The sequence below is a fragment of the Marmota monax genome, unplaced genomic scaffold (genome assembly GCF_021218885.2).
Source record: "Marmota monax isolate L192 unplaced genomic scaffold, Marmota_monax_Labrador192_F-V1.1 WCK01_AAM20220418_F8-fsc00026, whole genome shotgun sequence".
NCBI classification, from domain to species: domain Eukaryota; kingdom Metazoa; phylum Chordata; class Mammalia; order Rodentia; family Sciuridae; genus Marmota; species Marmota monax.
In genome coordinates this window covers 10,566,859-10,638,947 of record NW_026693108.1, presented here as the reverse complement: position 1 = coordinate 10,638,947, position 72,089 = coordinate 10,566,859, and the positions used below count along the sequence as shown (strand labels likewise).

The 72,089-nt window shown below is 44.2% G+C and overlaps 2 protein-coding genes across 7 annotated transcripts in view; both read right to left on the bottom strand.

Annotated features, from left to right (window-relative positions):
• The window catches only part of Ggact (gamma-glutamylamine cyclotransferase), a 39,821-nt gene extending 39,567 nt beyond the window's left edge, over positions 1–254 (bottom strand). For all 4 annotated transcript variants that reach the window (XM_058582748.1, XM_058582746.1, XM_058582749.1 and 1 more), the window contains exon 1: positions 1–254. This exon is cut by the window's left edge and continues 8 nt beyond it. The gene's annotated coding sequence lies outside the window, so the exon portion shown is untranslated.
• A 12,725-nt stretch (positions 255–12,979) lies between these two features.
• Tmtc4 (transmembrane O-mannosyltransferase targeting cadherins 4) lies at positions 12,980–69,055 on the bottom strand. 3 transcript variants are annotated; one of them, XM_046454881.2, is made up of 18 exons: positions 69,038–69,055; positions 63,434–63,649; positions 60,286–60,401; positions 58,822–59,038; positions 53,373–53,460; positions 41,494–41,594; positions 36,698–36,790; positions 36,307–36,471; positions 34,897–35,099; positions 33,465–33,636; positions 33,252–33,383; positions 26,139–26,218; positions 25,857–25,964; positions 25,617–25,758; positions 21,074–21,188; positions 19,788–19,900; positions 15,371–15,440; positions 12,980–14,205 (listed from the first exon to the last, which is right to left on the bottom strand). In XM_046454881.2, the coding sequence occupies exons 2-18, from the start codon at positions 63,593–63,595 to the stop codon at positions 14,057–14,059; spliced, it is 2,226 nt and encodes a 741-aa protein (XP_046310837.1). In that variant the 5' UTR covers positions 63,596–63,649; positions 69,038–69,055; the 3' UTR covers positions 12,980–14,056. The 3 variants fall into 3 exon arrangements, with proteins under 3 accessions (XP_046310837.1, XP_058438727.1, XP_046310836.1); XM_058582744.1 differs by having other exon boundaries at positions 33,252–33,380; XM_046454880.2 differs by lacking the exon at positions 69,038–69,055 and adding an exon at positions 68,798–68,904.
• Between the last annotated feature and the right edge of the window lie 3,034 nt (positions 69,056–72,089).

The window sequence follows — 72,089 nt, the reverse complement described above, 5'->3', positions numbered from 1 at the left end:
ACAGAGAAGCCGCAACCATGACCGCACTTGAAAGCCAGGAAGAGGATCTCTCCCAAGTCCAGATGTCCCTCGAGTGGCTCCAGGAAACCTAAGAGCGAAGCGCGCAAGGCCAGAAGTTTTTATTTTTCTTCTGTAGGCTTTGGTGTCCTTCAAAACAGCATCTCTAAAATCAAAAGCTGGATTTCTGAAATCGTCCCCGCCTCGATCCTGCCAAAGCGGCCTTGGGGGCGGGTGGCCGTTCACGGGGACGCGGCGCCCACCTGGGCCTGCGGCGGTTTCCGGCTCCTGCGCGATCCCGCGGCGGCCCTGGCCCAACGGCGCCCCGTGCCCGCGCCCGCGCCCGCGCCCGCGCCTCACCTGCGGCCCCCCGCGGCGCCCTGGGACCACGCGCCCGCCGCGGAGCGGAAATGCCCTGCTCGGGCGCCGCCCCCAAGCCGCTCCGGGCGGCGCCCCCTGCAGGCTGCACGCCGCTCCGCCCGACCCTGCGGCGCCCTGGTTCCGGCTGCGCCCTGGGCCTGACCTTGCGGGCCGCCCGCACGCCACGTCACACCTGGCCGCGCGTTGCAACCTCTCCAGGCCGCAACCCGCTCCCACACCTGGGAACGCCACCGCAGACGCAGACTCAGCCACCTCCGAGCTTATTGCTTAGGGGGCAGTGGAAAGGTGGCTTTCACCTGTCCCCTGGACCCAGGACTGAATTTGAGCCCCAGAAACTAGAGGTGCAAGAAACAAAAGCTGAGGGGGGATTTTTCTCCAGAAACGCTATATTCTGGGTTTAAGCAATGTTATTTTGGAGATCCAAGTTACAGGAATGGCATAGAAATGAAGACTACTTCTGTCCCCCTGAGAGACACAGTTAAAGAAATATTATCATTATATATATATATATTGCTAATCGCAATATCCCCCTAATCATTTCCTGCCCCTTCTACTTTTTCATCTATGTCAATTGCTCAAAATTGCTTTATAATCTGATTTTTTATTCAGACATTTCCAACAATGCTGGTGTGGTTCTATTTTGAATGGATATGCAATTCCAAAAGAAATCAAAGATCAGATGCATACAGCACTAAGTTTTATAGAGTTCTTTCTTGTCTTGGGCAACTCAATTAAATTGAGATGTATTAAAAACCTTGTCTAGCATATAGTTTTTAGCGAGTTAATATTTTAAAGAGTAGCGTAATGCTATTTTTTAGAAGGGGAGTAATGCTTCTCTCCTCCTGAGATGATCCTGTCAGCCTAGGAAAATCAGGAAGACAGGTGAATCGATAATTCCTCCAATTAAGGAAAATTAAAAATGATCAGTGATAAGTTGCATTGATTTCCAGAAAAGGCTGGGAAAGCTGGATCTAACATAGATTGAGCTCTGTGGGATGAAATCTTCATTTTAACTATCAAAATGTTTTTTTTTTTCTTTTTTTTTAATTTTTTTTTTATTGGTTGTTCAAAACATTACAAAGTTGTTCTGCTGGATCAAATCCAGGGCCTTGTGCATGGTAGGCAAGCTTTCTACCACTGAGCTACATCTCCAGTCCAATAACATGATTTTAAATAGTCATTTTGGAGTGTGCTTTCAGTCTAAGCAGCACCTGGGTCTTGAAGCATGCACTCTCAAGGCCACACACCTTTCCTACCGTGTTAGCAATTCTGGGGCTGAGGCACAGGGCAGGGCATTTTTATTGGTGATGACGACAGAGGTTCAAGCTTGAGAACCATGGTCTACTAAGGACCTACTGTGCTTCTCATACTTTAATGTGCGTGAGAAGCAACCGAGGACCTTGTTTGAACATGCAGATTCTAGCTTTGCTAGCCAAAAGTAGGATCTAAAATTGCAGATTAACAGCACTTGGTGAGGATTTACTTGTCTATGTGAGCAGTAAAGGCAAGCGTAGGGGCACTCCTCATTAAAAAAAAAAAAAAGTCAAAATTTCCCAAGGGATTGGTTTGCTGAGTGTAGGTAAGGCCTTGGCTTGTCAGTTTAGCATTGGTGGATTACTCAGGAGCTCTTGGCAAGATGACTCTGGTGGATTGTAGGACCAGTTGACTCCTCCAGTCTGTGAGGTTGTGTCTAGCAGCAAAGGTTAGCTCTCCATTGGACTGTTTTTCTGCTCATTCTGGTCCATTTGTTTTACCATTTTACCACCTCCCATGCCCTTCAACAAAGGGTCACACAACTAACAAAACTCCATGCATATGAATTGAATTAAGATGGATCCATACCTTCTGAATTAAAAAGTTTGTGGAGGGGACTTACTGTAAATGTGGCTGTTGAACGGATGACAAGATTTTAAGCTTTTACAATTAAAAATGTGTACACATTCTATGTAACATCCAATAATTAAATATTTGGCAAATGTCATTAAGCAGAATGTACAATGGTACTGGTGGTAAATATTCATGATAAAAAGAATATATGAATGTATGTATACATAATGTGTTTACTTGAACACACGCAAACAACTTAATGAAATAATCATTTTAAAAATTCTAAATTGTATGTAAGTTACCATTTGTCCTGAAATAAAGCAATGAATGTTCTGTGCTGCAAATTAGAATTAGATTATTTGGCTGACATATAAGTGTTAGTTGTAACTTTTTAAACATGTGAACCTTAGTCCATGTCACCTCTTCCAAGATCTATATTAGAACATAGTTTTCATATCCACTACTCCATTAATAGAGTGGCATATTTCTTGAACTTGGTATTGTTTAAAAATGACTTTTCTGGCTGTTTCAGGACTATTAATTTTCTCTCCCATTATCTTGCAAATTCCTCGTGTCACTGACTTCTTTTTATGACTACAGAATGTTTAATGATAGTTCTCTACACATAGCTGGTTTCCGCAAATACTCCTGGAATATCAGATTGTATTTCCGAGTTTTTAACTCATTTAATCTTTATTAGTGAGCATGGTATTTTGATCATTTGAGAGTCATAATTATAGAAATCCAGTGGCTTCTGGAAAATGTGGGAATTGTTATTGGGAAAGAAATAATTCTTTATTTTTTCTAAAATTATTGGATAAGTACTGAAAGCACAGCCTCTGTGTCCTAAAAATGGCCAAGCTACCCACCTACACCACTCACAAGGGTGTTCCCCACACCTTTAATTCTTTTTTTAGTGTTTTTTGAACTTATATAAAAAGCAATGTCTGTCAGAAAAGAAGGTTCATAAAGTATAACCATTATATCTGGCTTCATTTATCCTGAGGCAGCTATAGAGTGAGTTAGATCCTCCTTATCTGTAGAGAGAGGGGTCCCACTTCTGCCATGACAGTGAGGAGCTCTGTGGATGGACTCTTCAGATAAACTGGTGCAAATATATACATATTTTTAAATTTAATGTATCTGGAAATTGTCCAAAGGGCATATATCAAGTGAAGAAACGTTTATTTAACAAAGTCTATGAAAACTCAAACAAACAAAACAAACTCTATGCATATTTTCAAAACTCTACAAACAGTTCCTTTATCAAGTCCAAGACTTTAAACTAGAAAATGTCTTTAACCAGAATTTTCTTGTTTGACCATCTCTATTACCTAAACATGAGCAAGCAATTGACAAGCTCTGTTGTTCTAGTCTGCTTCATGCTGTTACAATAGAATACCTGATACTGGGTAATTTATAAAGAGCAGGAATTGATTGCTCACAGTTCTGGGGGCAGGAAGTCCAAGATGGAGGTGATGGTGGGTTTGGTGTCTGGTGAATGCCAGTTCTGCCTGGAATGTGTAGTCTTCATAGGGGCAGGATATGGTTTCTCCCATGGCAGAAGAGAGGAAGAACAAAGAACCCACTTGCACAAGCTCCTTAATAGAGGCACTAAAACCACCCATGAGGGTGGAGCCCTCATGACCTAATCACTTCTCAAAGCCTCATTTCTCAGTACCATGGCATCGGCAGTTGAATTTCAACATGAGTTTGGAAGGGACGAGCAGACCAAAGAATAGGTTTTCCAGATCTGGATAGAAGAAAGTAGAGGCCTAATTTATATCTGACTGCACGCTCTACTACTTAATATTAAGCAGGAGGCTGGCCTCATCTCACTATTATTCCTCCTGCATGCCTCTAGCCTTCAAATACGGCACAATATGTGGGGAAATACCTTTGCATCTCTTGAAACAATAGTTATCATGTGAAGTAAACAAAGGAAGTAAAAGGCCAGGTAAGGAGCTTGAAGCTAAGCTGAATAACACTGTGAAAATCCACTGAAATACTATCAAATTATTTTAGTGATTCATGAAAATAAATTATTTGGGGTCTTAAATATTCTACAGCTTGATTCTAACCCACCATGTGTATTTGTAGGGTCCTCAAACCAAGAAGGAATTTTATACTTCTAAATGCTTGAAAATAAATCAAAACCAAAATAATATTGATGCAATTCAGAGTTCAGTGTCTAAAACACACTCACAGCATTTGGTTGTATACTCTCTATGGCTGATTTTGTTGTTGTTTGTGGTACTCGGGATTGAACCCAGGGCTGCTCTACCACGAGCCACATCCCAGCCCTTTTTAATTTTTGATACAGGCTCTCATTAAGTTGCTTCAGCTGGCCTTGGATTTTTGATTCTCCTGTCTGTGCCTCCCAAATCTCTGGGATTACAGGCATGTGCCACCATGCCTATCACTATGGCTGCTCTCAGCCATGGAGACCATCTGGTCTGAATTGTCTTTATTATCTGCCCTTTTACAGAAAAATGTTTGCCTACCCTACAAACTTTGTCTCTTACTCCAGCCTCTCTAATACCTGCTTCTTCTTTCTGTGGTACTGGATTAATGGGTCTTTCCTCCACAGAACTGAGTTTCATGAGCCCAGGTCTACATCCTTGTGCACATGTACCAAGTACTTCACACCGCAGTGTGCACAACTGCAAAAGTAATTGAAATTTACTTTTAGATCATTCCCTCTATTTCATCATGAGGAACTAAACAAAAAGACTCCACAGTTTTCAACTGAGGTTCATTAATGAGGCTAATTTAGAATCTGAGAATGAAGAAGTAAAACTCTGTCCTTATACACATCAGGCTGTGACAATCCAGACTGGGACAGCTGCAGAGCCGTAAAAATAAACATAGTATATATTCTATATACTATATACATACATATTCAATATACTATATACCTCCACTTCTAACCTTTCCTGTAAAAATTAGCTGTTAAATTTGAAGGTGGCAGGATTATTATTTTCTTTCTTTTCAATCTGTCAAGTTACTTTACTTGGTACAAGTCTCACTGCTAAACAATTTCCATGGCAAAGAAATTAATGAGCGAAGAAAACCAATCTCATGAAGCTAAGTTTGCTCACATTAAATTCAATCCTGTTATTTCTGTAAATAATGTTTTAAAGATGATGTGGGATGCTGCGGGTTTGGTTTTGTTTTGACTTTGAATAAGGCCTTGACCTTTTCTCCACAAAAGATATGCAACATCTTTCCCAAGAAGTAGATGATATTTTCTGAGCAGTTGTGGTTGAAATGGTTCATTCTTGCCCATCATTTATAGTTTCAGGAATAAGAAGCAAAGACTGGAGTAAAGCACTATCTGAGATTATTTCATTAGCCTTGGGAATAAACCTCTAATCATGAATAAGGGAATAATTGGAAGAATTCTTAGAAGAAATAACCTGACCAGCCAAATATGCCACCCACTATGATCAAAGTTAATTACACTGCAAAGAGCCACCGACATCCGGGTCCTCTCTCTAACCCTGTAGTCTTGCTGCCATTGTTCTTGAAACTGGAATCAAGTAATTGGGCCTTGCCACCCAAACAGTGACTTTTTAAAGACTTTTCAAGAAAATAATGCTACTCCAGTGGCTAGAGTAGACTTTACAAAATGAAATGAATCTTGGTCTCCTGGTGGGTGGTGGATTGATAGGACTGGGTGGACACCAGGGTGTCTTCTCACGACATCCTTTGACAGCTTTGTGAGTATTATCACTCCCACTCTACCTATGATATAGCTCTGGGAGGCAAGTAACTCAAAGGCATCCTGCCAATAAACAAGGGTGCCAAGACTTGAAACTACATCCTGCTGAACCGAAGCCCTGAGCTCTTTTCTTTTTATTGGCACATATTATTTGTGCAGAATGGTGTCTTTCATCATGTATGTAAAAGCAGAGTTTGACCAGTTGCACCCCCAGTACCTCCCTGTCCTCTCCTCCTCCCTCCCAAGGTCCTCTTCCCTCTACTTTCATGACACCCCTTTCCCCCTCTCGCTTCAGCATGTGATACTTTTCTGAGTCTGACTCAAAATTATGGTTTCCAGTTCCATTAATTTTCCTGAAAAAAAAAAACAACAACACAATTTAACAAAACAAAACAAAAACAAAGCCCCAGAACAACAACAACCACCACCACCAAAACAACCCTGTGATCTGTGATCTTTAACATGATGGCTAAACAGGGAAACAGGTAGTATACGCTGTAATGTGTGTTACCAGGCCTAGTCATTTCCTGTAGTTGAACCTCTTTTAAAAGTACTAGTTCCATTAAATAACCCTACATGTTATTTAATGAAACTCGACGCGCTGTCTATGAAGACCTTTCATACACGTGATCAGTCAGATACTTAATTCTGCATTGCATAATATACGAAAGGCGAGGGGGAATTACTTCCCCTTTTCAAATGAGGAAAGGAGATAAGATGGCTTGACGTTGGTCTTTCGATTGGCATGTGACCTGTCTCAGCCCAAAGACCACCGGGTACAGAGCTGTAGTTGGATGAAGTCTGGCTTATGGGCTTGTGGCAAGGAATGAATCCACCCAGAGGAAGCCTGGGATGTGTCAGCAAAGACACGGCTGGGAGGTTTGGGGACAGGGAAGAGTTTAGGTGAAACTGAAGGGGAAACTGTTGTGACAGGCTGAGGTGGCAAGGCTGCACACTGAGGGTCCTCATCAGGTCTGGTCCACGGATCAGGTGCAAGGCCCTACATCTCTGGAGATGTGGACCAGCGCATCCAGAAACCTGCCCACACACTCTCACCTGCTGGGAATTGGGGGCTGTTTCCAACACATATGGGGAGCTCATTCTTACTGATTTAAAATAGCCACGTTTCTGATCGTGAGCAAGAAAGCAGCATGCACCCCAAGAAGGGGTTGTTTGACCTGTTACCACATCAGTATGTCCTTGGGAGAAGTGTGGCTTCCTGTTCCCTCTGCAGCCGTCCCAATCTGGACTGTCACAGCCTGATGTGTATAAGTCAGAGTTTTACTTCTTCGTTCTCAGGTGCTTTTTACCTTCTCAGATCATTTCAGGACTAGAAACCTTCAAAATATCTTAGAGGGTTGGAATTTCAAACATTGGTACATTTCACAACCAATTTTTATGGGGATTTATGTAAGTGTGCAAAGCAGCTCACTTACAACCTTTTTCAGGGACTTCTCTACTTCATTTTTAAGAAACGCATTTTAAGCATCTAAGCATGTTTGAAAGCCCACTGGTTTAGATTAACCTTCTTATTTTGTAGTGGAGAGATTAACGAAGCAATAGCAACCTCCTCTATTTTTATGAGAAAACTAAGGCCTGGAGTTTTTAACCTGACTCATCTCAGGTTCCAGGTCACTAATGGCAGGATTGGACTCATTTGTACCTGACAGAATTGTTGATGCTCAAAAGCACATGACTTCTTCAGCTGGGCATGGGGGCACACGCCTGTATCCCAGCGGCTCAGGAGGCTGAAGCAGGAGGATCACAAGCTCAATGGCCATGCAGGCACAACTGGACTCAGATCCAAAGCTTCGGGAAAGCATACTTCCAGAAGTTAGTACACGAGAAGGCTCTCGGCTCTCAAAAATGCAATTTGGATTGTGATTCCAGGGAGGTAAACGGTGGGGAGGCACATAATACCTGAAAACCAGCAAGTTCACTGTTTCAGTTAGTTTTTTCATCACTGTGACCAACATACCCCAAAAGAACTCCTTAGAGGAGGAAAATCTTACGTGAGGCTCACAGTTTCACAGGTCTCAGTCCATAGATGGCCAGCTTTATTGCTCTGGGTCCAAGATGAGGCAGAGGTGAGCTGCTCCCTGCGTGGCAGCAAGAGGGGCCTGCAGGGAAGATGCAGTCTTCCTGGGCACATCCCTAGGGACCTGCCTCCTCCAGCCACACTCCACCTGCCTACAGTGACCACCCAGTCAGTCCATCAAACTAGGGTGGACTGGTTAGGTTACAACTCTCATAATCCAATCATTTCACCTCTGAATGTTCTGCATTAACAGGCGCTTTGGGGAGGATGGACATATATCCAAAACATAACATTCACCATTAAACAGAGATATTCAAAAGTTGTACCCAAAAGACAAAAATATGACTTACTCCAAGAAAACATGAAAGGGGTTATTTTGCAAGAATGGTGTCAGGAAATATAAGTGGAGGTCCTTCCTTGTATCTTTCCCTCTCTTCTTCTTCTTCCCTTCCTGTTGCTGCCAATCCCAGACTGTATATCAGTTCATATCTACTGACCTGGTATGCATTGCTACTTAAAAATATAAGTATATAAAATTACATGTATTCTTATATCATCATAGTACCATTATTACAACAAATTCAACTATTGAGGGGTCCAAGAATGTCATTTTGTAGTTTTTAAATTTAAAATTAGTAATCAAATAAGGCCCATTTTTTTTTTAGATGCAGGTGGAACTACTTACTTTGGGAAGGACCCATCTTGGGTGCCCCTGGGTACTGTGGGTGGCACCACAGTGTGGACATGAGAATCTGGGAGTCCCACTCTCACTGCTGCTACCGTTGGTCAGTGGGCTCACCTGGTGACAGCCTGATCCTCCCGTGCAAAGTTCCCCAGCAGCCTTTCACCTGATGGTTTCATTCATCGCTGATCTTTGCCGGAATCAGTTCATTTGAGACAAAAACAAAAACAAACAAAACAAACCCCAAACAACAACAACAAATTATGATTTTCTAATTGCTGTTCTTTCAACATTAATTAATTTTAATTAATACATGAAAAAGAATCTTCCTCATAAGTCATGGCTCTTTGCTAATCCCGTGATCTGACAGGCAGGCCAAATCCAGTTTCCAGAAAGGCATCTGAGGAGTCCACTTTGGAAAGCTTTAGTGACAATGATGATGACCTGTAGGTATTCAATAATTAAAAAAAAATTAATTCAATTGCAATCATTAGATGTAACAAATGTTCATTTTGAAAACGTGAATTAAATGAATTCAATCATAATTGTTAAATTCGACAAATGTTCACAAATATTCATTTTGAAAATGTGAATTAAATTACTGGGTAGGTACCGCATACACACTTCCTAGTGCATTCTGGAGAAGCACTGCCCGTTAGAAATGGAAAGTGAACTGCAAGTGCAAACCCACAGGTGCCGTTTAAATTTATTAGCCATGTTCAAAAGTAAAAAGAAACAGGGGGAATTAATTCCCATGATATATTTTCTTTAACCCAATATAATTTTACCTGTTTCCTTGGAGGATCCCCCTCAAATGCCAAGGTCTGCGATGTTCCAGTCCCTTATATGAAACGGCATAGGGAATGTGTGTAGGTCATATGCACATATTATGCTGTTTTATATAAGGGACTGGAACATCTGTAAACCTTGTAACATGCTGTAACATCTAATACAACACACATGCTGTGTAAGTTGTGGCTGTACTGTGTTGTTTAGGGAAAAATGGCAAGGAAAAAAGTCTGTACACGTTCAGCACAGATACAATTACTTTCAAATATTTTCTCTTCAACTCGATTGAATCTGAGAATTCAGAATCTATGGATATGGAAGACTAGCTGTATATCTAAAATATTGTAATTTTGACATGTAAACAATGTAAAAATGATTGAGGTAGGTTATTTAAAATTTTTTTTTTTTAGTTGTAGATGGACACAATACTTTTGTTTATTCATTTTTATGTCATGCTGAGGATTGAACCCAATGCCTCAACCTGTGCTAGGCAGGAGCTCCACCGCTGAGCCCCAGCCCCAGCTAGGTCATGTTTTTTTTATGCCAAGTGTTCAAACTCCAGCACGTATATTATGTGTATAGCACATCCCACTTTGGACTGGCCACATTACATGTACCCAATAGCTGGACTTGTGTCCAGTGGCTTCCTTATTGTCAGTGCAACTGTAGACATGCAGTTATTATATTGTCTTTTTTTTTTAAAAAAAAAAAAAGAGAGAGAGAGAATTTTTTAATATTTATTTTTTAGTTTTCGGCGGACACATCATCTTTGTTTGTATGTGGTGCTGAGGATCGAACCCGGGCCGCATGCATGCCAGGCGAGCGTGCTACCGCTTGAGCCACATCCCCAGCCCCTATTATATTGTCTTTACATCAACCTTGCAAGATAAGCACTATGACCTGCATTTTTTTTTTTAATTTGAAGAAACAGTCTCAGAAAGGTTGACATCTTGTAGCATGACTGCTGAATGCTCCAAGTGGGGCTTGGCCAACTGAATGAATGACCAGGAGTCCACTTCTACTCCCATGGGACCTTGCTAACATACAGCAGTAACTTTGTCCCCCTTTTGTAGGGATGATCTCCCCCCAGTTTTGGGTCCCATTCCTTCCTTTCTTTTCTAGACCCTTCTCTCTCTGGTTCATAGGCAGCTTCTCAAAGGCTTCTCTCAATCTGCACTGAGCTGATGCTGGCACCTCTCATTCCCTCCCAGCCTACCTATCATCAATTGACTTCTAGGCATTTCTCTCATCAGTCCATTTCTCCAACTCACTGCCACCTTGCTGCACCAAGCCACCTTCATCCGGACACTGCACACTTGGAATAGTCTAATTTCTTCCCCATCAGCAGCCAAAGTGATCTTGTCACAACATAAATTGAACTGTGTCTCTTCCTGCTTTGAATCCTTCAATGCTTTAAGATGAAGATTCTCTGGTCTGGGGACACTGGCACAAACTGGCTCTTGTCACTCTATCATATGCCCCTCTCCCTCCTGCTTGGATTTTGTACCCACTTTCTCACCAGGGGCCTTTGTGCATGCTGTTTCTTCTGCATAGTTAGGTTTCCTAACCTTGGGCGTGCTGTTTTGGGGTATATAATTCTTTGTTGAAGAGGAGTTGTCTGGTAATCGGTAGGAGGTATAGTATGCCTCCCCCACCCGATCAGTTTTAACAAGATATCTCCAGGCATTGCCAAATGTCCCCTGGAGGGCAAAATCTCCTGATTGAGAACAGCTGGCCTAGTGACTTTCTTCCTCTATCAAATCTCAGTTCAGAAGTCACCATCCTATGAAACCCTTTCCTGACTGCAGGTTAGATCAGGCCTTTCTCTTCATAGGACTACATAATAATTCTTTATCAGCATCCACCCCATTCTCTTAACTTGGGTAGCTCTGTATATCGTATCCATTTCCATTCACCTTTGTATCCACAGGTTCAAGAAGTCTCTGGCACATAGTAGGCACCTACTATTTAATGCATGAATGAGGGAATAAATGTATTTAAGGGCAGATCTATTTGCTCCAAACACAGATACTCTTTCAAAAATCTAGACTACCATTTATAAAGGATCTGCTGGGCCAAGAGATTCCCAGCTTATTGAGGGAGATCTTACTATCTCCACTTTGAAGATGAGAAATGACCTTGAGCAATGCGAAGTGAACTGCCCGTGACAGACAGCCGAGGCCCAAGTCTGGGTTTTGTGACTGCGACTTCCATTGCTCTGAGGTGGGGCCTGTTCTGTGTATTTTAAGTCAGTAATTTGAAATAAAATACAAAGAACATGCTCATGAAATGTTACAGACTCAGAACCCCTGTCAAGGCATGGTCGGCTCTTTGTAACAGGATGAATCTGAAAGAATTTAAGCTTCCGTATGCACCAAAACAAATTTGAACGAGTGAAGACCCAAACTACCTTCCAGACTGGGTGATACCTGCTACTAAGGAGGGGCAGGGTGACAACTAATTTCCCCATATTTGGTTTGATGCTGTCACTCCCTCCCCTCATTGTCATAAGAAATCAGAAGAGCACTGGAGCCAGGTGCAGTGGTGTATGCCTGAAATCCCAGCGGCTTGGGAGGCTGAGGCAGGAGGACTGCGAGTTCAAAGCCAGCCTCAGCAAAAGCAAGGCACTAAGCAACTCAGTGAGACCCTGTCTCTAAATAAAATAGAAAAACAGGGCTGGGGATGTGGCTCAGTGGTTGAGTGCCCCTGAATTCAATCCCCAGAACCACCCCCCCCCCAAAAAAAAAAAAAAAAAAAACAGAGGAGAACTGGGAGGTAGCCTTCCACTTCAGTCTTGCTAGGAAGGAAACCCAAGATCCAAAGGCAGTGGCTGCTTAAGATGGGAAGAGAAGGAAAGAGAGCCTTCATGGTTCACTTCCAAACTCTGCAGATAAAAGGCTTCCTGGAATGTCAATTAAACAAATGACTGTTTTCTCTGGATAGAAAATGGCTGCAGTGGGAACCGGAGAGACCAAGCGGGGAGAGCTCAGGGTTCATCTGGTAGGCAGGGTCCAGGTTTGCACGTCTCAATTTGACACTAGTTTTAGTGTCAGGGGAAAAAAGGTGCTGCAGGGGTTTTTATAAGAAATACTTTTTCTTTACTCTTAAAGGATAAGTACCCCACCCCAAAAGGGGAGAAATTTGCTTTAAAAAACCCCCACAGTATATACCAGATCTATCCTCTGCCAAGCTAAGCACTATAGGAACATAAATAATGAGGCAGCCCCTGCTCCTAGGAGATCTGTGAATTGTTGTTGTTTGGGGTCCATTTAAGAAATGTCAAAACAGCACTTTTCTGATGTATCTCGACAACCATAAGTTATAATTACACAGATCTGTCCTCAAAAAGAGTGCAGAAAATCAAATTCACCTCATTGTGGTTCTATGCCACCCATTCTCTGAACCTGAATAACTTTATAATGCAATTGTATAAAATGGGCCCTAAAATCAAATAGAAGACACGTTATAAAAGATAAATTGGTCACTTTGATTCCATTGTAAGGGAAAGGAGGACACAAAATCCACAAACGTGAAAACCATCTATCAAGAAGGCAATATGACATTTTAATGCCACTGTGTGTAATAGTTTTACTGCATAAGAAATAACAGAGACTGAATGAACCATTAGATTGACAGCAAACAAACAACTGAACATGATTATTCTGATCAAATAAAAATTGGAAAAAATCCCCCCAAATCTTAAAGTCCCCAAATATGACTCCTTTTGCTTTTTCTGGATAGAATAAGGACTGCAGTTCTATTACACAAAATGGATAACTGCTTTACGCCGAAACACATAAAACCCTATGTATACACACGGGTAGTCCTGTCAACACTGGAATTAACAGGAACAGGATGGTAGGCTGCCTGCTCTTATCTATAGCATGGCTGGAATTGCCTATCAATAGTGACAGTTCATGGAGACTATTACATGATCTCTTAGGTACTGAAATTGCACATACTGGAGAATACAAAATATATTGCAGGAGTCCATTTCTGTCTATGGAGGAAAAAGTATATAAATATACTAGGTGTCAAAATTTTTCATTCTTCTTTCAATTATTTGCCCTGTCTAACACATAAAAATACAAATAAATATTTCCTTACAAAGAAAGTTCATGATACATTGTTATAAAATAAGAGGTAAAAGACAAAAAACAAATCCCAAACTCTTTAATATACGGCCATTAAATAAAAATGCTAATATACAGACACATTTGATGTTCATATAAACTGTAGGAGTCCATCATTTCTTGGTTACAACTGAGGTTTCATAGTGCTAGTCCATACACAAAGCTCACAGCCCAAATGCAGACTTAATATTGGGAAAAGTTACTTGAGATAATTTTTTCTGTTTTTTGTTTACTTACAAAAGATTTCATTTTGGGGAGTCTAGAATTCCATTGGAGTTGCCTGAAAAAATACAATTTTGATGCAAAAACCCTATCAAGCATTCAAGAGTATATTGCTGGTGCTGTAATCTTTTTGCATGTCTTTGTTTTAATAGAAAAAAATAACAGTAAAATAAACAACGTGTCCAAGAATTTCAAATGGTTAAACAAGCATATTATGTTAATGATATGCCTCGTGCACACACACACAAGACGAATGCAAGAGGTCAGACATCCTTTCTCTGCATTTGTTCCAACTTTCTTCTCAAAAGGCCATAATTCTCCTTGGTGCCTGCTGCTGCGGGGTCAAGCTGCAAGGAGATTTCATAGTGTTTCTTGGCCAAGTTGAGATGTCCCCAACGATGATAAAGCACAGCTGAAATAGCAGGAGATGAATTTCATTGGAAATGCTTCTGAATAACTTGCATGATTCCCAACCACTTGTGCAAAGAACTATTCCAGGGCATTTGCAAACAGTTTTTGAAAATCATTGCTTAAAAAAAATATTGTTTGTACTGAACATTCTATTGTAATCATACTCCCTGGGGATGGTCCACTTAACCTCTGCCAGTTTTCTGTAGGGCTTTTCCTATCATTAGATGGGATACATCTGCCTACAGCAACATCATTACATAAAGACATAAAAAGAAAAGTGCATTAAGTGTCTTAAAGCTGCCATAAAATTTCCAGGACCCAGGCCAGATAGAGTGGGGCTCTCAGCACTATTTAGAATTCTGGCCACACAGAAGTCCAGCCTTTTATTTTATTTATAAAGAAAGAGAAGTCAACTGTTTATTTAAAGTAATGATTTTTCCCACATCTTTTGGTAGTAAAAGATTGTGTGTCCTAGCTGGAAGTAAGGGTTCTAATAGCAAGATTTGACCATATAATGATTGTCACAATAAACCTAATTTTTAGGATAAACCTGATTTTTACAATTATGTAAATAAACTAAACTTGCAATGTGGGAAGAAAAACTAAGATGCTTCATGGCGTTTATGATAAGTAGCTTCAGAAAAACACCTTTGCATGACTGAGCTTTCTGAGCTGTATGGTAGGCTCTGAAAACTCCAACTTTGGAGATGTCAGAATGGAAGAAAGGAATTCTGGGGAATAAAAAACTACCAGTACATTTTTGGCCACAGCATAAGGGAACACAAGCAGAGGAAACAGGGCTGGAAGGGGGAAGATCCACTCTGGAAGAAGGGAACAGGAGGTGTGTTCCCTAAGAAGCTTCTGAAGTACCTCTCGGGTTAACATTGTAGGTTCCTTTAAACAGAAGGAAGATCCGAGTTCTCATAAGAAGGCAATGAACTCGGTGGGCAATTTTGGGGGTTGTCTTGGTTATGCAATTACAATTTGCAAATAAGGCTGTCTTTGAAATGTCATAATAAAACCAAATTTTAAAACCAGATTATGAAGGACAATACAGACTAGCTTTGGAAAAAACCATTCTCCTAACAATGACTTTATAGAAATATGCCCATTTCATTTTAATTATATAGAGTTTCAATACAATCCAATTTGAAAAGTTTCCTTACCCAAATTACCATGGTAACTTGCAACATTCGGATTTGCTTTAATTGCCTTGAGGAATAAAGCTTCAGATTCCTAAAAAAAAAAAAAAAAAAAGAAACACACACAAAAGAGGGTATTGTAATATGAAGCAAAAGTGATTCTGTTTTTACTGCCTGTGGTTTTCAAACTGTTACCCTTCCTTTGTATCACTGTGTCCTTCCAGAAACACGCTCTGTGAGAAGAGGCTCTGAAGACCTCGCAAGGAAGCCAAGGCGCCAAGGGCAGCACTGAGAGGGCATGAATGTGCCCATGAGCTCCGCAACCTGCCTCCCAGAAGTGCTGGAATTCTGCAACTGGAAGCGAGCTGCTTGGATCAGGGTGCCGTAGATGAGAGAAGGCCGAGTGAAGCCAAGCAGTGGCTGCAGCACCCATGACAGCCACTTTCAGCCTGCACCAAGGAACTCCCTGCCAGGACCCTCACCATGAGTCGGCACCTGTCTCACTTCCTGAAGAACCTACAACACCCGTGGCAACCCAGAAGCAGCTCATTCAGCTGGAAAGAATGAGCAGAGAGAATGAGAAAGAAGCAGCCCTCTGTCATTGAAGCTGTCACAGTACCGTGTATGACCGTGACCGAATACCCTGATGTGCATGAATCGATTCTTGCATAGTCTTGCATTTCCTCCAAATCATCCTCACATCCAATGCGGTCACTGTAAAGCAGGCAAAGTATTTTCTTACCTGATCATGCTGAACACTGCAGACTGGACTGCAGCTTTCTACCATCAAGTGCAGAGATAAAGATGCCCTATCTATTCTCCCTGGCACATGTTGGGGACCACCATTCACTCCCACTTCATTCCTCTTCTAAGAGGGCCAAGCATGCTGCAAATGGCTCTAAACACTGAACTTCAACAATCAAAGCTTCTGGTGTGGGGATGATTATTTTTGCTTCTTGTATCCTAGGTGTATTTTTCTGGGTGGGCTCTCCTCATTCAGATTCTGCATTTTCTAACCTGCAAGAGCAGCAGCTCCTTTGCCTTGTGACAGCCCATGGTTGTCCTAAGAAACACACTGGTTATGTAGGCAGACATCTCTGAAACCAGTGCTTTTTAGACAGAGCGAGTGGAGAAAACTTTGCATTTTAGAAATATCATTCAGAAGTGGCTGAATGAAGACATCAGGCTAAAATACAGGAGGTCAACTCTACTTCAGTGTCTATAATCCAAGTTTCAGTAGCTGAAATGCCTTCAAAGAGGTTTTTGAGCCCGGAATGGTGGTGCATACTTGTAATTCCAGCAACCTGGGAAGCTGAGGTAGGAGGACCACAAGTTCAGGGCCAGCCTCAGCAACTTAGCAAGACCCTTTCTATAAATAAACAAATAGGGGTGGAGATGTAGCTCAGAGGTAGAACACCCCTGGTTCAATTTCCACTTCTTTTTAAAAAAAAAAAAAGCCTACAATTTTCCTGCTATATCAAGTAAGCTGCAACAAGAACACCAAAAACAAGACCTCACTGCACCAATCAAATGGATTGTGGAGTTAGTAGTGGTTTCTACATAACTATGCTGTCTCTGATTTTGAAATATTTCCATTTGAAGTCTAAAACTTTAGAAAATAAGTCCAGGCAACTGAAATCTATTTAGTTATGCTCCCCTGCCTGCAAATAAAGCAGGATTCACTGGAGAGAATGGTTTTAGGGATAAAATGCAGTTTAGGAGTTTTCTAGGGGGTCCTAGATTTATTTCTTCATTCATTTATGGAACTGCTCAAATGCCTAAAGGGATGACAGTCACTTAGGGTGGGACTGGAGGACAGCAGTGCTGGTGGTGGGGAGGGGCTTGCAGCCCACCCCTCCTTAGGCTCTGCTATTCCTGGCAAGGCAGGATCTGAACTCTGCAGAGGGAGCAGGAAGCTGGGAAGGAAAGAATGGGTCTGAGGAAGAACCGACAGAAAGCACTGGATCAGGTCTCGACGGGAGGAAATGTGAGTCCACGTTTCCTGAGCCTGGAGATGGGAACACCATGGCACATGGGCAAAAGGGGCATCTGAGGAAGATGGGTCTAGGGAAGGGGAGTGTGGGCCAGACACTCCCTCTCAGGACAAGGTGGGGCTCCAGAGCACCCTTCAGCAGCTCTCCATCTGCAGCTGGGCCTTGAGGAGGGGGGAGGTGAGGGACCGGCCTCTCATGAACACAGATTCTGCAGGTATTCAAAGCCCCAAAAATGCTATGAAATTTTCTGAAGAGCATTGGATACACTGAGAAAGGCCTTGGAAATTGCATCTTGCGGTGGAACAAGGGTGGGCTTTCACTGGGCAGCTCCTTCAGCCCCCACAGCTGGTGGGGAAGAAGAAGCATCACTGTCTCAGAGACCTCAGCCTTCTCTGTGCCCTTGGAAGGTGTGGCTCAGGGCCACTGTGATCCACTTGAATGAGGGAAGGCAGATGGTCAATGGGAGCTGAGACCATCAACCACACAGCAACATTCCCTGTTCAGTTCTCCTTCCTTCCTGTGGATCCACTTGGGGCTGCACACGGTAGAGGCTTGCGGGTCACCCTCTAGCATCTGCCAGTCTCTCCCAAAGCTAAGACCAGGTGACCCTCAGGCTCAGAGCTATGGTCAGGCAAAGTATGTAGCTGGGACTGGGTAAAATTATGTTATTTTCCTTACCTTATACTTACAGTATGATACACACACACACGTATTTTAAGAGCAGATTACATTTTGATAGAGCAATTTTGTTCTTGTACATTTTTCATATCCCCCCATCAGGAGGTTCTGCAGATCAGTATTTCCATTTTACACATGAATAAACTGAGGCCAGGGCAGTGCAGTGACTCCTAATAGATAAAAAGGGATGCTGGGAGAGGATCCCTAGACCACTCAGCATGAGAATGCTTGCTCTGCATGTCAAAGCCCCAGAACAGGCTGTGGAAGCCTGCACAAAGTTTCAGAGTCCAACAAGAGATGCATTAGGTCACTTCATGACTACGAACTGGGCTATTAAAATCACCCATCAGCACACAGATCAGCAAGAGACAGGAAATCAGGACTGGAGACTCAGCTCTGCACTCAGGTAGCCTCCCTAGAGACGGAGCTAGTAAGCAATGTGCTCAGGTGAAAAGCAGGCTGTGCAGAGAGAGACCCAGTCAGACTGTGCCCAAGCAGCCCATCACCACCACATCCTTCTCCACAGCATCCAGAGCAAGGAACACCCCCAGACAAGCAGCACCAGGCACACAGCAGACCAACAGCAACAGGTATCATTTTTTTTGCATTACAAGAAAAAAAAAATAAAAAGTTGTTTAAAATTCCAAATCCTAATATAAAACTATATTAAATGAGGCTCATGAAGCTACGAATTTCCCTGACACTAAAAAATAAACGCATGAAGAATCTTAACTCTTATGGAGAATTATACCAGTAATGGCATTTAATGAACAGAAAGGGAGAAGTACATAACACTGATCAAATATTAATTAATCACTACCATTAGGCTTTAGGTTTTATCTGTAGCCTCAGAGTGATCAAAATAACATATAGGCCCTGATTCTGAAATATTTGTCCCTCAAAAGGACCATGTGTGTCAGGCTCTGAAGATGCATGTTGGAAACCCATTCCAGGCTGGGGGTGCAGCTCAGTGGTAAAGCGCTTGTCTAGCATGGGTGAGACCCTGAATTCCGTCCCCAGAAATGGAAAAAAAAAGACATTCCCTGACCTGACCCCAGACCCCATCCTCATGAGAAGGACTCTGTTTTAACGAGCTTCCTGAGTGATTCTGATATATAAAACTAGGGTTTGAGATCACTGGTATTAAGAATCTTAATATACGGGGAGCCAGGCTCAGCCTATTCCTCACACATCCTGGGACACAAGTGGAACAGATTTACCATCTTATGGTTTCTGTTGGTGAGCAAAGTCTGGCCTTGCTGACAACCTGTAACTCAGAGGAGGGAAAACTGCAGACGCAGTCATGTTTCCTCATGGGCTGGTCATTCTTTTGTGGAGAAAACAGCTCCCAGAAATAAAACTCAGCTTTGGCTCCACTGCAAGGGACAGCGTCCAACCCTTTTGTGAGAGGGTGGGGGCTGGGACGTGTCCTGGAAGGAGCAGTCACTGTGCTGAATGGTCCTCACCCCAGCCGGGCAGTTCAAGCGTCAGCAACTCTTCCTGGTCACTGCCCCTGCCCTGGTCTCTCTTCTCTTCCCCTCCCCAGGTGTGAACAATGGCTGAGTTCTGATGAGAAAGGACATGGGGTCTGACCCTGCACATCCATCTTCTGGGCAACTTTTCCAGGAAACAAACTGACCAGTTCACCCTGGTGTACGGCTGCCATGGCTCTGGCCTGATTCCGAATTTAACTGGGCAGAAGTAACACTGATGGCTTCTGTCAGCTGCTGGCATTCATTACAAGAAATCACAGCCTGTGGTTTACACACCTTGTATTTCTGGGATTTCCCCAGCACGTTTGCCAAGGAGAACATAAGAGAATGATCATTAGGTATTAATTCCAGTGCCTCTCTTCCAACTGCTTCAGCCTGCGCTAAATTACCTGGGAGGAAAAAATGGAAAAGTAAAAAGCATGTTAATATTGTACTTGTGTTTTGTCTCTCTCTATAATTAACAGGGCTTACACACATCATACACAATTATGAATAAACTACTTGGGGAAATCTACGTAGCATGTGTAAAACACAGGCAGCCTCATGAATGGCAGAGCCTCTGCGACTCAGAGCAGAGTTCTGACACATCCTGCAAACGGCTTTTGATTAATTTCTGTAAACCATATAAAACCTAGTTTTAATCTTCCCCCAGACACCAGTTATACCCAAACCGGAGGAAACACATCTGCAAAATAAGCGTATCACAGTGACACCTTAATTGGGGAACACTTTGCAAGTGGAAGTGTGCGTGCTTGGCATTTTCCTTAGAAACCAGTCTCTTCCCTGCACCGTTTCGAGGGCCTGCCAGCTTTAAATCCTGCCAAGTAGCACCGTGGTTTCTTAAAGAATGGTTGGCTTTCTAAAGCAAGGGTAGTGAAGTAACTCCAAATTGGCTGAACCCAGACTGCTACGGGATAAAAACCAGATCAAGTCACGAACATATCTCAAATAAGATCCAAGATTTGGGGGCAGTGACACATGCCTGTAATTTCGGGAGGCTGAGGCAGGAGGATCAAAAGTTTGAGTCTGGCTTCAGCAACTCATCAAGATCGTGCCTCAAAATAAAAAGATCTGGGAATGTAGCTCAGTGCTAAAGCACCCCTGGGTTCAGTTCTCAGTACCATAAATAAATAAATAGATAGATAAATAATCCAAGGCTCTTGGTATAGACTGGAGGGTGTTTTCTGTATGCAGTCAGTGAGCTAGTAAACATGGACCTGCCCTTCCATCCCAGGAGCCCAGAAGCCTCTTCTTGCTCATATCTGGGTGCCTCCAACACCTGGGTGCTGATGTAGCTGGATGACAGGCTTCAGAATAAATGAGATGGGATCACACACCTTCCACAATGACTCAACACCATTCCCCAACATTCGTATTTCCATATATCAAAGAAAGCTCCATTTTCTAGAAGAATAGACATTTTTGTAACGTAAAATATTCACATCCATATTATTTTTTAACTTGGGGTGGAGGAGGGCACACTAATCTCTGCTTCTCAATTATTCAGCAGTACTGTGGGATGGGACAATTGCCTCTGATCCATTGAATTCTCCCTTCTGCACCTGTATTGTCAAGGAGGATGATCATGTTGTTCCAAGCCAGGCTGTGTTCTGGCTTCAGCATGGTGGCATTTCTCCACGCGTTCAATGCGTCTACGTGGCGATTTAGATCCGCATACTGAAAACGATGCAAAGACAAAAAAAGAAAAAAAAATCATTATTCTAAAATTTCTGCCTTTTCTCTAAGATATCAATAACAAAATAAAACTTCATAAAAACTAACAAACAAACAAAAACCAACCTAATCTTTATATATGGGACTTCTGACTTTTTCATATTAACCCATTTACTTTTCAATGAAATAGATATTATTAGCATCCCTATTTTGCAGATGAAGCAACTAAGGTATGAGAAATTAATAACCAAAGTCAGACATCTAGAAATGAAGATCTGGTCTAGGTCCAGAGCTTAGGCATCTTAACTACATAATCTAATATTTGTTATGTCAGGTATCAAATCATATTTCTGGCTACTGACATTTCAATACTGCTTATTATTCTTTATCTAGAAAGACCCCATACAGTCCATCTTTGATAAAGTTTTGTTTAGAATCATAAACAAATATTTTATGTGATGAAAAGCTCTGTGTCCAAACTGCCTCATGAAGAATGGCCTTAGAGCTCCTTCTTATTCACACTTGAACCTAACATAAAAGGATGACTATGCCAGACACACTTTGTGAACTCCTACGGTCATGTAAAACCTTTTCCTTGGCAATTCAGAGCTTGTTTGCTTGGTTTAAGAAGGACAGAATTATCTGTTGCCTTCTCTTGAAAGGAAACTTTGTTCAACATTGGTAACAATAAAAAATGGCTGGCTCTCAATTTGCATAGGTAATAGAAGCCACAGAGAGAGAAAGAGATGTATTCTTCAGCTGGTAACCCTCTGGCCCTCTTGAACTCAGTTCAGAGGCACATTTCATCTCAATGTGCTTGATCCTTTTAACTCTGCAAAAGGAACAAATGATAACAATTATCAAAGTTCAAGGCGATTTCCTTCCTTACTGTCAAGTGTATAATTTTTTTTTTTTTTGGTACTGGGGACTGAACCCAGGGATGCTTAACCACTTAGCTACACCCCCAGCCCTTTTTATTTTTTACTTTGAGGGAGGGTTTCATTAAGTTGCATAGGCTGGCTTCAAATTTGCAATCTTTTGCCTTAGCTTCCCCAGCCACTAGGATTACAGGTGTGCACCACCACACCTGGCTGAATGTATCTTTCCATTAGACAACAGAAATGTTTGATTAGACTTATGACCCACACAGCAAATAGATGGTATTTATACCAGAAAAAGATGGGTTTAATGAACTCTGGAAACACATATGAATATCCATTTACTAAAGATGTCACAATTAATTTCCCTTGAGACTCAGACAAGCAGGTTATAATATTTTACTCTTTAAAATGGATTATATAAAGTTAAAAAAATTAAACTAATTTGGGATACTTAATTATATTAACATTATATTCTCTGTCTTTATCGGCTATCCTAGTGATTTTAAGGCAATTCTATCCAGCATGTGATATGTATCTGATTCACTTGGACAAAACCCATGGCAACATTTTAACACATCTGAGACAACCAATATAACTTCCATTCAATGCACTTATATATTTTCTTTAGAGACAGGTTCTTGCTAAGTTGCTGAGGCTGGCTTTGTACTTGCAATACTCCTAACTTAGCCTCCCGAGCTGCTGGGATAATTAGCATGCACTACCATGTATGGCACCATACAACCCATTCTATGGCTACACATTTTAAATTCTTTTCTATTTACAATACTTTGCACACTGTTTTTTCTGAATGCATCCTGAGTGATACAATCGGCTTCTGCCTAGTGAACTGTCTCCAGTAATATCTCTGGCCACTAGATCCTAACTCTCTAGGACCAGCAGTATGTCCCAAATAACCCAGCTCTTCCTAATTTTCTATTCCACAAGAGAACTGCATTATATTCCCTTATCAGGGTCCAAAAAATCAAAACAAATTTCTCTCTTATGTTATAAAAATGTGACTTCTAAAGAAGACACCTTGAAGTTATTAAGTGCCTCTCATTCGCCAATATATAAATGGATTGGTTGAGCTGTTAAAGATTAAGCTCTTAATGCTTTTAAGCTGTCAAGTGGGCAAAAGCTGCGTAATTAAACCACAATGGAGAGCAAAAGCCTTAAATGAGCAGGAACAGGGGGTGGGGGCAGAGGACTGGGGGGAAAGCGTTTCAAGGCAGCCTAATTAGTAAACAATATCAAGGTCTCAATCTATTCAGTGCTCCGGTGATCTTCCAGGTGAATAAGTAATGGATCCCAGGACTAAGGTGTACTGTTAAAGCAGGCATTTCATATCTGTGATCCTTTCTTTGGATATAACTTACAGCAGGCTCATTTAGCATATATTCTCTATTTCCAAAGCCTAAGGAACTACAGGGACAGGCAGCTACCGGTAAAGAGCAAGGCTGTGGTGCAGAACTGTAAAGCCGGAGGATGCGGCAGACACACAGGGCACACTAGAGGGTACAGGCTGATGCCCTCACCTTATAAGCAGGGACTTGAAAGAAGAGCTACTCTCAGTGGAGGGGAAAAGGAACAAGAGAACTCAGAGGGACAACGAGTCTAATGTGGTGCTCAAGCACTAGTCTAGCAGACACAGGAAGGAGAGGTAACATGTATATTCAGGCACCCCATGTGCTCCCTCCTGCACCCACCCTGTTCTCACTTGGTTAACTTCGTGAGGATTTGATCCTGCCTTGTATGCTATTGAGTTTCTGGTTTCTATTCACATCATTATAACATCTTACTGATCACCCCCGCCCACAACAGTTAATCACTATAACACTTTTGGTTCTCTTCTAGTCTTCCAGTTTCAGCTGTTTTAGCATCAAAATGTGTAACTAGATCATAAAGCACAGAATTTTGAAATGTTGAAAAACAAAACAAAACAAAATGTATGCCCAGTGGCTCCACAGAAAGCTGATGAGGACAGTGGGAATACTGTGCTGTCCATCTTCCCTATCCTACCCCTGGCTGTTCTGTTGGGTTAGTCACATTATTGCCATCCTTCTGACTGTGCTCAGGGGAAAAAAAAAACTTCTCTTTTCCTAACTAGAGTAAGCACGGAGATGGTATCCTCCTACGGCATCTCCTAACTAAAACACTTTTTGAACAAAAACAAGTAAGCCATTTCACTTAAAAATTTATAACATAAACATTATTAACTCACTTAAAGTAAATTACGCAGAATAGCAAGCCATCTTGTTTCCTCCATTCATAAAAACTATATCCACATATCTCACAGAATCATGGCCACCTGGGCCAGAAACAAACATGTTAAGACCAGAATCATTCGCATCATGGTAAAAATGGAAGACTGGTTTTCCAATAAATTTAAAGCAGCTAACATTTTCTGAGTTGCTCTTTCCAAACAGCCCTTTTGCTTTGACATGATCTTCAGGTCAAAGCTTGAATACAGCCGCTTCCCAGATGCAAGGCCAGTGACATGACACTGGAATCACCTGGGATGGGGGTTACTGTTATTTTTTGAATATCAATTCTCTATAGAGGTTGATTCCCAAATCTGAAATGGAGTGGATATACAAGCAGTAGGGAACTATTGTTTTTATAACACAGGGATTCCAGAAAACAAAGAAGCTTCAGTCGTTTAAAATGAGGATTAATAGGCACTTCATTAGGACACTGGCATGCTATTCTACCTGTGAGGTTAAACTGGGTAAAATGTGGAAAATTAGAAATAAACTTCTTTTAAAAGCCATATCACTGTGCATATATTCCAGCTTGGCTCAAATGAATCAAAAGTTTCTTCCATAACAATTTTTCCTAATATATCTAAATACATTAGAAAAATATATTTAGTTTCTTGAAACCAAATTAAAGAGTTGATTGAGCAGAGAATATAATAATTCCCATTTAAATAATTTTTCTATTTCTGTGCCCCATTTTGTCAAGAAAATCAAGAGCAATCAGATCTTCGTATGCAGTCTGTCAACAACCACTTGCGGAACACATTATTTTCTATTTCCATCAAGTAATGCTGAAGCCCTTTTGAGCAAGTGCCCTGACTTCCCAAGCTGTCTCTTGGGGAAAATACCCCCTACAGATGAAGAGATCTGTTCCCTTGAGGAAGGAGGAGAAGGAAACTCAGAAACCACACTCCACCTTTGTTTTTAAATCCATTTCTATTCAGTTTGTGTTTTAGAGAGAGAGAGAGAGAGAGAGAGAGAGAGAGAGAGAGAGAGGTGTTTATCAGGAAGTTATCCCTTTGGAAAGGATCTAAGAAGTTTTAATCTATTCTTAGTTTCACCTATTGCCTTGCTGATCTTATAGACTTGGTTGGCTTAAGTTGGACTTTTTGCTCATTAGAGCTTCAACACTGAACATAAGGAAATCAAACAGCTTCCGTCAAAGGAGATAAATGAATGTGGAAGCACCTTATAAAATGTCAAGTGCTGGATAGGCCTTATGACTGTCACTTGATTTTAATTAAGGGGAACCCAGTCTTTCCTCCTGTAGGCCTGGGACGGCCTGGTCTTACCAGACGCCCGAGGTTGTAGTAGCAGTCTGGGTATTTCCTTCTGTATTTAATCGCTGTCCGGTAACTCTGCTCTGCTGCCTCGAACCGTTTCAGGCTGTTTTGCACTATGCCCAAATTCATCCACGCAGCAGCAAAGTCTGGCCTGAAGAGCATTTTCAATAAGAAAACAGAAAGGCTCAGATGTCAGAGCAAAGGAGCTTGTTTCTTTGTCCCTGGCATAATTATAAAGGCAATGCTTACTGTATTTGAACAGCCAAAGACAGCAGCTCTTCGGCTTCCTGTAGCTCATTCCTTTCTTTTAAGATATTTCCAAGATTATTCATGGCGTGAACATACTTGGGATTTAACCTGAAAGTTGAGAGAGAAACCAAGCTATTACTTGTTGGGTACTTTCCACTACACTCTCAGGAATCAGTGAAGACCTTTCAAGGTTGGGGTCGTTGAGGGGATGGGTTTAGGACCCCAGCAAGTGAGATCAAAACCCGCACACCCGTGGTATTTCTGGAAGACTCGGTCACATACCTCACTGCTTCCCGGTAGTATCTGATGGCCGCCGTTTGGTTGCCTTTGTCAGCCAGGTTTTTGCCAATGTTGTAGTGAACCTGCAAATACAGAGAACGATGTGGCCATCAGAGCCAGGACTCTAACCACATCTTCTAACTGAACACAGAGGGAGAGGGACTGAAGAGAACACCCTTCAGGATATTTGCTACAACCTTACAGGGGGCAGGGTTAACTCCCTACACTAAGACTAGAAGGGAGGTAATACGCACACTGATCACTAAAGTGTGACGGAAGGAAAATAGCTATTTCTCAGAGAAAACAAAATCATGAAGTGAGGCTGTTTTTATTCCTAATTCTTAAAGCCCCCTTCTACCCCCCACACCCCATTACCATTGAGATAACTGTCAGTCACATTTGGACGCGACGGCAAGAAACTGTGACTCTGTCTGCGCATTTTACCCAGATGCAGCCCCTTCCTGTACGATGTCTTTCTCTGGTGGCACTTCGAGCATTTGGCTTTGTGTCTGTTATGGGAGAAACATTTTATGTGCCCTGTACATCCCTATGTTGAGATCCTAACTCCTGACAGGACAGTGTGAAGACGTAGGAACCTGCACAGTGATTAGGTCATGAGGGGCACCCTCGTGCCCTTCTTCTGCTAGGTGAGGACACGGTGAGAAGAGAGCTGTCTCTGAACCCACTGTCCACTGGACACTGCATCTGCTGGTGGCTTCATCCCGGACTGCTCGGCCTCCCGAACTGTCAGAGGTAAATGTCTGGGATCTGAGCCACTCAGGCTCAGAATCCCACAGTATTCTGCCGCAGCAATCTGAACCAAGACAAGGCCTAATGAAACCCACCCTCCTGCATCCTTCAGGCAATGGTAGATGGTGACTGGGAAAGGCTCTGTGCCAGCAGCTGGGGACAGCACAGGGAGCAAAGGCTGAGAAAGTCCCTGCCTCACAGTGCACCTGACTAACAATCAAACTACCACGCGAGTAAACACGTCTCTGCAAAGGGCTCCAGGGCTGGGAGGGAGCCAGCACGGGCAGGTTCCAGGGCTGGGAGGGAGCCAGAGCTTGAGCAGGGGCTCAGGCTCGTGGGCATGCAGAGGGCAGGGGCACAGGCTGGCCAGCCCCGGCAGAGTAGCCCTGTACAGGGCAGCTCAGGCAAGGGCAGGTTTGGCTGGGTCATTGCCCTGAGAGCAAGAGGGCCAGAGCAGGGTGTGCAAACCTGTGAGCACCCTCAGGCTTTTGTATCAAAGCATCAGCAACTGGGGCACACGATGCAGCACTTTCTCTCTCACCAATCTCGAGGCGGAGATTAAGGTGCTGGCGGGGCTGGCTCCTTCCACAGGTTCTGAGGCACGAGCAGCTACCCGCCTCTCTTCTGGTGTTTGCTGGTGACCTTGGTTTGCAGCTGCCTCTCTGCCACTGTCCTCACTGGGCCTTCTTTGGTCATAAGGACACCAAGCACATTGGATTCAGGGACTACCTTACCCCAGTGTGGCCTCTCTTAGTCCCTCTTCTGTTGGTGTAACAGAATACCACAGACAGGGTAATTCCCAATGAACATAAGTTTAGCTGGCTCACAGTTCTGGAGCCTGGGGAGTCTCGGGCCCAGGGCTATACCTGGTGAGGGGCTTCTTGCTGCATCTTGACATGGCGGGGGGTATCACATGGCAAGAAGAGCAGGCGCCAGAGCTCAGTTCTCTCTCCTTACAAAACCACTAATGCCATCCTGGGGTCCCACTGTCCTGACTTCATCTATCTCTAACTACCTCACGAAGGCCCATCTCCAAACACCTTCAACACATGAAGGTGGAGATAGAGGTTCTAACACGTGAACGAGTGGGGACATTCAAACCAGAGAAACCTCATCTTGACTTACATCTTAATTACATCTGCCACATCCCCCTTCCCAAATAAGGTCACGGTCGCAGACGTCAGGATTGGACCTGCCAGGGACAGTATACTAAGACTTGTGGTCCTATGAAATAGGACACACTGCAGGAGCTACCCAAGGGGGAAAGCAGCAGACAGCAAGGGTCCAGGCAGAGGCTGGGGCCATGGTCCTGGGGATAGAGGACAGCAGACTGAACTAGACGGTACAGAGTGGTGAGGAATTTGAGGAACACTGAAGAAGCAAAAGGCACAGAATTGGTGATGGGTTGGTAGGAATGTAAAAAGTGTGCCAAAATGAACACCAGGTTTTCAGTGCAGTGCATGTGATGGTGCTCAACAAGGAAGGTCGGGTGAGCTGTCTTATTTGGGGTGCAGACTGGGCTGACTGTGAAGTCTGAGTGAAGAGGCCCAGTGGCCACCCAAGCTCAGGAGAGAGACAAGCCAGAGATGCCAACATGGTGGCCAGGGAGGAGGCACAGGTGGTAAGAGAAGACCCAGCTGGGTGTGACCACCCAGAGAGCCAGGCAGTGAAGGAGAAGCTCCAAGAAGACCTCCCCACTCCACATCTCACACACTAAAGGGGAAGAAACCAATAGGGTTGAGGGGATGAAAGTGTTTTAGAACTAGACAGAACTTGAGGCTATAGTGCCCTGGAGACCCTGAATGCCCCTGAGTTGTTCACTTTAAATGGCTAAATTTTAGAATTATTTAATAACGACCATTTTATTCTAAGATGGTTTAATTTTTTTAATTGAGATAGAATACACATAACATACAATCTCAGCCATTTTTAAGGGTGTGGTTCAGGGGCACTAAGTATGTTCTGACTCTTGTATACCCACTGCCACCATCCGCCTCCAGATCTCTTTCCATCCTGCAACTCTAAACCTCTGCCTCCGATAAACCACAGCTCCCCTTCTCTCCTCCCCGTGTCCCTTGCAGCCACCATTCCCTTGGTCTCTATGATCAGAGGTATGTGTTGGTGATGGAAGGCTCCTTTTGGAACCACATAACATAAATTCTAGTAGCAATTTCAGAAAGACAGACTACAGATATCCATTCAGTTATGAATGTTCAGGGTGACTGGTAATGACACTTCTATCAAGCACCTGGCACACGCTAAGAACCACCCAGATGCAGGTGTGGCATTTGGTGCATGCCTGAGTGGTCTCTTCTCTCTCCAAGCTGACACACTGCTTTGGCATTGCTGAACATCCCATCTGACTGTGATGCTGGATTTGCACTGGGTTCCTAAGCCTGTGTTTCTTTTTGTCTATGTGACACCTGATTATCAGGTGACCATGGGCTGACTGCTCCAGGCAACTTCGCCATCCCTTCATTCACACCATCTGCTTTTCTTCTTGGAGTATAATGTGCCTCAGAATAGGCACTAGTGACTGTGGAAACAGGGTCTTTAAAAAGGTAATTAAAGTAAGATGAGGGTATGTGGGTGGCCTCAATCCTGACTGGTGTCCTTACAAGAAGAGGTAACTTGGACACACAGACACCAGGTGTGCACAAAGGAAAGACCATGGGGGAGACACAGGGAGAAGGCAGCCATCTCCCCCCACGGAGAGAGGCCTTAGGGGAAACCCACCCTGCGCAGACCTTGATCTTGGACTTCCAGTCTCCAGAACTGTGAGAAAATAAAGTTCTGTGACTAAGCCACCCAGGCTGTTATGGCCGTTGGAGCAAAGCTATGAACCTTGAAATATAGCAACAGTTTAAGCCTACTCCAGCTGCACCACATCGGAACACAGCTTTGAACCACCTCTGAAGGCAGAATCACACCCTGCATGGCCAGTCTTACCCTACAGCTATGGCACTTTTTCAAGTGTATCCGTGGAAGGGGAAGAAGAGTGCAACACTCTGTAGGCACACATGCAACAGGCTTTACAGTAGCTACACTTGTGTTTACCTAATCTGATAAAAGGATCACAAGCAGAGAAATCGCAGGTAATATAAATGTGCACGCCTGTGCACCACATAGAATAATTTAGCTTCCTGGACCAAAGTATTGTCCATTCACAGGTATTTTCATCCTTAAATAATAGTCTGGAGGTGGTTCAGTTAATGCTATTGCCAGAGCATGCATTGGGAGACGTGTGACGTAAATAGCTTGATTTTGCATCTCCCCAGACCCCAGCCTGGAAGTGTGCCTTCACCTTCCGTCCCACGCACAAAAGAACCCAAGGCCAGAAAATGCAACCTGTAAGGGATGTCCTCGGGCCCCCAGAATACCAATTCAGCTTCTACTCCGAATTCAACATGACTCCCGCCTCTTCCACCCCCATGCTCCTGCTGCTTTCCTTTGTTCCAGGAAATTCTATTTTCTCCATAAAAAGCTCAGACAAAGAGTTCAACTGCCCTCTGCAGTATGGACAGTGTTCTGTTAGATGCTCCGAATGCCAGACCGGAAGACCAAGGGAGAGGAAGGGGCCCTCTGGAGAACCAGACTGCAGTTATTTAAGTGGAATGACTTGAAGCAGATTCAGCCCTAGAAGGAGGTCCCTAAATCAAGGTCTGGTGAGCGGCTTTACCCTGTGGATTATATGGAGGAGATTCTGTGACTAGAAAATAGCTGCCTAGATTACAAAACAAAACAAAGCACAAACCTGACAACCAGGGTCTTGAAACTGCTTAGAGAATGGGGGTGATTTTTGTTTCCATGGTATATGAAAGACTTTAAAACAAAACAACAACAACAAAAAAAACCCAAACCTGTTCATTCAACTTTGTGCTTCAGAGTCTGAGGCAGTGACTAGCACAGAAGCCAGATAAAAACCACCATCACAACTGAATGATGTAAACGCAAAGTAAAAGCATCATGAATGAAAGGTGCTTTTAATACCAGTACTAAATCAGTTTATTTGAAAAATTCTGCCAACACTGGATATTAAATTTAAAATGTTTTAAACTAAAAACACTATAAGGGTTCCTGGATCATTCCTTCAGGAGATCCATCATGTGGGGCTATGATCCTGCTCACTGTTAAAAGAATGTGGAATTGTATTGCAGAGTTGATACCAAGTGCAACATATGTTTAAGCCTTAAAAACCAAGTGACTGCAAATAAATTAGACATTTGCAATCTCATCCACAGCAGGCTCAGTGAATTCAATTTCCATTTAGCCCAATGCAATAACTAATTTTAAGTGCCTACCATATACAAGGCACGGTGGGTATTTAAATGCAGGCCGGACACCAGCACCTGTGTTGACATTGCTATCTTTTAAAAAAGATGAGTTTTAGTTGGTAAATCTGGGTGTAAACTAGATCCAGCGCCAGCTGCAGACTTAATATTCAGTGAACACCAGGCAAAGAGCAGTGTGGAGGACTCATTCTGTACCATGGCCTGAAGGGAAGCAGTGAGATCTCTTCCCTGGAACTTACTCAGCTTTTGTCCAAGAAAGGAAGACAACAGTACCACGCTGTGATTTATAGTAGAAAGTTTAAAAACAAAACAAAAAACCTCTATCTTGCTCACATTGAAAGGTATAATTGAAAAGTTCTTAGAAAACAGTTACTCCCAGTGGGTCTGTTTTGAAGATGAGACCTTTTGTGCATACCTTAAGTTATAAAGAGAAACACAAGCGCTCACACTTGCACACCCCTCTAACTGTGTACCTGCCCTGTTTTCTAGCCTGTTACATATGAAACCATCCATGTCATGGGCTGACTCTCAGGCCCAGTCGTCACATGTCCCACCCCCTCATTTACTAGTTACCTGATATCTAGCCACCCAAATAAATAACCCAAATGTCAGTTTACCCTTTCTATGCCTCAGTTTCTCCCACTTGGAAAAATAAAGAACCTTAGCAGGACGATAATGGAGATTAATTATATAGCCTCTATAAAGGGACCTGAGCTCGTTTGGTACAGAACTACACAAATAAAAAGGGGTAATTACTGCTATTCACATAGAAAAGTAAAAATAAAGCAAACCTATTCACATTTATTAAACTAAATCACAGGCAATTTATTTTTAGTAGCATGAAATAAGTTGATCAGTCAGCAAATAAAATTAAAGATAAAAACTCCAAGTAATTCACTCTTTTATCTAAGTCTCCAACTGTAAAACACGAACAAGATGTTTTAAATCCAAGAACAGGACAGATGAGGAGTCAGCACCTTTTATCTGCTATCTTTCACTGCAGGTCACAATAAGAAGCAACTCTGCATTTTATGCACATAAATTTGCCTGAAATCATTGCTTTCCCATACATATAGAATGTGAAAAAGAGAGAGAATTCCAGAGAGCTCCCCCCATCCAGTAGGACGGCATGGGAGCATCCAGGCACCTCCAATTTGGAGGACCTAAGAGAAAAGGTATCATTACTTAATGATAATAATCTATACTAACAGAAAGTCTTCTAACCTAATGCCCTAGAACCTTCCTGCCATTTAATGGGAAGCCCAAACTCAAAAGAACCCATGCAAGCTGACACTTCTTGGCACTTACTCTGTGCTGGCCACCGACTGAGGTACCTTCGTTCGCTTGGGCCTCAGAACAAAGCCAGCATGCGGGATCATCCCCTTCTTAGAGAGAAGGGCACTGAAAGTTCAAAAACAGCCTTCCTGCCCAAAGAGGCACAGCCAGCTGTGTGTAAAGCTCAGATTCATAAAAAACTTAAGTAAAATGTATTCTTGCCTGCTTCAACACAAACACCGCCAACGTTGTAGTCTATACGTTTTTGTTTACTTAACCTGACAAAAGCCATCCGATGCTGAGAACCTGAAGGTGACATAAATATGTATTTTGTGAAATACACAGCATTAATTTAAACGTCCTACACCAAATGACTGCCCAATTGTAGGTATTACCACCTCTGAATTGCAGCTTGGAGGAGCCAGCTCTTACTAAAGCCAGAGTCTGGGTTCTGAAGTGGGCCTTGCCCAACTCCCACCCGGAGATGTGATGTCCCCTTTCCGGCCCTTCAGAGAGTGATCACAACAACTGGAAGATGCACAGGACTCCCTTTAAGTAATCTGCTTCATTGATATTGTCTGGTTTTAATGACGTCTTTTGAAGTATTTTAGCTAAGTGGGATTTTTATGAATCTTATCAAAATCATTAAGAAATACAGTAAAGAAAAAAACCCATGTATTTGGTTATCATGGTGTTATGCAAAATACTGTCCAACAATAAGTGTCCTTCTGACTTAGCTGGAGGATTCAAAATATTTCCTAGTAAAATCTTTTTAAAAGAAAGGTGGCAGCCAAGGTACCTTAGCATTGAGGGGGCACACGGACAGGGCACTTCTAAAAAGCTGGTCTTCACTCCGCCACTCCCCACTGCGAATCATGCATCTCAGGATGTTGATGAACAAAATCCCCAGCACGAAGGCAGCAATGAGCTTCTTAAGAACAGAGAGAAGCAACGTCACCAGTGAGCAGCTGCAGCTGTTTCGGTCATACATGGTGCCACTCTGGGCTGGTACCTTTTTTTTGGTATGTCTGCTCAGGGCTCCAAATCCAAAGGTCAGCAGCATGCAGTAGCCAGCGCTGGGGAGGTAGAGGACCCGCTCGGCCACCACGAAGCCCACTCGGAAGAACAGGTTGCTTGCAGGAAGAAAGGGGATCACAAGAAATCCCAGGCCCAGTGTGAGGATTCTGGAAGATTAAAAGTATTTAAATAGATGGTTCTTTTTGGATTTGTCAAGAAAAACATCCTATCAACATTAATGATAAAGACCTTTCTTTTTTTTTTTTTTTCATGTCATCAACTTAAAATGGTACCATTGCCAGCAGAAAAATGTCACCAGGAGAGGATTTAGCTGGCAGTACGGGATTACCGAGGCACTTAACATAGGCACGAGAGCAAAACTTAGAAGTCACACAAGTCATATTAATAAAGTTAGAATGATCACGTTTATGAGCTCTGATTAATTCACCTGTTCCTAACTATGCCTCCAGCCATTTAGGTATTAAATAGTTCAATGTAGTTTCATGGAAAACAAACTCCCTGCTATACTTCACAGTAATAATAATAGTGAAGTAGGATGAATGTCATAAATCTGAAACAAACTAATATCATGTGTGATTGGTACACACCACCAAACAGAGAGCTGAGCACTGGAACACTTCTAAGACAGATGGATCCTTCCTAACATCCCATACGATACAGGAGGAGGAATGAAGAAGCAAGGTCAAATTTGGTGGCTCCTTCTTGGAGCCAGTGCCTATGGTATGTTTTTAAAAAATCGTGTTTCATATGTACATGTGAAATGACTGAGACCAAATTTCATTGCTCTTTAGAATCATCAACCACTTTAAAACACAGATGAATGTGAAACTTGATTTATCTTGAGAAATTACTAATTCTATAAACACCATGCTTAATAGAAATCATCTTAAACAGTTTTCATTTCCATGAAACACATTTGTTTTTCTCAATAACCTTTAAAAAAAATTTTTTTTTCTGCCAAGAAAGAATGGTCTCTTTGGGGCAGCAGCTTATTTGTACCGGACAACAACAGAAGGAATCACCACAGCATTCACTTGGGTTTTTTTCTTTTTTTTGAAGGAGAACTGTGAAATAATGGGCACAACACACATCAATTACACTCTCTGTTCTGACCATAAATTACTCTTTACCACCTACAGCGAAAAGGATCTCCAAGTGCTATTTCACGGGGGAAGGGGCGGGGGAGACAGAGCAGTCATCTGTACCCCCCCTTGACTTCCCTCCCACTAGTTGAAGCCAGCCCTGTGCTCTAGGCGGATGGGACTCATCCTTGCCATTAATATGCATTTGAAACAAATGTCCTTAGACATCATGTCCACAAAATTGTTAAGATGATCAGTGCTGGATTTAGCAAAATGCTTCAGCCGCGACCCAGGGTGGAAGTTAAAATTCAGGGCTGCTCTTACCTTCTCTTGCTGCTGTCTTCGGAGCACAGGGCTTGGCATATTAGGCCAATTAGGCAGAGCCAAAGTGCTGCTAGAGCAATTACCCTCCAGTCACCAACGGACTTAATGAGGGGGATGCAGCCCATTGACCAATCAAAACAGAGCCACCAGGGACACAGCAGCAGCCAAGCATTCAATGAATAGTAGTAATTATAGTTTATGGCCTGTCAGTCAAAAGGAAAACAAACACTTATTTGACACTGAACTTGAAAGAACATGTATACATATATATATATATATATATACATATCTCCTAACTTCACTTTTGAGGCACTCACAGGCATCTGTTCAAGGACAGCAGATGCATAAAAATAAAATGTTGCCAGTGTGTATTTTGTACATGGTGCTGAAGTCTGTAATTTTTAAAACACATACGGATTTTAAACATAAACAGACTGCCAAGCCACCAGACCAAGCAATACATTTGCTATATTTCCGGTCAAGTCATGATCCATTTATTTTGTCACGCCTAAAGTCGTCTGTGACCCAGGAAACCTGAGCCCTAGGAGTCATCAATGTGCCCACCAACCTAAGAATAAGGTTCTGGGGTTGTCCTCTTGTTTTCTGTCTCTATGAAGCACATAGCTAAGAATCTGTGGCTTGATACTCTTGCCTTTAGGCTAAAAAAGAGTCTTGACAACATTAAGACTTTTCAGAGAGCACACAATATTGTTACATTTTGTCTTAACCTAGACAAGTTAATGTCACTTATAATATAAGTGACAGGGTCTGGGGGCAATTTTATAAGACTGGCAAGGAACCTGATATTAGAATGGACCTTTGTATCCACAGATTCACCATGGATTGAAAATATTTAGGAAAAAAATATTTTAGAAAATTTCAACAAGCAAAACTTGAATTTTCTACCCATTGAGTACTTTGCTGAATCCATGTGAATGAAGTGATGTGTAGGCATTGTATGAGGTATTAAACATAGTCTAGGGAGGATTTTAAAAATACAGGAGGATATGCACAGGTTATACACAAACATTCTACCATTTTATATGAGGGACTACAGCATCCATGAATTCTGGTTTCCATGGAGGGTCCTGGAACTAATCCCCATGGATACCGAGAGATGCTTGTACAAGGAGCTTCCACACATCTTCTCTGATAAAAAGTTGGTTTCATCTTAGAATATCCTCAGCGACAGCAAGCAGACCTGGAGGTGTCTATCTGTTAGGGATTTTGTGAGTGTGGTGGGGTAGAGGTGTCCATCTGTTAGGGATTTTATGAGTGTGGTGGGGTAGAGGTGTCTATCTGTTAGGGATTTTGTGAGTGTGGTGGGGTAGAGGTGAGGATGGATGAAGGATCTGGAAATCTGATGGGGAAAGAAAATAGTGCAAAAAGGGGAGCAGACTGGGTACTCACCCTAACCAACATGCTGTCAGCAAAGGAGGCCGGGTTGTCGACCTCAGTAAATGCCGGCGGGCCAGTACCCATGATTCTCCAGCGCACGTACAGCACCCCAGCCCCTCCAGAGGTTAGGAGGGTCATTCGGAAGAGGAGGCCCCCACTCCTGAGCAGGCCGATATTCTGAAAGAATACCACAAAGCACCTGTTGTCACAGATTTTCAAACAGAAGTGTGACCAAGCCAGGTTCCAATGTGCAGCAATTCTGCTTCAATTACTTTGACACTGCATTAAGGGCTGGCTAGTCTAGAATTCAGAATCACAAGAAATACTTAGAAGATGGCATTTTAAAATCAGCTAGCGCTTGACATTTTCCATGTCTGGGCTCGAGGCGAAAGTATGTACTCACCTCCAATGACTTGTCCCTACGTACTATCTTCTGGATGACTTCCACAATGTTGAATTTGCCTATCACCAAGATGTCGAACACGGCATTCAAGCCCTAGGACGCAAAGCCACACCATCAGTAGTGGGACAGCCTGGCTCTCATTGGGTAGCAATTACACATCACAATTTTATTACTGAATCAGGCCAAGGAATGCAAAAGTTCAGATCATCCCAGAACTCTTCAGTGCTAAAAAAGAACCATCAATGCTTGTATGGCACTTGTTCATGGTAAAGCATTATACCACATTTATTATCCAGCAATGACTTCATGGCCTACACTTAGGAGTATTTATAAGATTCAGAGTAGCTAGAAATTTGGGGCTCCCACAGGCCATCCCTGATTTTCCCTTTTCTTCATAACCATAAAACAGTCCTTTAGTTCATTCAGCAGAGTGGTTAGTTGCCTGGGGTAATTACGCTGAAGTGGAAGGCAGTAATCAACAGTGCCAACCCAGCCATGTAAGCCAGCCTCAAGTGCTGGCTCATCTGGGCATGGTGAGTAGGTGCAGGTGCACATCAGAAGCCTTGGATATCTCTTAGGTAGTCTCAATTGCCCACTAGCATCCCCTTCTTCTGTTACATAGCTAGACTACAACTTCCTATAGTTAGGTAAGCTCATGTGGCTGAGTTCGGCCGACGGGGCATGGGTAGAAATGATATGTACGATTTGGGGGGTTTGGTTTGAAAGCTGGCCACTCTGTCAATTGGCTGGGATGGAGATGCCCAGGGCCACTTTGGAAATGCACCTGGATCATGGCAGGGCCTCCCGTCAGCCTGGGCCTGCTGTGCAGTCAGATACTTCCATCAACTGGGAGAACTGCCCATGACTGTTAGGTGAACAGCAAATACCTTCAATCCTGAGAGGCCCCTGGCAGCATGCTGCTGTGGCTCCACCCATGCACAGTTTCCATTCACCCCACGATGGCTTCTTTCCTGCAGGTAAGGGCTACTTTGACAGCTACTACGCCTATAGTTACAGGCTGAAGGAAAGATGAACCTTGGATTCTATTCTCCACCCTGAGATAAGACTTTCAGCAAATATCACTGCAGCAGACCATGTCACCTAGCATATCCCTGACCCATCTGAAGAGGAGGGGTCTGAATAGAGCCAGAATATATGGTTAAAACTGTCCCCATGTGACTGGGATCTTTTTAATACAGGGCTTTGTAGAAAAGAAGATCATAAATTGTCAGAAGTCAGTGGTAATTTGTGGTTTTCAGAGCAAGGATGACATCCCTATTTAACCTGCTCCCATAACTGTTGGTAGCCACTAATTATCCAATACACGGGCCAGTGCCGGGTTAAACATTTCAGAGAGTCCTGATTTTATTCACTCATGTGATATGTGATCATAGTGGGTCACAGGAGACCCTTTCTGCTTGGCTGTAAACCATTTTCTAGAAGGCAGAAGCTTCCTGTTTTGCTGCCGCCGTCTTCTCCAGCTGCTTGTTTTTCTGCCCGAAGCTGTGGGATGGTCACCAAGGGGTAATCATGCGGTCACCAGGACTGCATCAAACACACGACCACACTCCCTCCTCCATCCCACTTGAAGGCAGCATCAAAATGTCCACATCTTATTTATGTAAATCCAGCCTAACCTTAGTGCTTCTGACATGCAAACGAGTATGGCAGCCGCCCTGAGGACTGATACACAGGGAATCTGATTCAGCAAGCATCTGGGGTGTTGGGATGCTCTGTCCTCACACCGCCCTTCAGATCAGAGCAAGGCTTTAGAGCCGTGGTTCTCAGAACGGCGATTCTGCCTCTTGCGGTGTCTGCCAATGTCCAGAGGCAATGAAGGTTGTCACAACTAAAGCAGTCCTCTTGGCATCTAATGGGTAGAGACAGGCCATAAGACAGCCCCCCACCAGAAGGAATTACCTGCTCTAAAATGTCAACAGTGCCAAGGCTGAGAAACATTTTACACAGAGTCAACTTTAAATAAGAGAGCTAGGCAGGAGATTCAATTATCTTTCTGTAGCAATTTTTTTTCTTTGCTATTTCCTTGCTAGCTCACCTTAATTTTATAAGGAAAACCACTAATCTTTACCTTGACTCACGTGAACCCCTAAATAGCTTTGACTACTCTCTTCCAAGATATTCTTATGGTTGCTCAAATTCCACATTTTTACTTCCTATTTCTCCACCTCTGATCACATCCTACATTTCTAAAACTTCCCCTCATAATTTAAAGCCCCAAGTGGCTAAAATGGAGGAAAAGGAAAGTGAATTTGTGTCTCTCTCTTCCTGGGGCTTCAACCACAGCTTCTACTCAGATGAACCCTGACAGGGGTAACTCTATGCTTGGGGAACCCTCTTCTCCCCGCTGGGGAGCTCCTAGGGGGAGCCGAGCCTAACGTAAGACACTCAGCACTTGCTGAACCACTGGCGCCTACGCGAGGTGGTCCTAGAATGACCTCTGTGCTCTTGCCCATGCAATGAAGGCTCGCTGAGAATCTGCTCTGTGCATGCAGGTTTATCCCTAGGAATCCCAGAACGGACCTAGTCTCTGCCCTCATGGGACTAAAGTCTAGTGGAAGAGGCAGACAATAAAGGAACACGTGGATGACAGCACTATAGAGAACCTGCCACCGTCACCAAGGTGGCAAACAAGTCGCTGGTGACACTGCAGTGGGGACTGAGCCAGAAGAGACCTGGGACAGAGCTGATGGGATGGGTCACTGACACTGTCAGTGTGACTTGAGGACAGAAGGAGCAGGCGCAGGGAGGGCCAGGCAGAAGGAGCATCCCTACAGAGGCCTGGGGCAGAAACAGCTTGTCGGGTTTGGTGCTGAGGAGAGGCTGGCAGCTGGCGGCTTGCAGGCAAGTGGAGCCCAAGTTCCCTGTGACACACAGGGGGAAGCTGTGGGCGGGGCTTCAAGTGGCAACTGGAGTGCCACTGAAGTTGTGAAGCGATCGCTTGGCTGCCTGTGCGGAGGAAGGTGGGCCTCAGTGAGGAGGGAACAGAACAGGGCTAGATGAACAAAGTGCTCCTGGGGGGACAGCATGCACGGTCACACCCCAGAACTTCAGCAAATGGGTCTGCTTGAGTTCATGGCTGAAGTCACAGCTAGCTGGCCCCAGGGTCTTATCACAACATAAGGGAGACACTATGAAAGATGCCTTGACGTGAGTTTTCCCAGACAACACAACACAGATGTCATACGGTCAGGTATGCATCCTGGTTTTTAGTTACAGGTCTTGGCACACTTGGGACAGGGATTTTAAAGTTACTCTTATTTGATGATTTTTAAAACTATTTTCACTTAAAAAACACCATTAAGGATGGCATTAGAGAAGATTATGCTAAGTGAAGTTAGCCAATCCCTAAAAAACAAATGCCGAATGTCTTCTTTGATATAAGGGGGGTGACTCAAAACAGAGCAGGGAGGAAGAGCATGAGAAGGAGATTACCATTAAACAGGGACGAGAGGTGGGAGGGAATTAGAGACAGAAGGGGAATTGCACAGAAGATGGAAGGAGACCCTCACTGTTATACAAAATTACATATAAGAGGATGTGAGAGGGAAGGGGAAAAAAAAGACAGAGAGAAATGAGTTCGGGTAGATGGGGTAGAGAGAGATGATGAGAGGGGAGGGGAGGGGGATAGGAAGGGGATAGGAAAGGCAGCAGAATACAACAGACACTAGTAAGGCAGTATGTATAAATGTGGATGTGTAACCAATGTGATCCTGCAATCTGTACACGTGGAAAAATAAGAATTCATACCCCATTTGAATCAAATGTATGATATATGGTATGTCAAGATCAATGTAATGTTTTGAGCAACTAATAAATTTCTGATGTTTTCACACACACACACAACACCATTAAGTTCTTCCTGGGGTGATGAGCATGTTGCATATCTGGACAGAACAATGGTCTCATAAATGCATATCACTGTCCAAATTCAAGTCATACTTTACATCTGTGCCTTTTATGGCACAAAAGCTATATCTCAGTAAAATAATGACAATAAAAAAGTTTCACATCTGGATTTTACTTATATTTCCAAAACAACATGTACTCTAAAACATTTAAAATGAACCAAGATGATATGTTTACTCTATTACTGAGATTTCAAGGCTCAATAGTAAAAATACATGAGGAGGCACATCTGGGTTGAGAAAGCCCTCTGGGGATTAAGCCCCACCTGACACATCAGCATCATCACACACGCTCCTTTCCATACTAGACTAACTAACTAGTTTTCATTTTCCATCAAATTGTGAACATGGAACACTTGGATTCTAGTGTGGGTTGAAGTCTGACTCTCCGGTGGAGACTGGAGAAGAGACGAGGATGTGGGGTTCTGTGAGGGTTTCAGTGGCTGGCAGAACTATAATCTCCTCATTTCCAAATTACACACTGCCCTTTCAAAATCCAGGACTGAACACATTGCTGGTTTGTCAATGGTCAGTCCCTTGCTGTACCTAGGACTCTACTGATGCATGTGAGAGCGTCCTAGGAAACTCGAACCATTCTTTGCTCTTTCCTATGGAACCACTCAGAGGATGAATTGTGGTCCCATAAACTTCCTGTGCACCATTTCCCACCAGTTACTAGTGGTGGACAAGGGCACCAGTCAGTCTTCATCTGAATTATGACAGCATAAGCCAATGTCAAGAAAGGTCTATGCCCTTAGGCCAGCAATGGGATGCAGAAGTAGAGGAGGTCACAGAGACAGGGCTGGCCTGAGATGTAGGATGGGAACGATGTGAACAAAGGGCAGGCCCTGCCTGAGTCTGGGCTCTTACCAGCACAGTGATCCCTTGCTCTTTGCACAGCATGGCCACTGCTCCCAAGACGATGCTCAGCAACACCCAGAGGGTAGATGAGTGTGCTCTCTCCTTGTTACCTGTCAACCAAAGAAATGATACATGCAAAATTAATGCAACGTGCTCCACCTTGTTAGCACCAGAAACAAAAATTCCAAGCATGCACCTAAAATAGCTACAATTCGAAATCGGAGTTTGGTCTTCAGATCGCACGCCTCTGTGGATGTGTGTGCATTCCTGCATTCTGGCTGGACAATGTCCTCTGGATGGGACATATATCCCATCTCAAGGCTCTCCTGAGAGGGTGCCCAGTGCCTTTGGAAGGCATTGTAAGAAAGTCCTGGCCACAAAGACACTACAACTCAGAGTCTGTATGAGGCAATTTCTTTCTTCCCTACCTGCCAATCACCTTCTAGACCATTTTGATGAGTTGTGTTGAGAACTCCCACTGAGACTGCAAACAATCCATCTGGTTTCAAGATGGCCCCAGCAGTCATAATGGAGGAGCTAGGAAGGCCTGAGCACCTCTTAGACTGTCTACCAATCCCTGGACAGAAGGCTGGGTTCTCTGCACATAATATGGCTCAGACTGGGTCTGCTCTGTTCCCTGTGTGGATTGGCTCTGACCATTACCAAAGGGTGCATGGTTACTGACAAAGGGCTGGCACTGAATGTCCACCTGGGACAAGCCAGGCTGTGGGCCAGGCTAGGCTGCCAGCCTGCATGGGAGTGTGGCATCAACAGAAGTCAAATACTGCCAGACACGTGGGCCTGTGAGCAGCTCAGGACCAGGGGAGCTCAAGAACAACTGTAGGACCTGAGCTGCCTCAGGAGGAGGCAGGGTCTGGCCATCTACTGCTGTGGTCAGTGGTGCATACAGTCTGGGGAAGGAGCTGAACTGCTGGGAAGGGAGGCAGGTGATAGGTAGGACTCATCGCTGTCCTTCCTTTGAAGTCCCTGCTCCTCATCTCCACACATGAACGAATGGGAGCCCGCTTGGAGGATCCAATCATGAGCTTGTCAGGTGCCTTGGGCCAGTTCCACTTTAGAATTCCACTCCTACTATTTATTATAGGACATTGAGTGAGTTACTTATCCTTACAGTCATAATGCCCTTATCTATGAATCAGGGACATCAAGAATTATCTCAGGGTAGATGTGAGGCATCTTGTTTGCCTTTTCTTTCTTTTTTGGCCACGTTGGGGATTGAACCCAGGGTCTTCTGCATTTTTGGCAAGTGCTCTAGCACTAAGCCATCCCTCACCCCCTTTCAGGACAGATTTGAGAAGGGGAAAAACTATGACAGAATGCTTGGCCATTTGTGTTACATGCTGCAAAAAAGCAAAACATCTCTGGAAAATATGTAAGAAACTGGCTACATTAGTTTCTGAGAAGTTCTAAGAAGAAAAATTGGGACGAAAAGGGAGGAAGTCTGACTTTTCATTGTCTAACCTTTAGTACCTTTTAGATGTGCACATATTAAAAACCGTGTTTGTCACTTGGTACTCTGCCAGGGCCAAGGAAACATTCAGCACATGCTTCCTGCGCATGAGTCAGCAAAACTCCCTCAGCTTAGAGGGAGGTGGAATTTCCAATGGGCTTCCACGCAACAGTCAAGGGGCTGGCTGGTGAGTCACCCTGTCGTGAAATGTGCCCTGCGTGGTACACGATATAAAAGGCATGCGCTGGTTCTCATCAAACTGCTTGCTCAGGACATTGACAAGAAGCGCTTTTGTGTGTATGTGTGTGACATGCAGACCCTGAATGGAGGGATTAGTCTTGTGAATCCTAAGAACTAATCTGCAAAGCCCCCCCCCGCCCCACCGCCCTCATGGAAAGAAGGCTTGCATGTCGCAAGAGCAGGGGTGGCGTCTCTAGGGGCAGGAGGCACCCTTAACCTGGTCACTCCACATATGGGTAGAGACTTATGGCCAGATAACGCAGCCCATACCCAGCTGCACCACAGGGACTCTCAGCAAAATGTGAACAGAACTGATTCCTGATGGGACTGACACCTGCTGCTGCCTTCAGGCTAAACACCACCCTTTTGAAAGTGGCTTGCATTTGGCGTCCTAATGTGACCACCCGGCACCTCTCCAGTCTCCCCAGTCTCCCTGCATTCTGGGCACACCAGCCAACTCAACAAGCTCTCCCTTGGCTTTGCTTACCCAGCTCCCTTAGGCTAGAACACCCCTGGCAAAATTGCTACACATTTTATAAAGCTGTCAAATGTCACTTAAACTGCAAAACTGTGCCCCCGCCCTCCCAGGCACTTCTCTTTCAAATTCACTTGGTTTATTGTGGCAAATGGTCCTACTGCATGCGTTATTGCCCCTGTGGGTAGGTGCCCCTAACTGACCTCCAGGATTAAGTTAGGATTAGTTACAGTCTCTAAACTGCCCTTATCACAATCTATCATAGCTATCTTATCACCATCTATTCACAGCTTGCTATAAACACTTGACTTTCTGTCACCCACACAGATGAGGGCTCCTCAGTGTCAAGAGTACTGATGTGGGGCTGGCTGGGTCTTTGTTGTGGGGCTGTCATGCATTCTAGATGCTTAGCAGCATCCCCAGTTCTACTCATTAGACGCCAGTAGCACCCCTCACCCCACGAGTGTCACAGATACAGTCAAAGGACTTTGGTGGGTGGGGATCATTCCCAGGTGAGAACCACTATCCTAAACCAGTGCTATTCACAATGTGGGGTCCCGGAACCTGCGCCTGGATCTTGTTAGAAACACACACTCAGGTCCCACCCAGAATTCCTGCAGCAGAATTCTGAGGATGGCAACCAGCCATTGGCCCCTTTAAAGAGCTTCCAGAATGATTCTGAGGCTCCTTGAAGGTTGAGAGCATCATTCTTGGTAGCAAGCTTGTAAACAGCTGCAGCCCTGGCACCATGCCTGGCTTTCAGGAGAAACTGGAAATTTTACTGACCAAATCCGCAGCCCCTGACTGACTCTGAAAGGCAACACGTGTTCAGCGAATGAAGCAGAATTCTTTCCAAGATGCCTCCAGCAGGGGGCCACCCGGCCTTGACGTGTGCGTGCGCAACCTCAGCAAGGGAGAGGAACTTTTTATAACAGCCCATTTCATTTTTAAAACTTTGGGGTGTTAGAATGTTCTTCCTGATGCTGAGCCCAAGCCTGCCCTTCTAAATTCTGGGTCTTAGCTCCAAACTGTTCAGGTGGCACAGTGCCCAGAGATCAAGTTCTCTCCACTAAAAACTATTACATGTCAGCACACTTAGTTCCATCAAGCAAACTTAAGGATGGTTACTTGCAGAAATTAATCACATATGTGTACGTAATACCCAAGGATCACAATTCTAACCACAACAATAACTTTTAAAAAGCCTGTCATACTAAGCATGAGTCCAATTTGAGCATTTATGTCTACGAGAATTACTTATTTCATTTGGGCATTTGCTAGCACTCATTAACAAACAAGTGTTGGCAGGTATCAAAGCTTTAAAAACCTTTTTGACCAAAATAACCCTAAAGCTAACACATCAATTAATTCCTTTCAGGAAATTATTTTGGGAAAATGAACCAGAGATTTGAGCATGGAGTCCAGGACTCAGCTGGTAAAAATCCAAAGTGATCACAGCTCACGATGTCCCATGCCAGAGCACAAAAGCCCAGGACTTCTGCCACACTACAGAGACAGAGATGGCCTCGTCCACCACAGCTCAATGAATGCTGTCCTCCTCCCAAAATAATGCTTTTCCTGAATCTGTCTGAAACCACTGAAGCATTGTCTCATATGAGTAGTTCATATGGAAACAGAACCTTGAAGGACAGATGATCCCATTAGTTATCATGGGTTCTCTTCTACAGGTCAACGGGGTAAAGACACTGCCCCCAACCCTCCAGGTCTAGCAGGAGGTGAGGTCTGAGATCCAGCCTCGCCTACCATCTTCTTCAAGTGGACAGAGCACCAGGTTCAGCTGTTCACTGGACACCAATGCACCTGCTCACCCCCACCAACTATCACCTGGATCAGACTTGACAACCTTCTCACTCCCCAATCTGTGTTCGTACTTTTCACCTAAATAGAATATGATTTCTCAGTGCACTGCTCCTGGTTCTTAATTTCAAAAGCAAGTTCCTAGATCATTTTGCCTCTTTTCCTAGAATAACTGAATCACCTTGTATTTTATTCGACTGTGACATGGATTAATTTTTCCCTATGGGTCAGAGGCCTCTGATAGGAAACAAACTCCCAGTTCCCCCATTGGAAACGCTCAAGGGACTCTTAAGGAGACCCTGTTAACATGCAGTAAAATTACTTCACAGGTGTGAAAATGATGGGGCTCCTTTCCCACTCATGCAGAATTTAAAATGGCTTTCTCCTCGGATGGCTATCTCAGACTTAATTGAATTCAGAAAAATAGCATACAGAAAACACAGCCTTTGGATTTATCAACAATCTTCTCCCTAATCTCACCCGGTAATTTCACCACCTCTCTCAAGTCCTAAGCCCTCATTCCACATCTACTTGCAAATCCTCAATGGCAATTTTCCTGGAAGAATCCTACCCTTTAATCTTCCCTTAGGTCTCCAGGGTCCTGTAAAATGCACCCAGAGTGAAAGCATATGAGAGGAAGGTCCTGTGCCTTTGCTAAGAACCTTATTCAGTGATCATTAAATATTCAGGATCACTCCTCACAACAGTGGCAATTTCAGATCAAAGGCAAAATTTCAACAGTTAACGTAGTGGCAGGTTTGCACCCAGAGGCCCACATTCCAGATCTGTCACTATCCAGGAGAGGAGTCACCACGTAGCCAAAAATCTACCGAAATTTATCTAGTCCCAATACGTATGAGACATGTCGTAAGTGGAACATACACACCCAATTTTGAAGACTTTGTATGAAACACATAATGCAGAATATTTTGGGTTTTTTTTAATATACATTACATTGAAATTGTATTTTTGATACATTGAACTAAACAAAATATATTATTAAAAATTAATCTTGCCTATTTCTTTTTATAATGTAACTATTAGAAAATTTAAAATTACATATAAGGCTCTCAACATTTCTTTTTTTGGGGGGGTAGGGTACTAGAGATTGAACTCAGGGGCACTGGACCACTGAGCCGCATCCCCAGCCCAACTTTGTATTTTTTTTTAATTTAGAGACAGGGTCTCACTGAGTTGCTTAATGTCTCACATTACTGAGGCTGGCTTTTGAACTTGCGAACCTCCTGCCTCGGCCTCCTGAGCTGCTGGGATTACAGGAGTGCGCCACATTTCTATTACACAGAAGTGTCTCTAGACCATGTGATCAAAGTCTCAGCTCGTAGTTAAAATGATCTGGAATTGCTGTTTGTATTCCAACTCTACCTTCAAAACTTGAAAAATTAGGGCGTGAGTTTATCAGGAGCCACAAGACTAAACATGCACATACACTTTGGAGTTTTCCAGAATCCAAACTGGAAATCTCAATTTCATTAATATCTTAAAACCACATAAGTCAAACAGGTCGTCTTTCCAAATGTGTAATATGATGTGCATGATAAACCAAGGTCTGTTGACATAGCATTGACAAAATATCTCCAGTGCTGGCATGAGAAAAAAAGAGGCTTTATAAAATCAAAACTTGGGGTTCTGAGTGTTGGGACAGCCACACTTTGTGGAGTTCTGGCAATACACTGCCCTAGGATAGTTTTACCCATGTAATCCCTCACATCAATTTTGAGTCTTAGTTTGCTAAAGTGAGCAATGCTAATAACTGTCAATATATAATGTCATCTAGGTGAATTTGGTTTGTGTCTCTGTGGCTACATTCCTACTGAGTAACTAACACATTCTTTTATCCCAAGTCTGAGCATAAGATGACTGAGACAGGTAACAGTGGGCCACCTTGCATACAGAGGGCACTCAGTAAAAATCTGTTGAATCAATGAATAGTTTCCTCTATTTCCATGTCTTTCAGAAGTCTTTTATATCACTATATTTCTTATTCGATTATGATATAATTTAATACCAAAAAGTTAATAATTTTCTCAGTGTGAACAAATATAGCCAGAAATCAAGTCTTTTCACCTTTAGATACAGTCTTTAAACCCCTTCACATTGGAAGAATCACCATCCTGTAAGAGACTCTTGAAAACATTTTTTAATTTAAAATATTACGTAAGAATATAAGAAACAGAACACTGACTAATTTTAAAGTCAGAAGTAACTGTTTAAAAAAAAAACACAGTTAAAAATGAACTGTGAGAGTCAGATGTCACCTCCGGTGCAGTTTTATTTATGAATATTTTTGTTCAGAAAATTCACAAGATGGGGACTCCAACCTGTGCACAGCTCCTAAGCACTTCAGGGTGACACCTTTACCCAGAGTTCTGTCTCATTTTCTTCTAGAGGGCTCCAGTGAGCCAGGGGAGGATGGTTCTTACTCCCTGCTGTCCCTCATCTCTTGCAAGACCAGCACTGGCAAACACCAACCGTTCGTGATCCAGTGGTAAGATTCGCCTCATCAATTTTTTTCTTGTTTCAATACGTGTCTCTATTATCTAAGATAATTCAACCCCGTAGGTAAGTGGAGGCAAAGGCTGACAGAGTAAAGAGAACTCGGGGTGGGGGGGGAGGTTCAACAGCAGAAAGACACTTGTCAGTGTTGACATCCACAAGTGCCAACAGATGTGGCAATTTAATGAAGCATGTGCCTCGGATCTGGCACTGCTTCCAGCGGGGAGCCTCCTTGCAGCAAGAGCACCACTCTGTCCACGCTAGCCCTCCTCAACACTCTCCGCCTGGCATCTCTGCCGAGTGGAACTGGCACATCCTGGTGTGTGTGGGAACTGCGCCACGCAGACAGGTGGCCACGACTCTGTAGCTGCCAGAGCGACACAATGAGCATCAGATTCACGTTCCAAAAGTTGGAACCAACCAAGCCCGCTTCCACACGCAGCCTCAAAGTCAGACTTGCTGTCCTTGAATGGGGGTGGGGGATCAAGCAATGCAGGAAGGAAAGAAACGTGCAGGCGGAGAAGACATGCCCGACGGCGTCCCAGGCAGCTTTCAGTGGGCGGAGGCCTGACTCTAAGAGCAGGGGTCCCGTGTGACATGAGTTAGGCTATGGCCCGACTTTCTGAGAGAGCTACCCTGTCTTGGTGTCTGAAATAAGATAAGGAGAACAAAATAACAAAGAAGGTTCAAGAAGTTAAGAACAACTGAGGTTTGGGATTCTGTCTCTGGATTATGAATAACAGTCTAGGATTTAAAACGGTTGTTTAGATGGGTAGCAAACCCATTTCTCTCTAGAGGAGACTCTCTCTCCCACTTCAAGTGAGACTTCGTAAATTTCTCTTCTTAGTCCTAACTCCCACGAGATGAGTATTTTAAGGTACTGGTTTAAAAACACAATTGTTTTCACCATTCTAGCGAGCTTCTAGGACAGACATGAACTATTTCCAACCTGAACTACTATTTTTAAAAACAAAGAAATATTGACAAAGACATCTCATCATAAGAACAATACCTTCTGTTTGAAACATTCAGAAATAAAAACCAGCGTACCAATGACTTCATTTGACCTAATGATTTTTTTTTGAATAAAGAAAAAATATGTGGCCTTTACAAGGACATTCCCCTTTTTAAAATAAGATTTTGTTGTCGGGTGTGGTGGCACATGCCTATAGAGGCTCAGGGGGCTGAGTTAGGAGGATTTTGAGTTCAAAGATAGCCTCAGCAACTCAGCAAAGCCCTAAGCAACTTAGTGAGACCCTATCTCAAAAAATAAAATATAAAAAAGGGCTAGGGATGTGGGCTCAGTGGTTAAAGCACACCTAGGTTCAATCCTCAGAATCCTCCCCTCCCCAAAATTTTTTTGTTGCAAAAGATCTTGCTTGGAGACATTTTACCTAAATAATAAAAGAAAAACAACAAATAAACAAACAAGAAAAGGGGCAGAGCACTGGAAATGTTATATGAGTGGGATTTTTCATTTTCTGAAAATACCAGGATTCCAGAGGCAAGCCCAGAGTTGTTTGCTCATAAACTCAGGTAGTTAAAAACTGTCCAGAGCTTTACAATACAGACTCCGCATCTATAAAGGAAGCTAATGAGATTACTAGAAAAGAGATGCAGCCTCTGAAAGAGCTTTTTAACTAGCTAAAACATTGATTTTGGAGCATGTAATTTTTTTTCTCTTATAAAATAATATTAGATCTGATCCTCTGGAAAAATCTTTCTTGGATTTCAAGTTTATGTGTAACTAATGCTGGACCCTCCCCCACTTCTTTAAACTTTAGGTCCAGACCCTAAAAGTATAAAGACCAGATCTTTAAAGGGGTCACTTTAAACATTAAATTGGAAGATTAAACAGTATTATTATTGGCATCCCAATAAACAGCGGACTTAAGGTCTCCACAGAAAAGCTCTGATTCCCTGCCGAGCACTCAGAAACCCAGACAGCTGGAACAAAAACCACACCTGTGATGATATGAACACACGTCATGAACACGCTTACCACTTGGGTTTTGTACATGGGCACTGACTAGCCAGAGGGAAATAAAAATGTGATTATTCTTTAAGATATCTCAAATTCCAAATGAAAACAGATACCTGAATGCCCATGAGTGTGAAGAGTTCTGTTGCATTGGGGGAAATTTAATAAAAAGGATATCAAAGAAATTAGTGGTACAAAGGCCACAGCCTTCCATTTAGCAAAGGCCATGAGAGAGTGATACTAAGTGCCGGCAAAGAAAGCTTTGTTTTAATCAAAATATACTGACTGGGGGCTGGGTGTAGCTCAGTGGCAGAGCACCTGGACCTGGCACCAGAGCATGTACTAGGACCTGGGTTTGATCCCCAGCAAAACACCCACACACTGGACTGCAAGCCCCTTACGGGTATGGACTCTGTCTTTCTAGTTTTTGAATCCCCAGCACTGAATACAGGGCAGGCCCTTGAAGTTTCATTAATTACTGGTGATGGAATGAATGCCCTAAACGGGTAAGCCTCTGTGCTGTTTTAGGACAGAATCAGAGACCGTGAGTACTTTTCATGAATGCTGAGCCAGAATGGCTTCTGCACGCTGGGCTCTTCCCACTTCCCCTCTGTGAAGGTGTCTCAGTTTGTGGGCATCATACTCCTCTTAAGAGACTCCTGTGCACCATGTGTGAAGTGGAACATTAATTAGCATGACATTTAAGGATGAGTCCAAAGAGTTGGTATCTATCAACAAAGAAGAGCGTTCTACTCTCAGCAGGTTTAGAAGGGGTACAGAAAACCAGAACAAGGTTTTGCTGGAAACCCCAGAGAGAAGGCAAGGCCCCAGACTTCATCAGCTGATTTTGTGGGTGAGTAGACAAAGGGGGTGGCACTGAGAGTTTTAAGAAGAGGTGACAGCGCAGCTGGTGGAGTGAGGGGCTGTTCTGGTGCCACATGGCCCGAGAAGCAAGGTGGGCAGGGGGGGGGTAGCTGGACATCTAGTCACAAGGTCTTGAAGTGACACGGGTGGGCTCAGGCCCAGCATACTGCCAGGGGCACTCAGAGAATCACTTAGGCATGGGACACAAGGGAGTCCCCTCAAGGCAGCTAACTGCAGTGCCTCTACGGCCTGTAGGCCTTAGGTTAGGGTTAGGGTTAGGATCCAGGCTACTCTGGGTCTCCAGACCTTTGGCACAGTTTGGAGCAGAGTTCCGTCATTCTGTCAATGGCGTGTGAGGGGAAACGAGAGGAAATGGAAAATAGCAATGAAAACCAATTTATAACGATGGAGACTGCAGCTCAAGACACGGGTATCTGAAACCACCCACTTTAAACCTTAAAGAGACACCGTGATGATCTAGAAGGGAAAGCCGGACCGTGCAAGTGGACACAGTTGGGAGGCAGACCAATAACAATTAACACTCAGGGTCAAGGCCCTGAGGTCTGAATGGGTGAGCAGAGCCAACTACTTTAGCTTCATAACTTCCAAAGGCTAATTAGGTAAGCTGTCCATGACTGCTAGGATCAGAGACCAGGGTGGTCCACAAGCTCCACTGTGATCCACTCTTTTCTTTTCCTAAAGGGGGTTCAAGTTAATAGGAAAGCAGACTCCAAGAAGATGGGGCAGCTTGCAGACCACAGACAGGCTTCTGAGAAGGCTCCCATATCCATCGATCCATACTCTGACTGCTCCATGTAGCTTCTACCAAATTAACATCTAATCCTAAAAGCCACATCTACCACCATGACTGATTTGCAAACATAAAATATTTCCAGGTTAACTTTGTTGAAAACATTATGAACTTAACCTTAAAGGCCTGGTCATTTCTTTCCAATGCTAACATAAACATATTATAAATGCTAGCAGAATTTACTGGACCAAAGGGAAAGGTCAAATGGTTACTTATGGTTAAAATATTTATGTTAGTACTGAAATATACTTAACTAATTTCCCACAAATCAAAGTATTAATTAACTGAAAAACCATCATTTAAGCAACTTCACCTTTGATACTAAGTTTCCAAAGGTTTTTAATAAAAAATAAATTTATCTTTGGTATAGATATATAATTTTATAATTCCATAAATGAATTAAAAACATACACATAAATATTAATGCACAAATTTATGAATTAGATTACAGAAATCGTAAAGAAATCAGGAAAAGAATATGAAATTTCTTTAGTTTTTCACTATGCTGAAAAAATTCCACTAAAAGTGGGCTAATAAATGTACTGGTTCACTTGACAGAATTTTTAGTTTCATGATAGTTTTTCCATTATTTCACAAGAGCAAGATCTTTAAAAGTAGTGAAGGACTGTAGTGTATCATCCCCCACTTGAAACCTATAGTAGGACATTTGGTGCTTCTTCAAAAGACACATTAGATGTATCTGAAATCCATTAAGAATAGAGTGCAGTTACTTTAAGGTAGAATGTGTTAAATAAAATGTATTAAATGATACTTCATGAGACTTTTAAGAATCGTCTTTGAGAAAAACCACAAGTCTCTATCCCGGGTATCTGTAAGTTCCTATTTAATTCACAGCTTTAGAACCTTAAGTAACATTTGCAATGGACACATCAGAGAGAGGTACATGGAACCCTCTTCTCACTCCCAAATCATAATCTTTAAAAAAAAAAAAATTTTTAGTTGCAGATGAATACAATACTTATTTTGTTCACTTATTTATATGTGGTCCTGAGGATTGAACCCAGTGCCTCACACATGCTAGGCAAGTGCTCGACCACTGGGCCACAACCCCAGGCCCCCAAGTCATAATCTTAGAGAAAAGACACCAGCATTGTCATCAGCTTCACTGTGAGGCTGAGGGAGATGTGACCTCCCAGATCAGTGGTGAGCTTTATGGTCATGGTGGGGGACCCCACCCCGAGGAAGAGACACATGTCCCTGTCTGCAAGTTAACTTTCAATCTCAGGAAAAGTTACCTCCACTACTTTCTGCACCTGACACTGTTTTATTCACTTGTCCCTGAACTCTCAGGTGAGTCACTAGAAGAAGTGACCATTCTATCTTGGTATGTACAACAATAATGACAAAGGTGTGAAGTGTGATAGGTGTAACCACGCTGAGTGAGCACTGGCACCTTCTGGGGGTACAGGGGGGATAAAGCAGGAGCTCTAGTAGCTCTGCTGATGCTTCTGCTGGTGGCTTCGCCAGTGGGAAACTCCCCTGTGAACCCCGAGAATCTGCTTTGCTCATCTAGAATTCCACATTCTGAAAAGGCGGTGGAGAAAGCAGATACCCAAAGAGCGTTTCCACCTCCAGAGCCATGTTCCCTCCAAGCAAAAGGTAAACAAGCAATTCCCCATCTGTTAAAACACTGCTCAACAGCACAAAAAACACAAAGAAGTTGCAAAATTAAGAAGGCAAACATAATGCTTACTTTCTCTAAATGCTTTACAGTAGCCAAGGAAAGATAACAAAAAGAACAGGGTGCACAGGAGGTCAGCGCGGCCGACAACGCCAGCAACCTTAAAAGAAGGGGAGAAAAGATGCACGTCAAAAACAATGAAATATTCCTAAACTCTGGAAACACAAAACGTTCCTTAGTCATAGAAAACCAGAAATTCCCTCGGCTCCTCCACCCCCCACAATACCCCGTGAAGCTCTGCCACAAGGCTCTGGGGCCCTCTGACTCTGCTTCTCTTCTTCCCTTTATGTCTAGGACTTGATTTAACTGCTCCCGAGAGAAGACAGGCTGTTCTGAAGGCACTGACATCTGTGCTGCAGGCTGGACACACACAGTAAGAGCTGGTATTTAACATGCCACCCCAAGGGCTGTAGCTACTTAGGCTTCTAACGTGCCCAAAGTGGATTTTCCACTGGAAGACATCAGCAACTCAGAGGGCTTGGGATTTAAAAAAATAAATTTGATCAGAGACATGAAGGATATAAAGGTGGCAAATATGTATTAAAAGCCTCCAGGCAGATAGAAAAAGAGAGCAACGATCCTTCCGAGCTGCCTCTGCCACCTTTCCCTCTCCTCCAACCAAACTTGATTACGTGGTTACCCTGGAAGCAGAACCCTTCAAAAGTGAGTAACAAGATGAAAACACAATGAAACGTCTTGCATTTCTCTCCCCTGTTTTCCACGTGGTGACTCTACCCTTCCCCTTTTCCCCCTCAGTGATAATGAAGCAATATAAAAATTTGTGCTGCTTTCTTTCGGGCTGATCAACAGTTGCTCTCCAAATGTTTCATGGTATTGAAAGCCACAGAATTCCACTCATGGGTACTGGCCTGATTTATGTGGGGTCCTTTCCTAACTAGCACCCGAATGTGGCATGTAACAAAGCTTCTGCTGTGAGGAAGAACTGCTTCCATGTCTATGAGATGTGCAATAGAGGACCATTCTTACAAATTAAGATAAAGGAATATAAAATGACAGAAAATTACTCTATACATCATTCCCAAGAGCTTGTATGATCACGAGCCAAGAAAGAATACCTTTTTGAAGCAGTTTCCCCTACACTGCTTCATATGAAATGCTGAGGTCTCTTTTCCACTCTAATTGTGATCTCTGGGAGATCACAGCCCACAGTGTCATGCAAGGGCTAAGGACTGAATGAGTGGATAAATCCAACCCATGAATACCACGCACATGAAAGAACCTACCAAGAGGAAGCAAGGTGCAAGACAAGGTTCCATAGATTTGTAAGACACGTGGCAGTATGCTGGGGGCTGCATAATAGAATTACCCTGCAGATGCAATGCGTGATAACGAGAGTTCTAGAACACTCAGGGCAGTAAACGCACTCAATCAGGGACACACTGCAACAATCAGGGAGGCAGCTACACAGAAGGGAGCCTGGCATGAGGCAGGTGCTGCTAGAACTGGGAGTAAGGAGCAGAGAGGAAAAGACATAGGACAGAGAGCAGGATTTGTGACAGAAGGAGCTTCCTAGTGCTGTGGCTCTCTATAGTGCTGAGGACAGACAGGGACCCCAAACTCTCAGAGGAGAGAAAACCACTACAGCCACAGAACAATGGGTGGGAGGAGGACAGGCTGCTCCTTGAGTAAAGGGGAGGAAGTGGTTTAGCCAAACGAGAGGGGTGGGGCAATCGGGGCCAGGATGTGGAGACGCCTTGTTACGTGGGCAGCTAACCGAAGTGCAAAAACTGCCCAGAGGCCAACTTTCAACACCATAAACTGATTTCTAAAGAAATGTTCTTGTTCGTTGTTGAAGACTGTCCCAAGTCTTTGCAGTATATATGTATATTACACTGTCTGACATAAAGAAAAACAAATGTTTTGAAGTATGGTGTTTTAAAGTGAAAAGAGCATTTAGTACTTACGATGAATTTTTGGCATAGAAATCAAAGAGAGATTTCACAGGAAAAAAAAAAAAAAGCCAAGAGGCTATCCTGGGAGTCCCTGTATCCAATGGCTGTCTGAACAATGAGCATCAGAAAGAGGAGGTTTCGTCTTTCTTTTCAGATATTTGCATAATATGTATTTTCAGGCAAGTTCTCTACAAAGGCTATCTTCTTTCTTCTGAATCATCTGATATGCACCTATCAGGGTTTTCCACAGGAATCACTGCAACACCCTTATTCCATAAAGGACATGAGTGAAACAGTTTGCCCAGGGGCCATGAAAAGAAATTTGAAAGGGAGCAGGGGGACGTTTTCCCCACCAAACTCCCCTTTTTCCCCTTAAATCCAAGTCTGGGAGGGAAAAAAATCTTAAGGAGGCCTCAGTTTTCTCTTTCTTATGCCAAAATTCGGACAACTTATAATCTGCCCCAATATCTTGAGGAAAAAGAAATGTAAAACCCACCCAGTGGTGCTGGTGTCCTCAGGGAGCTCTTGGGGACCTCTGTTCTGACCAGCAACAGGGACTGATGAGCCCCCAAAGACCAGAGCCTATTCAAGGCCCCTTAGGTCTCCCCACCACTAGGGACTGGTTGTCAGAGTCTTCATGCATCTACAAACAACTCAGTGATTTGGGGAGGCTTATTTGAATGGGGGTGGGGATAGGAAGAAGAAGAGGAGAAGAGAAGAGAGATACACAGAGACATTCCTATCAGCGGAGGAGAAAATGACACTGATTGCAATGACTTCCCTACCAACTACAGCCTGGAGAGGGTAAAACTAGGGGACCAACTCATCCCAGTTAGCCTGGGGTCAGAACACAGTCTCAGGGACAATGGATGGTGGGTCACCCTAGGAGACTAGAAAATGTAGGTATTTATTTGCAGTGGACAAAAACATTTTTGGTGTTAATACTGAGGGGATAAAGATAAAAAACACATCAATGTTAATATAAAGAAATTTATGCTGCTAAAACCTGGGGATATATCACCACTGCTGTCCCTTAACAAATATAAACAGAGGCCCATGAAGCACCCAAATTCCATCGTCCTCCCCGCATAGGGGCCAACATGCAGTGTGAGCGTGCCATGCCCAGCCTGCACCAGAGCACCGGCTGCTTCCTTAGGGCTGGCAGGACACATGTGAGGCACCCCCTGCCATCTGGAAATGAAAAGCTCGGGGTGTCCTGCTCTTTGCACATTTGTAAAGCTGGAATTTAAAATGCAGAGTAGCAGATAACAGGGGAATGAAGATAAAACTGACTCTTATTTGTCCAAATAATGAAAGGTAAATATAGAAAACATGCATCTTAGGATATTAATTTTTAATTCTCTTAGTGCTATGGATGGAACCCAGGGATCTGCACGTTGGGCAAGCACTGAACCACTGAACTGTATCCCCCAACCCAATACTAGTTCCTAAACACTTTGAATAGCTGTCATGGAATGGAGGAGGGAAAATGAAAGATTTTCCAAACATTCTCTCCTCTCCTCATGGCTAGATTTCCCTCAGTTTCTTTTAAGATATGGAACATGGCCTTTTGAGGTCAACATGTTCCCAGATTGCATTTATCTAGAGTGAGCGTCTGTGTGTGTGCAATCACATCCAGTCACACCTGTTGACCCTTGAAATTTTTTTAAATAAATCAATTTCTCAATATTTAAAATAAGAATTTTAGAAATTTTCTTTGGCTAATAATTCAAATATCATTTTGCTTTTAAGATCAGGCTAATTTAGGCAAGAAGCAGACAATGTTAATGAGAACTTTCCCAAAGATTGCTTTGTTTATGATTGACGCATATACTCTATCTATCTGGGTTCTAGCAAGCATTTAGAGATTAAGGAACTCGGATTGAAACCAATTCTAAATCAGGCACAGTTATGTATTGATAAAGAGCTTAGAGCTAAACTCTTGCAACATCAAACCCTAGCCTCTGAAGGACTTAAATCTTCAAAACTTGATGAAGTAAAAACAAAGTAAAATTTAAAAAGATGAGAAGGTTGTAATAGCAACTTCATGAAACCATTTGATACCAAAGAATAGACAGTTTAATAAAAGTCAGTGCCAAAAAACAGGAATTGTGCTCAATGTTTTGGAACTGACTCCGAGATGCTCAATAGGACAGCTGGTTAAATGCAGGTATCTAAATCCCTCTATTAAATGCAGACATCTATTGTAAGAGAAGTAATAAAGCATATGCAGTATTTTATACCAGGTACTTTAGGCTCACAGAATGAATGACTAGAATCAAATCTTTCGCCTCAGCAAATATGCTGACTTACATTTTCTAAGGGTTTGGGGCGGAGGATGTTCCTGACAACCTTGCAAATGTTAAATCCCCACACAGTGTGCTCCAAATATCTTCAGCAGCAGCCCAACGGCATAGGGCCATGGGCCACAGGAAAGCAGGGTGGGCTCCTGTGTGGGGCTGTCCCATGCCTGGCCCAAGTCTGCTGGGGGAAGAGGATGAATAGGGAGAGAGGAAGGTGGGAAGATTTCATAAGTGGTCCCTCCCATATCAGCAACGCCTCAGGGTGGGCCTCGGAAGCCAGGATTTAAGTCCTATCCTACAGTCACCTGCGATTGGCCCTGAATAAGTTCTTTACTTGTCTCCCTCGGCCACCTCATCTACAAAGTAGGAGCTGTTGCACTAGGCCATCTGGATGTCATGGCATTTTTATGACAATCACAGTAAGGTTAAGAAAGCTTTTTGCTGGGTGCGGTGGCGCACACCTGTGATCCCAGCAGCTCAGGAGGTCGAGTCAGGAGGATCATGAGTTCAAAACCAGCCTCAGCAAAAAGCAAGGTGCTAAGCAACTCAGTGAGACCCTGTCTCTAAATAAAGTACAAAATAGGGCTAGGGGGCTGGGGCTCAGTGGTGAAGCCCTTGCCTAGCACGCATGAGGCACTGGGTTTGATCCTCAGCACCACAATAAAAAATAAAATAAAATAAAGGTATTATGTCCACCCACAACTAAAAAATAAATATTTTAAAAAAAAATCGGGCTAGGAATGTGACTCAGTGGTCAAGTGCTCTGAGTGAAATCCCCGCCACCAAAAAAAAAAAAAAAAAAAAAAAAAGCAAGCTTTTGTAAACCATAAAGCTGCCAGCTGCTGTAGGAAAACCGCCCCAGACCTTTTGCTGAAGAATGGTTCTTAGCTACTGGCCAGGTAACAGGTAACGTTCAAGGTTCACACCTGCATGGCTGGTGTAGTCACATGAGCTCATCAGAAAGTACCAGCAGGAACCACACCATACCTTCAGGACCCTCAGGATTAAAGTCGTGCCTGGCATGGTGCCCACATGTGTTCCCAGGGAGAAGTCTTAACTTAGAAACAATCGTTTCAAGTGTCTGGAAGGGTGTTTATGGAGTGTGCTCCTGTCCCTAGAGGATACCCTAGTGTGTATTCTCTATATCCCTGGAAGCAAGAGGAGTCTGTTTTAGCCCACGAGGCAGCACACAGAGCCTCAGCATTCCTCACACACGTGCGGATGTCACAGGCAGGAGATACTTACGCACTCAGTGTGCACCGGATGGACGGCAAAGAGCAGCGCAGCCAGCAGGGACGCTCTGGGGGCCAGGTGCACCCTCCGGCCTTTACTGGTATACTGCAGGCCACCAAATAATACAGAGAAGACGTCCACCATGAGGACGGAGATGCCACCGTGCAGCAGGATGTTGACCACATGGAAGCCCACGGGGTGGAAGCCGCCTGACAAATAGTAGTTCATCCTGCAGCAAACACGGATGCTCACCTTAGAGTGCAGCAGCCGTCGGAAGGAGAAGCACGCAGGAGAAAACGTTCAAAGGAGGCGAGCGAGACTCTGCCTCATCAGGAAAAATAGCACCAGGCTAATAACACGCCAAGCTAAAAGCTGAAGAAACAGCGTGGACATAATTAACCACGGGGGAAAATGGAGAAATGGATGTGTCCAAGGGGAGTGGGACTGAAGACACCTGGCGAGGAAAATCAAAGGGCAAGCTAGACAGATTTTTTAAGTGCAAAAAAGGGGTGACTGAATTCCCCGTTGACGTAATAGTCCACACATCTCTCAGCGCTGCCCTGCAGGGACCTGGGTTTCAAATGGTCACGGAACTTGCTCATCCACAAAAGCAGCTCCTCACAGTACGCCAACCAGCCTTCCTCAAAGACATACCTTGGTGTCAGGAATTCCCACTTTTGAGGGCTTCCAATTGCTGTGGTTCCACTACTCCTAGGCTTCTCTGAGAAATCTCTACAAAGGCATTAAATGCACCTGAGAAACACGAGGAACGAGAACCTTCGAGAGGTGACCATTTAACACAACGGTCTTCCAATGAACAGGCAGAGGGAAGTTGTTTCTAAGTTTCATTTTCTTTTTGCATACTGACTTGGTCACCGTAGGAAGGTTTATATCTTAATGGGTTTTTTTTTTTGCTATTATTATTTTCTTATCTTTAGTTGTAGATGGACACAACACCTTTATTTTACTTACTTATTTTTATGTGGTGCTGAGGATCAAATCCAGTGCCCCACACATGCCAGGCGAGCGCTCTACCACTGAGCCCCAGTCCCATGTTTTTTGCTATTATTGTGAAAAAAGTCACAATTTCATTCGATGCCTGTGTTGCTCTGACATATTATCATACCGATCTCTTGGTGCTGAACAACCATCAAGGGTACAATGTTTGAGAACCAAGAAAACTATGCGAGGCTTCACCAAACTGTGCCTCGTGTTCCTTGCACAGGGACCTGGCTTTTCTCCGTTCAGTCGAGTCTGTGCCGTTGAAGCGAGCGCTCTGGAGGGAAGCTCACCCAGGCACGTTCTCTCAGATGACTGAGCTGGAATCAGTAAGTGCTTCTGAGACTATGTGAGTAGCCTCTACCTCCCTAGGAACCATTGCCTGGACTCCCCAACGCTGGGAACCTGGGACAAAGCTATATGCAGTATCAAGTGCGAGGCCTGGTGACCAGCCCATCCCACGCTGTCACAGCTCACCTGAAAGTCAGCACGGTGAGAGGCCGGTAGGACTTGTGGCTGGTGTTGCTGCTCAGTCTGCTGCCCCAGAAGTCATGATGCCACAGGTCTCCCAGGGGTGTGTCTGCTTGGAGGTCCTGCAGGGACACACCAGGGGGCATCGTGGTCAAGGGAGTCACCATTTCTCCCCTATCATACGGAAGCCCTCCCCAAGCCCTCTCCTTCAAAGGCCCTCTGAGCTCCCAACTCTGCCCACTACTGTCCATCTCTCTGGCTTGTCCCGGGCCAAGCCCTGCCCTGTCCCACCCAGGGTACTGTCAGGCCTCCAAGGCGGCCACTGTGCCCTCTGACGTGCTCTCTAAGTCGAGCATTTCAAAATGCACCTCAGCTTGCCCCATCCCTGTTGGCTCAAAGTCCGGCCATAGCCTCCCACACTCCTGCCCTCCTCTGCAGGCCTATCGGGGTTACTCTCAGCTCCTGTGCCAAAGGATGGGCCGCACAGGGCTCCCCTGGATGGTAGCCCTCAACTCTCTACAGCTTAACTCCTCTGAGGTCCATATCTCAGCCACCAAGCCTTCCTAAGTGGATCCCACAACCTTCCGAGTCTGGGCCCATTTCCCACCTGTCCCCACAGGGCCTGGCATACTGGTGACTTATAACACTATTTGTTTATACCACTAGGCTTGAGTTCAGGACCTGGGGCACATCTGCATTTAATGGGAATATACAGAAGGTGGTTAATATATGCTGTATAAATGGACCACTTAGCTAAATAAGATCACTATATCATTCCATTAAACAAGGATTTTATTTTCTATTTTTCCCAAAATTTCCATTTTTGATCACGAAATATTAAAAAAAACAAACTTTTTTACTACTGCACTACCTTAATTTGATACCATACTAAATATGCTTAAAATGCGTCTTTTTAACATTCAAAATATGAAACTAAATGGTGTGAAGGGCAAATAAGACTGTGGAGTAAATAGCAAATCTGATTGATTTTCTCTTTAAAGCAAAATTCAATAGGAATGTTCTGGGGGCTTAGTACATCCTAATTTCCAGTCCTCGAGTTCCTAATTTCCAGCCGTACCCAGAGTTCAGTACTTGTTACTTTAGTGCTTACCCTCATAAAGGGAATAGCTGGAGAGGAGGGACAGGTGTGGAGTGGGTCACCTGACACCCACGGGAAGGATGGCTTTCACTTCCACTGGGGTCAGCTTCATGGCCTTAAGCACACCAGCCACCCCATCCCAAGGGCTGGGTAGATGTTTTGTGAAGATCGTGGAACCCACCTGCTTTCCCAGTGGACTCAGTGACAGAACTGGAAGGCTAAACTCCTATACTGTCACCAAAGTGCGTGTTCAGTAGTGAAGGGGCTGGGCGGAGGATCTCGCCCTCCCTTTGAACAGGAAATGAACACCGCTGAAGCTCTGGATATTCGATCAGGCGTAGCCGCCATGCAGCAGGGTGCACAGCAGAAAGAAAGGTCAATTTTTCCTTATAATGATTTATGGAAACAATGGATTGTATTTGAAATTCATCATAACTCCACTGTCTCAAAGAAGATCATCGGCTCAAGGAACAAAACAGTAACTCAAGACTGCAGGGAAGCTTCTGGAAAAGTCTTCAACACCACTGGACCCACCCACAAACTGTTTCCCATCACTCAGGCACAGTCCCACGGAGGGCAGGCGTCCCTTCCATCCAACAGGAATGAGAAAGGAGGCCGGCAAGTTAACACAGGAGCGCAGGACAACACCGTGCTCAGCAGAGCCTCCCCTCACAAGAGGAAAGAGGGTCACATCCAGGGCATCTCACCACAGAGCTCACTGGAATTGTCAGACACTGGTTCTGAATGAACTCTTCTCATACCCAAGAGTCAAACTCATCAAAATGAAAAAATGGAATTTCAAAGATCAAGTTGAATCCTTGTTAGAAAAGCAATTCTGTGGTTAGAAAGCCATTAATCTGATATAGAGCTACTCACTTCTTTCATATGTGGTTTAAAATAAAAAAAAAAAAAGAATCAAAATTAAACCATCTGCAGTAGCTGCTGGGTGAACTTAAAAAAAAATCATAGGCAAAGAACTTGAATTAAAAGCAAACATCAACAAGGCGCCAGTTAAGTGCCATCAAAATGGACAGAATTAATTACAGTACTATGCTACAATAAAATGCCTGTGAGTCAGTCATGTGTTTCCCCCACAGACATGCTTGGTCCTCAACATATTCCATATGAAAATGGCTTTTCCTCATCTGGCGAATCTGTTACCTTCACCTGTTGACAGCATTAACTGCGTGCTGCAGAGTTCCTACACCTGCACGTCCTCCAGGTGGGCTGGCGGGTTCCTTCATGTCTGGCCGCAGGTCAAGCAACACACTCCCTGTGGAGCAGCAGACTGCCTGCCACACAGCCCCGACCTCGCGCCATTTCCGGGGTCTTTCTCCTCTGGGACTTCCCTGCCTCTGAGTTTCTTACTCTGATTTGAACATTTCTTTCTGTCTTTGAACATTTTCCTGACCTTCCCACACACCAATTTGTTCTTCCCTTGCTCTGATTAGCTTGGGAAAAAGAATTCCATTTTTTCCTGCACTGACACAGCATTCCACGTGAGCAAGACTGCCTGGGATTCTGCAAGGTCAGCCAACAGGAGCCTCCATAAAGGGACGAGCAGGAAGTGCCACCCCTGGGCAGCACGCTGCCTGTGCCCCACAGCTGTCAGCAAGCTGTCCTCACACTTTCGACGGAGGATGGGCCATGCGGGGAACTCGCTGCCTGATGTTGACCATGCCCCTTCTGGCCAAAGATCAGACCAACCCATCAGTGCAGCAGAATTTTCTTTCTTAAGTTATAGAAAATTTTCACAAAACCCGAAGTACTCTTGAGGCAACACCCTGGCCATAGAAGAAGGGCCTCTCTCATTCACGTATGGACTGGAGCCTCACGAGGTTAGCAGGGGTTGCAGACCTTACCACTAGGAATCAAAGAGGCACTCAATTAAGGAGATGATGTAAATAAATAAATAAAATGAGAAACCCACAGCACAACAGGGCCCAGGTGAACATTTAACCCAAGTTTAATAAAGAGTTCAATTCCAACTTTGATCATTCCTTAGACATAGGCAGGTGCTTACCATGTTTCCCAGAAAAGAATCAAGCTACAAACCTTATTGTTAACAATAGCTTCTGAGTCGTCAAAGACAAAATCTCCATCATAGCTCCGTGCAAAACATAGGAGGGAAACAAGTCCCACTACTAACTTAGCCCAGAAAGGGGGAAGGACCGAAGATGGGATGATGTGATCCAAATCGGTGTCCAGCTCGGCCATTTTGAAAACTGCAGGCTGCCAGCCTCCTGATTCAGCATCATGCTGGTTAGAAATCTGCAAGGAAAACGACATCACATAGAGACTCACCAACGCACTGACAGGAATGGGTCTGCAGTGGACATAGTTTACCTTGAGCACCTAAGAGTGAGACAGTCATATATGCTGTAATTTTACAGGATGTGGTTCTCTAACTACAGCGGGCAGGAATCTTGGGTGGGACAAAGCCAGATTCCTGAGCCCTATCATGACCTATGGAATCAGAAGCCCTTTGATTTCTGATGCTGGATGTGTTGCCCTTTAAGAAACACTGATTTAGTGGAGACCTGTATTTTCCGACACCACCAGGCAAATCATTTTTTAAGAGTCCCTGAGCTGGTTTACAAAGCTTAAAAAGAAAGAGTTCACATTAGCTTTCTCCAATCAAGAAAAATCAGTAACCTTTGATCATTGGGTCTTGGCACATTTTGTATATGTGTGGAGGGTTGTGAGGCTTAGGGTAAACAAAACATGACCCAACTCTGAAAAAGCCTACTATCTATTTGTGGAACTTAGATAATATGCCAGTTAGATGAAAATCTGAGAGGGAAATCACAAGGCAGGGCACACGACTGATTGATTGGCTGATTGCTGTTAGTGGTTCACAGAGAGGGGAACTACTGCTTTTTGTTTTTTTCCCCTGGAAAGGAATGAGCTGTGTTCCAAAGAAGGGAGACAGTTCTACATGAGAATATGACCTTCAATACTGCTAAGAGTCAAGATAAAAAGACAGACTTCTCTTGAACTTTCCTTTCAAACGGCAAATGTTTGTGCCCCAGTCTTGCCATTAATAACGTGTGGCCTTGTGTATGTCCCTGACTTCTGAGTCTATTTCCTGTGGTACTCTGAAAAACATAAGAACTTTCTAGCAGTAAGAGTTGCCTTGGAAAGGACCCAAACAAATGTCAAACTACCCGCAAATCACATTGATCGGTCCCCGTGCCCCATATACCCCCAGCAGGTGCTTTCTTTAGATTTGCCAGGATCATGTCTGGGTCAGACTGCTTGTTTCCAATCTTGCATGATTCTGGGCAAGTTACTGAACTTCTCTGGGTCTGTTTCCTTACCTGTAAAATGGGGATGACCTCATACAGTTGTCATGAGGGTTTTAACAAGTGCTCAGTGGAGGCTGGGCATGGTTATTATACTTTGTGAGGGTGAAAGCCCAGGGCAGATCAATTTTCTCTGGAAAGCCCCCTTTAGTTGGCTTACTGGTCCCAAGGCTCCTGTCCCTGCATAGACTGGCCCTGTTCCCTTCACAGAGATGGAAAAGAATCCCAGTTCCATCTGGGCAAGCAGCTTGGATGTAATCTGTTTGCAGATCTCCAAGTGAATACTCTAGATTACTGAATCAACAAGAAGTCAACCCAACTGGAATCCGAGGTTGCAGGCATCTTTTCTACTGTCTTCTATGTAGTGAAGGTGGAGGCTGATCAATAGGGCAGAGGACACGCGGTTCTATGGCAGCACTGGCCTTCTCCAGGGGTTAGAGGAGGTTCTAGACAAAAGATCACATCTTGCTCACTACTTGTCCCCTGAGTCCTGTCACCTGATGGAAGGCATACTCTCAGGGAGTACTGGGGGAATACTACAGGTACAATCTGCTGCCTTTTATTCTTGTTCAATGAAAGGATAAACAATTGCTCAAATCCAAATTACAGTTCTAAATACAATTCAAGTCACCATACAGGCTCTAGTCACTGTTTACATTCAGCAAAAAATTATTTCTGGGGTGTGTGTGTGTATGTCTGTGTGTGTAACAAACAATATGGAGAAAGGGGAGGAGAGAGATTGAATCCTTAGAAAAATACCATGATGTGAAGGTAAAATAAATAAATAAAAATAAATATGGTCTTTGATTTATAAAACCTACTGTGTAGGCCAAATGTTGTGGTACACACCTATATTCCCAGCTACTCAGGAGTCTGAGGCAGGATGAGCACAAGTTGGAGTCCAGTCTGGGCAGCTTATCAAGACTTTGTCTCAATATAACACACACAAAAATGCTGAGGATGTAGCTCAGTGGTAGAGCACTGTTGGGATCAAGCCCCGGCTCCCCACCAAAAAAAAAAAAAACTTAGTGTGGAAGAAAACAATTTATACCAATTTGAAGTGTACAACAGAGTTGAGAGCTGATAAAAGGTCACACAACTGGTTCTGATGTTATCCACTTTAGCCACAAATATCTGAATATCATTTCACAAAAGTTTGATGAGGTTTAAATGGCCTTAAAGGAAGGCTATGATGGAGGAGAAACTCTGTGCCCCTAGGTTAGCCACCAGGCCTCACTGTTGACCTCCAACTGTGCAGAACAGACTCATGATTTTGGTACTCGAGCAACAGCCTGAATATATGTAGGGCAGACTGAGGGCTCTGACATATGAAGTGCTCTGGGGGGCACACCCTTGGGATTCCACAGGATGGCTGAGTCATTTCAGAATGACCTCCTCTTCTTCTCTTGCAGGGACACCATGAAGAGTCTGTGCCTCTCCTTCCTCTACCCCCTCGGTGGTACACTCAGCTGGCTGGCTCTGGCCTCTTCATAGAAATATCCCTTCGTTTTTCTCTTAGTTTCCAAGGTCCCCACTTCTTTGCTTCCAATGAAAATAGTCAACAATGCCCAATAAACGGAATTTCCTGCTCTCTTGTATAATGGAAATGTTCAGAAAATGCCTTTCATTAACAAATGCAAAACAAACAAACAAACAAACAAACAAACAAAAGGCTACAATATGTTAAAAACCCATGTGAAGTTCTCAAGAGTCCAGTCCAGTCCAGTGGTTGAGAGGAAAGACCCTGGAGACAGACAGATTTGGACTTACTGGCTATGTGACCTTGAGCTACTTAGTCTTCCTAAGGATCAGTCTCCTTAGCACAGTAGAGAACCACTACTTTATTCAGAGTTTGTGGTGAAGATTAAATGAGATAATGTAAGCAAGGAGCTAGTTCCTATTACGACTATTATTTTGGAGAGATTAGTTCGCAGTGCCCAATCCTTGACCACTGTCTTGGGAGCACCCACTTTGCCATCAATTGTAACTCCAACCAGGGCCAGCAGCAGCCCACCAGGCAACCAGGTGTAATTGAGAAGGGGGCACCCCTTTTGGGGGTAGATCCAAGTCACATGGACTCCCTGGACAAGAGTCTTTGTGTCCTGCCCAACTACACAGAGATCCTGATCCCAACTCCCCTTCCTCCAAAAGGAAATGACCTTTGTTCCACAATGAGGCTTGACACTCAGGTAAAAGGAGCTGTGCCCCCCGAGGAGGCAGACATGGGGACCAGCTTCTGCCACCCTATTATAAACTCATGTCATGAAACAGGAAGGGGCAGTGTTTTCCCTTGATGGCCCTGTGCTGCACTGCCCTCTTCTTCAGGTGATCTCCTACCTGAATGCCCTGGCTCCTCAGCCACAGCTGGAAGGACCAGATAGGTGCTTCTGTGTGGCCTCAGTCCAGTTGTAGCAGTCACAAAGCCAGTACTACCTGAGTCCAGTGTCTATTTTAACTGGCTCGACAGTAGTTGAATGTAAAATAAATCAGATCTGTTTATCCTTAATTTCTCAAACTTCTAAAATCAAGCTTCTATCTTTGAGATTAAAAAATTTATTAATCAATCATCAGTGAAAAGGTCAAAAAGATGTCAAACAGGGATTACCAAAAAACAAATGTAGCTGAGCTGCGAACCACAGGGACCCAGGGACAGCTGACACAGCATACTGGGCTGCAGTAAACAGGATGGAGAGACCAAACCTAAATGATTGACTCTGGAAAATCAGCAGCAGTCACCCGCTGCAGAATATTCTTCTACATGCATGGTCTCCGCGTGGCCTTTCTACCTCATGGGCATCAATTCACCCACATAGCCGGCTGCCCTCTGCCAGGCTGAGTTGTGACAGTGTCTGAGGAAATTGGACTAAAGAATAGGATGGTTTCTGACCCAGCACCTAGTTGCTTGGCAGTAGCCTGGAGACTGGACCTGTGCCCCTGCAACCCAGGTGCCTCAAGGTAAGGAGGCCAGCCTTCCCCATTGCCCTCCACCACGCAATGCCCAACCAAATTCTATTGAAAGTATGTCCTGTTGTGACAGTCCTCCTGTTTCTTAATTCAGTGATGCACGAGAGTCACGGCTACTTATAGCAAGACTGTCTGTGTGGTTACACATTCACAGTCACTGTCCCAGAAAGTTTCCAGCTTGCTACCTTGTAGCCATTTTCTCATCTAAGTGGGCCAGCGTCACTGCCCCACCTCCACCTAGGACGCGCCAGTTTGGTATGTAGGGATGTAGGGAGAAGAGACAGGGACGGGATCCAGTCACCCCTTACTATAACTGTTCCTCAAGGAATTCTCCCCATCCATCTGCTCCTGGTAAAAAGCAAAGTATGGATGACTCACAATGGTAGATCGTTCCTCTAACTCCTCCTTTCTTTTGTGTAGGTTAAAAAACGAAAGAAAACACACACAACCCACAGTCACAACATCAACAAGACCAGACGCCCCGTGGAGTTCGCAGGAGGTGAGGCAGTGGCTGCACCACCTGCTCGGCTTCCCCAACTCCCAGCCCACGCCGGGAAGTGGCAGCTCGGTGGCTCCAGGCGCCCCGGCCGGTGGCACCCGCTTCCCTGCCTATTGGCTCCGCAGCCGCGCGGAGAGTAGCTGGCACTCCGGGCGCGGCGGGGGAGCCGCCTCGCGTAACCCGGGGCAGGCGGCCAAGCGGCCCGGCTGTGTCCAGCCATCACATGCGCCGCGGCCAGCTGGCGGCCAGGCGCGCGGCCCCGTGGCCAGCTGGCCGCTCCGCCCAGTGCGCTCTGGGCCGAGGGAGCTCCCGTGCGGCCGAAGCGGGCAGGGTCTGGCGTAGTGACCTCGGCCCTGGAGGGGGAGCGCAGGACTGTGCCCTCAGCGCGGGCAGAGGGGGCGCGCACCCTTCACACCGCGCCCTTTGTCCCGGGAGCTGCTTCGCCGGGGCGCACGGCGTCCGGGGCCCGCGTTCCAGGTCCCAGAGCCAACTCCTCCCGCAGCGCCGCGGCTGAGCTGGGCGCCGCCCCCGGGCCCGGCCGCCACGCGGGGCTTGCGGCTCGGCTGCAGCGGGGAGCCTGCGCCCGCTCCGCACCCAACTCCGCTCTCCCCGAGGCGCTTTCGGCCCTTCAGGGGCCACCCCGCGTGTTACCTGCAAGGAGCCCGAGAGGCGGCCGCATCTCCCTCCCGTGCGCGGAAACTCCGGCGGCTCCCGGCGCCCGCCCGCAGCCGGCAGGGGAGGGGCCGCCCGCGCACCGCCCCCCGCCGCGCCCCCCGCACCCCGCGCGGCGCCGCGCCGCCCGCACCTCCCCACGCGCGGGCGCTCCCGCTCACATTCCCGCCTCGGCCCGCCCCTTCCTCCCTGCCATTGGCTGCTCCTCCCGTCACCTACACGCCAAAGCCCGGTTTCTCTTCAGTTCATTGGTGGAATCGCGAGTGACGTCGAGCCATAAGCTCCGGGCGGCGGCGAAGGAGGCGCAGGGACCGACGGACTCCGCTGGAGAAGGAAGCAGATCTCCGGGAGCCCGACCTGGGCGGGGCGGGGTCGGGGAGGGGCGGCCTCGGCGTGGCCCGGGGAGGCGGGCTGCTGTGCGGGAGCCCGGCCTTGCTTCCTCGTAGGCTGGAGCCTGGTTCTGCTCTGTTTGGCGCACTTGGCCGAGGGACTGCAGCATCCCTGCAGAACCACGCGAACTCCAGAGTTCTTCCTGTCGGGGAGGAGTTGAGAAGGTGTGTGTCTGCACTTTCTACCTCTCGGAACAGAACGGAAACAGTCCTTCCTCACAAGGCCCTGCGGCCGCCCCCACCTGGCAAGGCCACCAAACCGGCGTCCACGCACCAATAGTCACTGCTCACTTTGTCCTAAACCTCCCCTCCTGAGTGCCACTCCACCCTCACTATAGATCGGGCTTGATTTGTTATTTTGCTGATTATCTCCAGACTTTAAAAAAGTGGTGAGAAAACATCACAAATGCAGATTAAATTTTAAAATATAGTATGCCTGGTTCCCATTTTTAGTAAACTTAGACGTCTTTGATGCCAGCTTCAAGAAAAAGAAAAAAGCTGAGCGTGGTGGCGCAGGCCTGTAATTCCAGCGATTCTGGAGGTTGAGGCAGGAGGGTTGAAAGTTTGAAATCAGACTGGGCAACCTATGGATTGTGTCTCAAAATAAAAATAAAATAAAATGAAAAGAGCCAGGTATGTAGTTCAGTAGCAGAGATCCCCTGTGAAAATAGGAGAAAAAGAGAAAGAAACCTCCCACTTTCCACCACCAAACCCACAAACCTCCTATCAGGACCCTTTTTTCTCAGTGTCACAGAATCAGTCTCGCTGTGAACTGAAATCCCTATTCTCATCATTAATCATTTCCAAGCCTTCCTCTCCTCCATGTGCCCTTGCAGCGGCCGTCCTGTCTCCCCTGCTCTACATCCCTGAAGTTGTTGAAAGCACTGCTTACCCCCACATTTGCAGTCTCCAGTTCCTTTCACTGCTTGGTTTTCACTCTTTGTGAGACTGCTTTCGCCACAGTCACCCCACAAAACTAACTCCAAAGGACACTCACTTCCAAATGTTACCTGATCTTGCCACAAAATTCCATCTTCCTCCTTAAAACATGTTTTCCTGTGGAGACGGTCACTTCACTCTCCCGTTTTCCTTCATTCTTTGCTTGCTTATCTGCTCTGAATGATCCCTAAATAAGACTTTTAAAGGTCTCAGCCCTTCTTACTCTACAATTTTTCCCCCCTGCATGATTTAATCTGCTGCCAACGTTTCAATCAGTATATCCCCAATTTGCAGCTCTGGTCCTTGCTTTCATAGAGCTGAACACCCATTTATCTAGTTCCCTATTTAGCTTATCCACCTGGATGTGTCACAAGGTCTTCAAGTGAAATACATCCAGAGTCAAAAAATTGCTTTTACTGCATGCTTTTCTTCTAGGTCTCCTTTGATACTGAGGGCACTGCAGTCTGTCTAGTATTTCCCCAACTCTGCCTTCACTTCTGACATTTAAGATTCTACTTCTTAAGTATCTCTCAAGTTTGTTCACTTTCACTGTTAATATACAAGTTGGGCATACTTAATCTGAAAATCTGAAATTCGAAGTACTTTAAAATTCAAAAGTTTTGGGTGACCAATTTTGGATTTTGGAGAATTGGGGATTTTAGATATCCAGATTAGGGATGCTCACTCAGTAAAGTTTATGAAATATTCCCCAATCCAAAAAGCTTTGGAATCAAACACTTTCAGTCTCAAGTATTGCAGATAAGGGACACTCAACTCATAATGTGCCACTGTGTCTGTTTCTTCCCAATGATGTTGCCCCAGCAGATTGCAATAGGCCACACGGGTGTATTTACACTAAGGACTTTGGCAAACTTTACAGATCAGGACTTGATTTGTTATTGTGCTGACTATCTCAGACTTAGAACAGTGATGAGAAAACATCACAAATGCAGATTAAATTTTAAAATATAATATGCCTCGTTCCAAAACTTAAAAAGTTCAGTGTAAAGAGTTTAATTTGTGCAAAAGTGAGAAACAGCTTAACAAGTCAGAATTAGTGACCATAAATTTACTGGAAAATTTTTTTTATTGGAGTGGGATGCTATTTTAATTGTTAAATCATGGTTGAACTGTAGGCATTAGATGAACTCAGGTACAAATCTTTGGCAAAAAAATCAACAATTTTTTTTTATGAGAATCAATCAACTCTATGGAATTTACAATTGAAAATATTTTATTCTTATTTGTAAGTTATATGCTGCATATTATTTGTATCAATAACATTTATATAATTCACATATGCATGAACATATATGCATGCATCTTTATTGTCCCCAGAGAGTAGGTTGTTAAACATTAGCACACTAGTGACTTAGTTACAATTGACCATGTATGGTGAAAATAAAAAGTAGATAAAGTGTTAGTTCGTTTTATTGCTGTCTTTCAATTCTCTATGACAAGGCATCCCTACGATGCATTGTTCCACCCTAGGTGTGTATTGTCTATGAAGAATTGAAAGACAGCAACAGGAGTAGGTGTTCCATCCTATGTTTTTTTTTTTTTTTTTTTTCCCTTTGTGGCCCCTCTTGGCAATCCACTGCTTCCTCCTGCTCTTAGCTTGAAGACCTAGGTCCTTCATTTTCCTCATTCTATGGATGAGGAAAGGAGCACAGAGACCCAGGGTCCAGCAGCCAGGACATTACCCAGGTAAGCCAAGGCAGGGCATCCAAATGAGGGAGGTAACGAGAAGTTTAAAGAATCCCGGAAAAGGGACTAGGGATGTGGCTCAAGCGGTAGCGCGCTTGCCTGGCATGCGTGCGGCCCAGATTCGATCCTCAGCACCACATACAAACAAAGATGTTGTGTCTGCCGAAAAACTAAAGAATAAATATTAAAAATTCTCTCTCTCTCTCTCTCTCTCTCTCTCTCTCTCTCTCTCTCTG

Bases quoted from the DNA above. Each gene is read 5' to 3' on its own strand.
- Tmtc4 (XM_046454881.2), bottom strand. From the start codon at position 63,595: ATGGCCGAGCTGGACACCGATTTGGATCACATCATCCCATCTTCGGTC. The intron at 26,219-33,251 runs GTACCTTGGCTG...CTGTATTTGCAG, and splicing joins TGTGCCCCCTCAATGCTAAG to GTTCACTACAACATTGGCAA. The intron at 14,206-15,370 runs GTAAGGAAACTT...CTGCTATTTCAG, and splicing joins AAGTTACCATGGTAATTTGG to CTGTGCTTTATCATCGTTGG.